Consider the following 72,089-nt stretch of genomic DNA (forward strand, 5'->3'; position numbering starts at 1 on the left):
ATTATAAGTATCAGAGATGCACTGAAGGCAAACAGGAGTGAAAGGGATTGTTTGAAGGCATGTATCCTGCAGATCAGAACTATAAACTTAGATAGATGCTTGCATGATATACTTCTAAGGTATGACACAGGTACAGAGAGTTGACAACAGAGAGGTATATGGGAAAAATCTACCTATTGCATACTAGGAACTCTAATTGATAGGAATACCTTACTAGTACCATACAAATACTAGTGACAAATAATTAAAGGCTAAAAAGAGCTATGGGATGTTTTGGGTCATGAGAATAATTTAAAATGGTGAGTGATGAGGATTGTACAACTGAGGGATGATAATGTGAGATAATGATTAATTATTGTGCTCAGAACATATCCCATGTGAAATGAGGAATCCCCTACTTTATAATAATATAATGTGTTAGGAATTGTAAAAAAATGTAATGTGTGGATCAAACCAATTTTTAGGCTTGCTCTTGTGAAACTTATGGTTGTAAAGGGGAGGTTAAGTCCACCTATAATTATGCCTATGAGTCACCTCCAGAGAACCTCTTTTGCTGTTTTGCTCAAATGCAGACTTTCTCTCTCTAAGCCCCAACTCTGCAAATAAATCCATCACCCTGCCCCTGACATGGGACAGGACCCCCCCCCCCCGCCAGGTGAAAGAGTCTCCCTGGTGATGGGGGACCCAGAATCCAGAAATGAGCCTGACCCTGGCATCAAGGGCTTGAGAATGCCTTTCTGACCAAAAGCAGGAAAAGAAAGACAATAAAATAAGGTTTTGGTGGCTAAGAGATTTCAAACATAGTCAAGAGGCTGTTCTGGAGGTTACTCCTTTGCAAGCTTCAACTCAATATCCTAAATCTCCACAGTATGATAAGCCCAAGTCAACAGTTGTCCCACAAACCCTATAGAATACCTAGGTCCCTACCTGAGACTATAAAAGTTTCATTCACTAAATTTATTCTTCAGAAACTTAAATCACCCAGAGAGCTCCTATTCCAGCTAAGTCCCCCAAACCTAGAGGCAACAGTTTCTTCAAGAACATCAACCAGTTTTGTCCCTTTTTCCCATGTTGACACCTCCTGTCAACATGGACAAGTTAGTCTGGTCACTGCCTAGACATCCCTAAAGATTGGGAAAGTGATTAAACTAGAGGAAGGGGTAGCAACAGACAAGGTGGAATTTAACAAAGGACCATGAATACTGAATCTCTATATAATTTTCTTTTTCTTAGTTGCTAGGATATTGGATTAGCTAGAAGGAAAGAACTGAAATGGTGTAATTGTAACCCATAAGATTTTTGAAATTTGCTATATAGCTACTTGTTAAATTATAATTTGAAAGTTATCACCTTTTTGTATATATGTAATATTTCACAATAAGGAAATAATTGACACTATGTTACTGTAACCCATAACATTTCTGGAAATTTCCTATATAACTACTTGTTAATTTGCATTTTGAAAATTATCACCGTTTTGCATTTATGTTATATTTCACAATAAGTAAATAACTGAAACTGTGGAACTGTAACCCATAATATTCTTTGAAATTTGATTTCTAACTACTTGTTAAATTGCACTTGGAAAGTAATCACTACCATGTAAATATGTTATATTCTACAACAAAAAATACTATTTAAACAGTGAAGTGTTGAGGTTAAGAGTGTAAACTTTACAGTCTGACAGTCATGGGTTCAAAATCTGAGTTGCCACTTAATGGCAGGGAGCTTTTGGATGTGTTTTAGAATTCACTGGACCTGTTCCCTGATAGTAACAATACAACAGCAAGCCCAGCTCAAAGGGACAACTAAGGCACTGTTTGTAAAATGAAACATCTTACCTGGGACTTACTGAGTGCACAGCAACACAAAAAAGTAACTGATTTTAAAACAATGAAAATTTAGAATCAGAATTTGTTGAATTACTTTAAGGTTTAATTTAATAGTACACCATATTTTACTTGATATTTTTGACAGGTTATGTTGCATGTTATAATTTATTAGTGTTTTATGGGTGATCAGGAATATATTCACTGAGCATCCAGTGTGTCCTAAAGGGCCCATGACTGAATTCCCAGAGATGTTTCACTATAAATGAGAAATCTGCTGCAGCAAATAGATGCACAAATGCAGACTTGAATTCTCTAATTTCTATTCATTTCCCCTCCTTGTCCCAATCACTCCAGCCTCTGTAGATTTGGTCACCATTGCACTAACCCCACCCTATTAACACCTCTGTTTTGTCTTTCCACTCTTTAAAAATAGAAAACCTTGAGATTATCAATTAATAAAAATCAGAAAATACAGATAATCACAAAGATGAAAATTAATATGCTTTATTATTATATCTATCACTCCAGGAGCAACAAGGGTTGAGTAATGTGGCAACTATCATTTTACCTCTAGCACCCCAGGATGGCTCCTATCTTGGAAAGTATTGCAACATGCCTTTCTACTGTACAATGTATCAGGGACATCCTTCAGGCCTGTGACTGTGCATCTGACCCACCCCTCCCACAGTCCTGGTTTACTTGGCAAATCTTCCATGGGCCGTGCCCCATGGAGTGCTTCCAGATGTTCCTTGAACTAATGTTGAAATGTTTATTTTCCTACCTAATTCTTTGGAATAAATTAAGCCATGAAGTCAGAAGTCTTTCTTTCACACTTCAGAAGACAATGCAAAATCTCCATCTTTCAACCTGAGAACCTCTTCCCTGCTTCCTATGGTTAACAACCAGCCTTTGATTTGCAACCCAAAACTGCAAGCTCCACAAGAAAGGGTGGAATTCACTACAAGGCTCACCATTCACGAATTCACTAGAGGTCTCAAGCCAGGATTTGAGCAGTTTGGTAATTACCCAACCATTATTTAACCCTGGTAATGGAGAACCGCCAATGCACCCTCAGGATCCTCAAGCCTCACTCCTTTCCTCTCTATTGCGCAGTTTTGCCTGCAGGCCCAGGGTCACGGTGAGGTCGGGCCTGCAGGGGGTCAAGGCAAAGGTCAAAAGCTCTAAGGACTGCCCTTCAGTTCCCCGGATCAGGAAGTCGCTGCCACCTGGTGCCCTCCAACTCCTTGATCAGGGATCACTGAGGTGGAAGAACAAGCATCCCCAGAAGGGCATCTGCTCAGATCCATCCGGCCGCATTCTTGGGGTCTGGGTTTACGAGGTGTCCCCCCGGCCCCCGTCCCATCCAGGTCCTGAAAGCCAGAGGTGGGGGCGGGTGTAGAGAGCAGTGGGTGCCAGGGCCTAAGGTCAGAGGATTACCTACCGCAGGCCCCTCTCCAACTAGCGACTACAGAGCCAGCCTCAGCTCCCAGAGTAACTTGGGGCCAAGGGAGTGGGGGTTGTCCAAGGCTCATCACTTTCTCCAGGCACCGGCTGCTGGGACGGGGGTTCCAGCGCTCCCCGCCCTCCTTACGGCGGGTTAGGATGTCGGCACTTCTGTTCAACTCAGGGCACTAAGGACGCAGCTTCCACCCGCAGAATCCTGACCTCGGAAGACTCAGGGGTTCGCAGGGTGGGGACGCAGAGAGGGCGCCGTGTCCAGGGGCTCCGGCGGGAAGCGGCCGACCCCTTCCAGACGGAAACCCGACTCCAACAGCTCGACAAACTGCCAAGCGCATCGGCGGCGCCCCGGCTCCTCCCAGCACCGGAAGCCCTGGGACCCGAGCCGAGGGGCGGGGCCGGCCATCTCCCGCGGGACAGGAGCGCAGGCGCGGCCCACACGGTATCACTTGCGATCCCGCGACCCCGCTGGTGGCACCACTTTGGCGCCCCGGCCTCCACCGACTGCACAGATAAAGGCCCCTAGGCTGCGGAAATGACGGTGGGGAGTAGCCAAGCCCAGGAGACCCGGGTGAGTATGGACATGGGCAGGGGTGTGTGTGTGTGTGTGTGTGGACATGGGCAGGGGTGTGTGTGTGTGTGTGTGCCGACGTAGCACCCAGAGGTGGGAGCGCCCAGGCCGGTTGCAGCAGGGAGTGCACGGGTCTGGGGTACCGGGCGTGTGGGGTCCTCCCTGTGAACGCTCCCAGCAAGTTTCCTCTACTTTATCCCCTCCCCCCCATAAATACCCAAGTCAAAACCAGGGCAGCCCCGGATTAATCCATTTCTGATCTTAAATTACGGGTTCCTGGTCAGACTGCCCACGTGCAGTGCGGGCCTGGCCTCCAGCTTTGTCTCATCATCCCTCCCTCTAGCGGCTCCCAAGTGTCTGGTGGGGAGGAGTCTGTGCTGAAGGAAACAGGGTCCTGAGAAGCCCTTCCTGCAGTGGGAGGCCTTGGAAACTTTGCTCCTTTGAGGAGGGGACCTGGGGTCTTTGGCCCCTTACCTGAAGTCCAGAGCCTTCTGCCAGACCAAGGCAATGGATTCTTTTACCCTATGTGCTCAAATGACTAATTCCTGAGACACTGGGGTGTCAGAGAGAGAAAGACTTTTATTGCTAGGCAGGAAGCAGAGCAGATGGCCTGTCAGTCCAAAACCTGTCTCCCCAAACTGCAGTAATTCTGATAGTTTTAAAGCATGAAAAGATGGGCAGGTTTTAGGATAATGAGTACAGTGGCCCCCTGATTATATAATTAGAGGTGATCTAGTTACTGAGCGTGTACAGAATTGATTACATGCTTAGTCACAGAACAAATATAAGAAAATGGCACCCTTAATATGATGATGAGTGTGATTTTTAGTATTATAATGAGGTATAGGTGACTTGTAGGTTAAAGTCTAAGCTACTGTGCATGTCAGGTGGGCCCATTTTGGTTAGATCCAACTTCGATTACCAAGATAACTTTGAACTTGTGGTGGGTTGGTTCTTGCTGACCCAACACCCTTCATTAATAAACACTAGGTTCTGTCTTTTGTGGTCATAAGACTTTGGAGTTAAAAATAAATGGGTGCAAGTGAAAGTCACAAGGTTTTTACAATCATAAGGGCACAAGATAAAGGCTATACATTCATTATCAGAGATCAAGACAGCTGGATTACAATTCAGGTTTCAGATATTTCCTTCTGTCTACTCTAGTATACCAGAAAGTGAAAAGTAATATCTATGTAATGATTCAGTAATCATCATCAGTCCTTAAATCTTAACTTCTTGGTTACAATGTGTGGACCTGCATGGCTGCCCAACGGTGGCTTCTAAAAACCCTAGTCAGGGTCTGGGAACTGTTGGGCCAGTAAAGTCTGGGAAGCAGGGGATCTGGGGACTAGCAAGTCTCCCTTGTGGGGGTGACATGGAGAGAGAAGGAGGAGCAGCAGCAGGGTCTGGAAAGAACCAGCCTGGGAATTCCAAGGGTAGTGTGCAAGGACAGCCAGTTTGGAGAGAATGAGAAAGAACAGACCACCCATGGCAGCAGGACAGACAGGGTGAACCACCTGCCCTCTTTGGACATGTAGGTTCTTGCTGCCTTTTGGAATGCAGTTTAGCATTATCAGTGAAAACTGTTGATGTCCATATTAGTTTTCTTAATTTTCCACTTTAATTTCAGTTCTACAGGTCTTCTGTGGAAATAGCTCAGTTGTAAACAGAAGTGTTGTGTTTGAAAAGGCAGGCACCAGGATGCCACCTGCATGTCCATGGGGTGGGGAGACTTGCTTCAACCACCTCTAGTCCTCCATTGAAGGAATACATAGTGGGACTGTGTTTATGGGCAAAGACTCATTTGCCCTTGTTCAGGCAGACTGAGGGTGGCACAGGCAATGGCCTGTCTCTGAGGTTAAAATGGGTGTATGTGCACATAGTTAGATTTGTATAAACTTAGGAAGATTCAGAAATCATGGGAATCCAACCAACCAGGGATTAGCTCTGAAGAAGCCCAGTAGAGGGTCCATGGGGGAGAACACATGACTCCCTAGGTGGCAGTGTAGCCTTCTGTGTTTAGGTGAGGTGTGTGCTCAGGCATGGAGGCCAGCCTACCAGGGTCACCACCTTGCAACCTTTGGATATTTCTATAACTCTCTGAGCTGGATGTCCTCACCTGCCAAGTAGGGAAGCTCTAGGAGTGACCCCACATGCTCCTGTGAAGGAAACTGGGTCAAAGCTCCCACGCAGGACCTGTCTCTCCCAGGATCCACAAGCAGCACCACTAACTGGGGCTTTCCTTGGCATTTTTCATTGGTTGGACCAGGGCAGCCTTTACTTCTTCATGTTTTCCAGTATTTGTCAAGTAAAATTTTTTTGTTTCTTTTTTCAAAATCAAAATGCTTATATGCAGATGGTGACAGTAGCCTTGCAGCTTTAGTTATTTCTTTGCTTAATTGGAAATGGCATCTGCCAACCCTAGCCAGGGTGACTCCTGAGTATATGGGAAGGCATGTGACATCTGTGGCAGATGCCAGGAAAATCCTGGTGAGGCAGACAGCAGCCCCCATCGAACTGAGAGCCCAGAGAAGGAGTCAGAGTGAAACCCAATTGCAAACTGTAGGATAAGAGTGGAGGACGTGAAGTGCAAAAAGTGTCCAAGTGGAGCTGTGTGGTTAGGGCATCAGGGTCAGCATGGCCAACAGGGGCAAAGGAGAGGTTCAGAGACAGAGGTGAGCTATGGAAGGTGGCCCTGGTCACCTGTGCAGTGCTGAGTTTCTAGAAGACTACATTCTTCAGAGGATTGGGAGGAAATTCTCCAAGGCATCTGGTACCCCTCACCCCTATCTTTTCTCAGGTGGACACCTGTGACTCTGAGGCAACATGTGGAAATGGTCTGAGGATGCAGAGGGTGTGGCTGGTGCCATGTGCATGGTGTGGTGATCTTGCTGGTGCTGCTGAGACTGTCACCATATTGGCAGCATGGGACCTTGGCCTGAGACATGATGCAGAGCTTCCTGGCACTGCTATGGGAGAGCAGAGAGGCCTGTCCACCAGCCCTGGAACTGGTGGCACTTGTGGGAAGGTTGTGCTTGGACTTGCAGGATGACCTGGTCAAGGTGGAGCCCTTGGTGGAGGCTCTGCTGGAGAGCCAAACCTGTCTGCACCTGGTGGACAGTGTGGATATTTTGCCAGTGTGCACATGCATACTGGCCTGGCAGAAGCAGCACCAGGCTGCTTGCAGACTCCTAGAGGTAGGCCTAGGCTGGATGGGGGAGGGCAGAGGAGAGCAGGGGTGCCCTGAGTGCAGGCCAAAGGGTCCACAATGTGTCTAAGTAGCTCATCCCAGGTCCCAAGGCCCTGTCTTCACTTGGCAGCAAACTGGACCTGTGCTGGTGTGATGCTATTGATGGTCTCTACCCACTTATCTGATGATTCATGACATAAATAAGTGTGGGGTTGACTAGGGGCTGCTGGCCCAGGTGATGCTGGAATGGTGCAGATTATATGGTGTATGCCTTGTATACCTCCCTCAAATATTTTTTAAAACACTTTTAATTGTGGAATATATATACAAGAAAAGTGATAGATTTCAAAATGTAGTTTAACAGGTAGTTATAGAGAAAATTTCAAAGTATAGTATGGGTTACAGTTCCACAATTTCAGGTATTTTCTTCTGGCTGTTCTAATACACTAGAAACTAAAAAAGAAATAATGTATAATGATTCAGTAGTCATTTAGTAAACCCATCTCCCCTCACATAAACACCAGCAGACTAGAGTAAAAGCTGCTTTGGCTGTGAGAATAGCAGAAGGGAGAACAAGAAAAATAGGCTACTATTGAGAACCAAGGCATATGTGTTCTGTGCAGATTTGCACTGTGGATATGAGGAGCTGGTGAGCTAGTATGGTGGACAGACTTCAGGAGGTTGGAATGATTCCCTCCTGATGTTTTCATGACCTTTCTATTCCCTCCCCTAGAGTGTGGGTGGGACCTGTGACTTACTTATAACCCATAGAATATGGCAAAGGTGAATTAATTTTGCAGATGAAATTAAGGTCCCAGATCACTAATTTTCCTTTATTCAAAAGTGAGATTGCACTGGGTTAACCAGAGTTAATCCATAAAAGCCCTTCAAAGAGGGCCTGGTGCCTTCCTGAAGGCAGAAACAATTGAAATCCTCTTTCCAGGAGGGTACCTTCATTCTAAACTCAAAATAATTTTCTAGAGGTCAGTAATCAGCATACTCTGAATGATAAGCAGGCATACAAAGAAAGATATGCATTTTAAAAGGTTTTGATATCCTTATTTGAAAATTGATTCCCAAAATTTTGAAGTTTTTAAATGTTTTAACTAGGAAGCATCCTCTTACTTATAATTTAGTTGTGAAATATTGAATTTTATTGAGGAAAATAATATTAAGATCACACAAAATATATTCTTATCCATTTAAAAATATTTGTTTGAGGTACATTATGCTCTTTTAAAAGCATCCTTGAAGTGCTTATTAGAAACATTGTTTAGAAACTTTCATAAATTCAATGTACTTGAGAACATAACAAAAATAGCATGCTTCCTATCAAAGAAAAGAAAAGATAAATTAAAAACCTGATGCAAATCAAGCTTCATATGTAAAAGGGATTTTGAAAGGACATCACTTGAGGATCCTGGCAGATGATATCCATAATTTCCTGCTTTACTCTCATTTCTTTGCTGGGAATGGGGCCCTACACCTTGGGTTAGTCCCTGGAATGCTGATGACCACTTTACAGTTCTACTCTCCAACTTGAGAAGGCCTAGCCCCAGAACAACTCTTGAAGTCTTTAACCCTGATATCCCTACTGTACTCTGAAATGACCCTTTGAAGCTTGGATGCAAAAACTGATACTGCTATGATTTAGTGATCTGAGAAAACACATTTCAGCAATTTTCTGGAATGCACCATATTTTAATTAGCACTCAAAATATCAACAAACCATACTGCTGGAAGGAAAACCACTTTAAAAATATTCCTGAGATGGAAAAAGTTAATTAGCCATTCAGTTAAAACTATTTTAAGCAGCTTTCTTGTTTAAGCAGAAAGGACTTGGATTTATAATATCAAGTCATTCCAAAATATTTATAGAGTATTTGAATCTATGTTGGAAAATTAAGAAAAAATTAACTTTGTTCTAAAGTGTTCTAACATCCTTTGTTGGCTACAACATGATATAATTAAACTTTGAGCTCCATATTTTAGGGATGTAATCTTGAACATGCTCCAAACATTCAAATTTGTTATAGCTATCCTATTCCATCTGATTATCTAGCATAGACACTATAATGGAAGTAAGCATCATGCAATGCAGTGATGACTGTGGAGTATAAGCAAGATATTTATCTTTATTTTTATCATTTCATGTATGCATAAGTTTCATCTTCCTGGTTATTTATCAATTCAGAAATACATCTGGATAATTTAGTATATATAAAATGATATAGTTGATATATAGAGAAATGTATATATACAAGTATATACTTTAAGTATTTATAAACATACATATTATACACATATATACACATTCATGCACACATATAGAAAATCTAATTTAGTCTTGAATATGCAAACAATTCAATGGTATAATTTTATTAAATTCAAATAGGCTAGTCCAAAATACATGAATTTTTTTGAATTCATGCAAATATCATAAACTCCCTCCAAGGAGGAGATAACTATCTTCATATATGTTTGGATGAGATTTGCAAAGATGTGTATTTACAAAACTGATAATGTCAAGGTTTTCTACTCAATTAGAATGTTTTGTCTTATCTTTTTGTTGTTCAATCAAAATTTGGTCATTGTAGAATAATCAAATAGAAAAAAAGAAAAGTTAACCAGAAAGAAGCAGCAGCATTAGCCTGTTGTCTCACCAGAGGTTTTGCTTACAAATTGTCTGTTTTCTTGTAGATCTAACATCCATTTAGTTTATTGGTCTCACATTCACTGTACTTTTTAAATCTCTTCTGAATCTGAGGTTATGCATCATTCACAATGTACTACATATGTGTTTCTTCCTTCTCTTTCTCTCGATGCACATTGGAGTAAATTGGTTATTTAAAGAAATTAAATGGATCTACATCTTTGTTCTATTTAAAGAATCTTATTTTATGTAGATTTATCAATTATATACCAAGTTTCTAAACAATATCCTAATATCATGGTCTCATTATTTCCTTGCTATTGTTTTCTCAGTTTTTTTCTTGTTATTTTACTATCTTTTCCTCCACATGTGCTGCAACTCTCACTTAATCCAGTTCTTTTAATATTATATCTTCAAGGCAATCTTTAAATGTGTTTCTTTGTGGGCATAAACTGTGATTTTTCCTCTTGTTTTTATAATTTTTGATTTTTAAGTTAGATTTTGGGAAATAAGGTACTGATTTTGTAGTTTCTAAATGTAAATATTATGAATATTGATTTTTAATTTTCATTTATTTGTTCATTTAACAGATAACACAAACTAGAATATTTATAGCATTTAAGTTTTATGAAGCTCCAAGTACTAAAGCATCACCAGTTTTGTTTTTATAGATGTAAATCCCAGGTTCCTCACAAACTCCAGTCATTTTCCCAGAGTTTATGAAAATTTAGCTTCAGAGTAAAGCAGGCAGGTGTATTTATTAAAAGAAGAGAGAGAAAACTAGAGAGAGAAGAGAGAGAAAGATAGATATTGGGAGGAAGAGAGAGGAGGTGACTTATTGGAACTAGTCTCTATTTGGGTTGATGGAAAGGTTTAGTAATGGATGGTGGTTGTGATAGCACAACATTGTGAATACAATCAACAACAATGAATGTTACAGTTGAATGTGGTTAAAAGGGGGATGTTTAGGTTTATATGTGTTACTAGAACAAAAATGTAAAAATAGAAAGAGGACAATACAACACAGTGAACCTTAATACAAATGATAGACAATAATGAATAGCACAATTATAAAAGGTTCTTTCATGAATTGTGATACAACTCAGTAATGTATAATTTAAATAATAGGGTGGTATGTGGGAACAACTGTACTTTATGCATGAGGATTTCTGTAAATCTACTACTTCTCTAATAAAACAAATGAAAAAAGTAATAGGATTCAGATAAAAAAGGAAAAAAAGATTTAAGGGGATGATTTAGAGAATAAATAGGAGAAAATAAATAATTGTGCATCCACAGCTAAGTGGTCCTATTTTGTGGTTTAGCTTATGTTCCTTGGACTCTTTTTATATTCCAGTCACTGTGCTATGTTTACATAGAAAATATAGTTTAATCTTTTTAATAATCTTATTAGATAGATGAGGAAACTGATGTTAAAGAAGGTTCATAAATTTGCCTAAAGATAAGGAAGAATTCAATGCAATCATATTTGAACCAGGATTGGGTAAAGATGGGAGCATAGGCACAGGTTGTGGATTCAGTGTTTCAATGTTTGGGGAATAACTGGAAATAGAAGAAAAAATATAAGAATGTAATATCTCACACTTTCTTCTGTGTTTTAGGCTCAGCTAGCTTTGACTGTTGTTATTCCCATAAGTATGATACTGATGTGCATTAAACCACATAATAAGTATACTGGACTCTACAAAATATATGTCTACAACTTTGGAATTTCTGACATGTAAAGAAGGGATTTCTAGTGGGAGAAGCTCAGGTAAAAATTTGATACTTGGATATTAATGCATCTAAAATCTCACTGATTCCCTATCACTGTTTTAGAAAGCATCTTATGATTACATTTCAGACACTTCTTCAGAAGTATTTCATTGCCTATTTTATTCACTTCACAGTGCTCTTCTTTATATCTATACTCTGAGGACAATGCCTCACTGAACAACATACAAGGGTCCCTAAACTCATTAATCCATTGAAGGAGTTGAGTTCATATAAAAATGCTACCATACAGAGTAATAAATGTTGTGTTAGTTTGCCAGGCTGCTATAATAAATACCATAGACTGGTTGGCTTCACCAACAATTTATTGTTGGCAGTTTGGGAGGCTAGCAGTCCAAAAGCAAGGTATTGGCAGGCCCTGCCTTCTCTGATGTCTGTAGAGTCCTGGTGGTGACTCACAGACATAACTCAGCCCCTGAACAATGTCACATGGCAGTCTGTCCTGCTCTGTCTCTACCTCTGGCTTCTAATTCTCAGTCATCTGTGTCTCTGTCTAGTGTCAGGGGTTCATTTCTTTACACCTCATGCCTATGAACTCCATTAGAAAAGGCCTGAGCCTAATCAGGTCCTGATTTAATAGGTTTGGGCTTCAAGTTATCTCCCACTCATTTAAGTGTATAGGGACAGGCAATAGTTTAAAAGTAAAGAGCACTTAAGAAAAGAATTCGCCTTTAACACATTTTTACTAAAGGAGCCCTTAAGCTAAAAGAAACAAGTTTACAATGTAAAAATTAATTGATATATTACCAAGAGAGGGAGCCCCCACTCCTCCAGATACAGCTGGTTTGAGACTAGAGAGACCTCCTTTTTGTTTGTTACAGACAATTTATGGCATCTTGATTTAGAGTAACTTTAAGTTATGGTCTATTTTTACATTAAAGGATGCTTCATGAACATGAATATCTCATTTGAAGCATCTTGATCCATGAGTGTCAAGATCAAAGGAGGATATCCACAGTATCAGAGACTTAGCCTTGAATGCCTATAAAACTCTACTGATAATACTTTTACTAATTAAGCTATCATTTCTGTAAGAGCAATATAATATACTTTTACTTTCATAAAGACTAAAAATTGGAAAAGAGATTATTGTTACTTGTTTCTAACTTATCAATATAGTTTTTTCATTTCATTCTATGATTAGCCATTTCTTCATACTGATAAACATATATTTGATTAGGACTGTACTTAAACTTGCTACATTATTTATGACTTATTTATGGTTAAAGTAACAGCTGCAGCTCCACCCTGTTTTCACAGAGAACTAGGTGATTACATGTTATCTATATGTAAGAAGGTTGAGAGGGTCTTTCTGCTTTCTTGAAAATATTCACAGCTTTTTTAACTGTTTAGCTTTTCCTTCAAGTTCTAATATGGGACTTGAAGGATGTGAATCATCTGTCCCAGTTAATGTAGGAAGGCCTTTCCACTTTCATTTGGAAATTGTATTTGAGTGTTTTTAGGTAACAGTTCTGTTAATTATGCTTCTACATCATGAGTAATAACTGGTTCTTTACTATCAGGACAGAAAACATCAGGTGGTATATGACAGCAGCATGAATAGAAGGAATCAGCATTCTTATGATCAGATTTCTTAGATCCTATGATACCGTCTCCTACTGATTTCTCTTTCCAAATTCTATATAACTCATTCCATCATTATTTTCATTAATACCTGGCTCTCCTTGTTCTCCAATGTTCATTGCATAAGGGCCAATCAACATTGCTCTCCAAAATTCTTGCCCTTTCAAAAATTGGCCATACCCGTGGGTAGGATGTATTCAATTAGGGTCAGTAGCCCATTTATTCAAAATATAGGCTTGCATTATGCATACATTCTGACTGTACAATTCTTATACCTGGATTAAATTCTTAAGGATATTTACAGTATTCTGTTACTGGTTTATTTAATTCAGTGATTAAAGTCCAAATGCCATATAATTACTTTGTCCCCCTCTTTGGGGAAGTTCCAAAACTAGTAATTATAGTATACAGCAAAACATTGTTTAGGATTACATTTAAAATTTCCACCACACCAAGTGGTGTTTTTACAGCAAATATAAATCAGAGTTCCATGTGGACTCAAAATCATAACCACATCCCCAAGTCCTGGTGAGTTGAAGGTTATTGAGGCTGTCATCCTGGAAGATCTCCTCCATGGTGATGGGTACAGGATCTTCTTCCTTGCTTCTTGAGTCTTCTGGCAGATCAGAATGCTCAGCACACATGGAACTTTGCTCATCAGTGGAAACAGAATTGTTGCTGTGATATACATGCTCCATATCAGGTTCCAGTCCTGCTCATTTGCAAAGCTCTGTGCCTGGTTGGCTGTTCTTGTATCTCCTATACCTCTTACTAGAAGGAATAGGTGATGGCAAGGCAAAGTGTATGTAAACTCTTGAATTGTAATATGGGTGCTATATTCTGTTTTTATTGGAATGAAGCACTCAGAATTTGGATTGGTATCATAAAACAAATATTTTCTATCCAGGAACTTTTCTGCACATATTTTATACATATGTTTCAGGCTAAATTTGTTAGTCTTAGCTACAAAAAGATAATGTCAAAATTATGCATTACATTCCTAACAGTATGAAAGTGTACAGAGTTAACAGAGCAGATTGAAGTTTCCACTTACATTCTTCACTACAAACACCTTGTAGTAAGATTTTATGAAAATGCTGTAAAACAGCAGTATTGCCTTTTCTTTCTCCATTTTCACTTAGTGTTCCTTCTTTTTCTCAAAATTTGGAAGCCATTTCAGAATCCTGAAAATCAATACTATAAGTATGGTAATAATTATTAGGGTGACTGTGGGCTTAGTATAAGTTAATATATCAATTATTCCACCAAAGATGCCTTTGGTAGCAGAACTCACAAAGCTGGCAGTTGTTTTAGTGGCTGAGGCAGCAGCAGGCCAGACATCCTCCAATGCTTCTCCTCATTGCTTGATCCACTCTAGAGTGTCCCCTTTATGTAATTCCAGTGTGAGAAGGTCAGACTTTGTATCTTCTATCTGCTCTTGAATGCTAGCCCATGTATCAGTGGCCTTGACTTCAATCTTCTTCAGCTTAGCTAAGATTCCAACCAGGTGTGGTAACCTCAGTTGTATTTTTGGTATATGAAAGTTACCAAAAACAACAGTTTGCTCCTTAGAGAAATATTTCTTTAATTTTTTCATAGCATGTTACTGTATCATTGATAGTGAGAATTGAGGATTGATATGGAGGTATATTACAGTCTTTAGCATATGACATAACTACATAACTATCATTCTTTAAAGGAATAAATTCTAAGTAAGGAGATGAAACTGCTTTTCCTGTTACTGGACATTTACTTTCAGTTTTATTGCCACAAGTTTAATGTAGATTAATTTCTTCACAAATAAACAAATCTCTTTGTTCACATCTTTTAGGCTCTAAAGAATATAACTCAGAACATTATTGACTAATATGTGTATAAGGTTGATGTATCTTTGTTAAAGTAAGCTGAGTTCCTGTTTTTACTAAATGTCCAATGTTTAATACTTGCCAGTTAGTATAGACCACTTTGTTAGATAGAATTATTTGATAATAAATCCCTATTTCCCAGATACTGTTAATTGGGGATGTGTAAGTTTTCTTTATATCATATATATTGCTGCATGACATTCACTTAACTATTTGCATGCCATGATGAGGAATATTAAGACCTTCATTAATCCATGTTCCATTTAATATTCTTCAGTCAATTCTCCCTTCTGTGGAGGGTATTCTGAAATTGTGTATATAAGATAGTATCAACATGGCTGTAGTTAATTCAGCTATATGCTGAGAGACCTTCATGTTGGCTTCCAAGAGAGTCACCACATGGTCTTTTAATATATGTAATCCATCAGCAGATACTCATTTAAGTCAGAAAGTTTAATACTGTTGCTGTTGAAATAGCCATCATAAGGCTTACTTTCTCAAGTCTTTGATTGTTGGGCTTTTTCATCCTCATTTTAAGGGACAAGGATTTACTTCCTTTTGTTTACTCTTAATTTATATATTAGACATATTGACTTCATTAACTAACCCCCATCTCTTCAGTTGGAAGTTCTTTAACATTAATAGTATTACTCTCTATTTGAGTTATAAAAGTTCTTTTAATTAGCTATACAATTGCTACATGATGTTTTTTAGCTTTTGCTATGCATTTTTGATATAGTGATTTTACCTTTTATTTAGGCACTAAAATTTTTCTTTCCTGTTTACATATTGGTGCAGGGAACTTTTTAGAGTATGCTAATTGTCTCCAATCCCTTTTAATTTCAGAGACAGTCTATTTGGCATAATAAAGGCAGAATTCACCTGGAGAAGACTGTGATTCATATTGACATTTAACTTGTTCTTGTATATTGTTTGGGTCAGGGAATTGTTTCCAAAATTGACATGTATAAGGATGAATATTCTTATTTTTAATAAAATTAACACATTCAGGTAATATATGCTTCTTAGATTCTTTTGAAAATATCCACAATCTCCTTCCCATAAGGAATAAGTAGTATACATGGTATTTAGGAAGTGTTGGAAATAAAGTGATACCTGTAAGGGAATAAATGCTCACTCAGTTCTGGAGGAGAAAAGAATTTATTTATGATCTTGCAAGGTAGGATGCACAGCCAGAAATGTGGTGGGCTAGTGCATGGGAAAAAGAACTTGGTGGTCTTTTAATCTCCTATTCCTAATGTGCAAGTCCCTCCCCTGTTTCCCCATTGGCTGGGTACTACAGAGGTAACAGCCTATCTGAGAGAGCTAACTAGCCCATCTTTGAGATTTTGAATTGTACAGTCTATCTGAGTGAGTTCATTCAGTTTAAATTTTCTCCTGGGTGTTCCTGCCTCTGATTGTACCCCATATCCCTTTACATTCCAGTAAACCTGATTATTTTTCCATATAAGGAGCTGGCACGGATTCTAGGCTTACATCATGGCTCACTCTCTCTTCCCTTTACCACAATGCCTGTTTAAGCCAGTTCTGCTGCCATTTCCCCTATTCCATGCTGCCTTAATGTGAAAAACTAAACTTAACCCTTTCTTATGGATTCCCTCCTCTTTCTTTTTTTTAAACATTTTAGTTTTCACATTTTAATTTCTCAAATTTGTTAAGAGCTTTTTCACATTCCTCATCATAAGAATCTTTCTTCTTAAGGGAGGTACAGATTGTTCTGCTGATATTCTTGATTAAAGTGTTTTTGATGGGTCTCTGAACCACAGGATGATGTAGCATCCAGCTGCTGCAAATATTCCAGCTGAAATGATAAGGGAAGTTAAAATAGATGTTGCAATTCCTTTCCATTTCCTGAACCAATTTTTCAACCATTCTGTGAGTGGGTTGTTAATGCCAGAATTTGTTTGCTAGTCCCTGAAATAAGGCTTTTAAGCCTTGTAGAGCTTTGGTGATAGTTCCATTGGGTGCCATGTTATTGGGGATGAACATGCAACAACTTCCCCCAACTATAGCACAGACACCTCGTTTTTCAGCTAACATCATGTCTAGGGCCATTCTATTCTCCCATGCCATTTGGCTAGTGGCATCTAACTGTTCTGCTATTCTCTTAATGATATCCCTGGTATACTTGATAAATCTTAGCTGATGATCCACATTTTCATTGTTGGTGACCCACCAGAATAAGAATGATTCAAATCCTGCAGCTACTTGATTTCTAGTTTTAAACTCACTAGGATCTTCCTGGGGAACCCTTATACTATCTACATAAATTCTTCCATTGAAGGAACCAGGTACAGTTTGTACATTTCTCTTTTCTCCTTTGCCTTGGGTTGGTAACTTTTCTTTACTTTCATATGCCAGGGTGAATGAGATAGCCAATTGAACCAGAGCACTTTTCAGGTAGTGTTGGGTGGAGGACACCCTTCCTGCAGTTCCACCAGAGGTTTGCTCAGTGTATAGTTAGCCTGGAGAAGTTGTCAGTACTATCCTTGCTCACATTCCACACTTGTGTACACAAAGCCATAGTACAAATATCCTGGAGCCCTTCTTCCCATCTGGAGAGACAGGCAGAGTGGTTTCTGGGACCAAGGTGGGAAGCCAGTGTGGCCTTGACACTTCCCTTCTGGACTGGAGGGAGAAGGCAGGACAATGTACTACAACTTTCACCAGGAGTAGCATTTTGAAAGAGGAGTGTTATACATTTAATCTCCTTTTCATGCTTTTGCATCCCCAAGGGGAAGGGCACAATCTGAGCAGTGGGTTGGCTGGTTGCACAAGCATAACTGTTGCTTCTGTTTAGAATCTGGTTGGTATATTTGACTCATTCTAGCCAGACATTTGTATTTCCATAACCTGTCTCTATTTTTATGGTCTGCTTTCAGTCTCTGGCCTTAAGTGTTCTAATGGCCTTGGGGCCAATTTGAACTGGAGAGTTAGACTCCAGTCAAGTTTTCCTTAATGGTTTTCCCTCCAACCTGGATGAGACCCATCCCTTATACTGTTTTGTCCACCAAACATTGTTCCAAGAGTAACAGGGGCCAGGTGACTCATAAGTTATACTCTCAAATGTTTGACCCCCCCAACAATCTTGCTCTCTATTTGAACAGTCTGCTTACATAAATACTTACATTCCTCCCTCAGTTGACACTGGTGTTTTAGATTTCTACAGCTAATTACTTGACAAATGTGAAATTGTAGTTTGGGACTCTATGCCCTTGGCTATACTTATAACCAGTTTAGCAGAACCTGTTACTCCTTGAATATGGAACATTATGATCAGTACAAGCAATTTCCTGATTAAGCTATACACAGAACACAATGCAAACACAGGGTCTAATCCAGCCCTTCCTCTCTCCTAGTATGTTTTTTCAACCATTGTCTTTTTAGAGTGATCCTTAGGGGATCTGGGGTGGGAGTCACTCTCCAGGATTTGGGTTAAGTTGCTGGAAACTTATTGTCTGGTTCAGGCACTGGTACCTTTACTCATGTGTAATGAGTCCAGCCTCTTTCTGCTGTTTGGACTGCCATCTCAGTCATCAGCAAGACTTGATAGGATCCCTCTCAGATTGGTTGAAGTTTGGATTCTCTCCATGACTGGATCAGAACCCAGCTGCCAGGCTGATGTTGATGGGCAGCAAATTCAAGAGGCAGTGTCTGAGCCAGCAATCTACAGTGACTGAGACATGATAGAGTAGAAGACAAGACCAGTATATAATTCTTAAGGAAAAGATCCTTTGTGTCTAGGGAGGGGAGCTCTCCAGTCCTCCTGGGGAAAGTCAAACCAAAAAGCATTTCATATGGGGAAATTCCCAGTTCTTTTCTAGGGGCAGTCCTGATTCTTAGTAGAGCTATAGGTAAGCACTTGATCCAGGGTAACTTTGTTTCTAAAACCAATTTAGAATGATGTTTCTTTATACTTTGATTCATTCTTTCCACTCTCCCAGAGGATGGCAGATGCCAGGGAGTGTGGAAGTCCGAAGTGACACCCAGGCTTCTCATGACATTCTACAACACACAGGAGGTAAAGTGACTGCCATTTTCAGTCTATATTTTCCACTAACCCATAACAGGGAATGATTTGTTCAAGGATAACTTTAGAAGTTCCCAGTGCCATAGCTGAGGATAGAGGGTAGGCTTCTACCTATCTGGTGAGGTGGTCTACAATTACAAAAATATACTTTAAATGACCTATTGGGGGCACTTCAGTGTAATCAACTTGAATGCTCTGGAATGGTCTGAGGCCCGGCTGTCTTTCCCCTTTTACCTGTTTTCTCAAGACCTTTTTATTAATCTTCTGACAAATTGTGCACTGTTCACACTTTTGTTTAGCAACTGTACAAAGGCCTACACATCCAAATTGTCTAAGTACTAAATCACACATGGCTTGTACCCCCCAATGACTCCCCTTGTGTAAGACTGCTAATACTTCCCTCATTATTTGTTTATTCAACAATTGTCTGCCGTCTGGGAGAAACCATTTCCCTTGATCATTAAAGATTGCTCCTAACTGTTCCAGCTCTTTTACTTCTTTGGCAGAGAATGTAGGGTCCCCAAACTCTTCAGGGATAGAGGGTATCAGGACCATTAGTTTTAAAGGGGGACAGAGAGAGGCCTCCTTAGCCTTCTCATCAGCTAACCTATTGCCTTTTGCCTCAAAAGTAGGGCCTTCTGATGTCCATTTATATGCACCACTGATATTTCTCTAGCTAAGGGTAGATTGATTAATACTTGTTTCACCAATTCCCCATGAACCAGTTCTTTTTCTTTGCTGTTGATTAATCTCCTTTCTCCCAGGTCTTTCCAAAGGTGTGGACTACCCCAAAGGCATAAGAGTCAGTGTAGATTGTACCATTCTTTCCCTCTAATAATTTGAGGGGTTGATTTAGTGCATACAATTCACAAGTTTGAGCTGACCACTTATTGGGCAATTGGCTAGCTTCTTTCACTTCACAAGTTACCCCATCTAAAAGTGCATAGCCATTGTGCCTTTCTTCTTCTAGGACTTTAGAGGATCCATCTGTGAACAATCTTTCCCCTGAGTGCAGGGGAAGATCCCTTCTTTCAGGTCAGTCTCAGTGTGCCAGTTTGAATGTATTATGTTCTGCAGAAAAAGCCATATTCTTTGATGTAATCTTGTGGAGCAGATATATTAGTGCTGATTAGATTGGAATGCTTTGAGTGTTTCCATGGAGCTGTGCCCCACCCAACTGTAGGTGATAACTCTGATGAGATAATGTCCATGGAGGTGTGGCCCTGCCCATTCAGTATGGGCCTTGATTGCTGGAGCAGTATATAAACTGAGACAGAAGGAACTCAGTGCAGCTGTAAGTGACATTTTGAAGAGAGGCTACAGCCAAAAGGGACACTTTGAAGAAAGCATAGGACCTGCAGATGAGAGACAGTTTGAAGACAGCTGTTGAATGCAGACTTTTGCTCTGGAGAAGCTAAGAGAGGACAAATACCCCAAGTACAACTAAAAGTTATGTTTTTGAGGAACTGAAGCCTAGAGAGGAACATCCTGGGAGAAAGCCATTTCTAAACCAGAACTTTGGAGCAGATGTCAGCCACATGCCTTCCCAGCTAACAGAGATTTTCTGGACACCATTGCCCATCTTCCAGTGAAGGTACCTGATTGCTGATGTCTTACATTGGACACTTTATGGCCTTAAGACTGTAACTGTGCAACCAAATAAACCACTTTTTATAAAAGTCAATCCATCTCTGGTGTTTTGCATTCCAGCAGCATTAGCAAACTAGAACACTCAGGTTTGGTATTCAATTAGGTCTAAACAGTCATTCTCAGGGGTCTCTACTTGTTCAGGCCCCTTCCAGAAGAAGGAGGCTAGGTTTAGGCTATGATCTGTTGTCAAGACCAAATCATCTTTTTCCATTAGGATTGCCTCATATTTCAGGATTCAGGAATCAGTCAACCATCTCCCTGCCCTTTGAGACAGAATAGTCCTCACTTGACGAGGGATACTAACTACTAATGCCCCTCCAAAGGTCAACTTCCTGCTTTCTTCTACAAAAAGGGTGGTTGCTGCAATGGCTTGAACACACCCTTGCCACCTCCTAAAGACTGTATCTAAAACCTTTGAGAGGAAATCTATGGGCCTTCTGTGGCCTCCCAGATTTGGGTTAGGACCACTAAGGCCATTCCCTTATCTACTGTAACAAACAGTTGAAAGCATTTCTTGGAAGGAAGAGCTTGAACAGGAGCTTGTACCAGTGCCTGCTTGAGCTCATTTAAAGTCTCCATTTCCACTTCCTCCCATTGTATATTGTCAGGCTCTTCCTCTAGTGATTTTTGGTATAGCCCCTTAGTTTGAGATGCAAAAGAATCCATCCACAATCTACAGTACCCTACTGATACCAGGAATTTCCTTAGTTCCCTTTTTGAGGAAGAGGCAACTCAACTATGGTCTGGATCCTTTTTGGATGGATTTTTCTTTTTCCTTCACTTATGAGGTGGCCTAGGTACTTAACTTCGCTTGCTACAAATTGCAGTTTACTTTTAGATACACTTAATCCTTTATCCCCTAAAAAGTTCAGTAGATTCTTCATAGCTTGAGCCACCACTTGCCTTTCTTTATCTGATATTAATAGATCATCTACATGTTGCAGAAGGATGATCTCAGGTGAGATTGGAAATTTTTCCAGTATCCTTTCTAACTCTTCCGCAAAGAGATTGGGGGACTCTGTAAAACCCTGAGGTAAGACTGTCCATCTGTACTGCTGCTTTCACCCATTGAAGGGATCTTCCCACTCAAAGGCAAATGGGTCTCTACTTTCTGGATCAAGGGGATAGGCCCAGAAGGCAACCTTGAAATCTACTACATTAAACCACTTATTATGGTAGGGGATTTTACTCAGGAGACTGTAAGGATTAGGAACTACAGGATGTCAAACCTGGACAATTTGATTAATGGCCCTTAGGTCCTGTACCATTCTCCAGCTACCATCTGGTTTCTGGATGGGTAGAATGGGAGTATTAAAAGAGGACATACAGATCTCTAAGAGTCAATCTTGAAGGAGACCCTCAGTGATGGGTTGGAGTCCCTGTCTTCCTTTAAGGGTAGTAGGATATTATTTCTGGTACACAACCTCCTCTTCCTTCTTTAACTTGATTTTAATTGGGGGAATTCACAACCATCCCCTGTTTCCTTCTTTTACCCATACCTCCTCCTTAATGTCCTTTTCATCTTCTTCAGTGAGCAGGGCCAAAACCTCAATTTGTCCATTCCTCACCTTTAAATCCAGCCCCGTAAGTATTATTACATCTCTTCCTAATAAATTACTCCCAGCTTCTGGGATGTGCAACAAGAGAGCTATAATTTGATTGTTTTTCCAACAAATGTTAGTAGGCTCAAGAATGGGAACTTTAAATCCTTCCCCTTTTACCCCTGAAGTGGTGAGGGAACTGCCAGAGAGCCTGGCCCCCTTTTGCAGATGATTTACAGAGGATTGAGCTGCTCCAGTGTCTACCAAGAATGTAATTTCCTCTTGATATGGGCCCACCTTTAAGTTTACTAAAAGCTCCCAGTGGGCATCTGAGATGAGGAGCCTCTGACTCTCCCAGTCCTCAAAATTCATTAGGTGTATAACTTGGCCCTCCTGTAAGTCTGGGCACTTCCTTTTGAAATGGCCAGGTTTTCCACAGTGATAACACACTATGGAGTTCTGCATTCTCCTTGCTCCTTTATTTGAATCAGACTGGCCCACTCCCTTATCTCACCTCTGTCTGCTTCCTCCATTCCCTGCTTCTAATCTTTTCTTGACCAAGTGGTTGACAGTGGTCATCATGACTTTAGCCTGTTGCTTTTGATTTTCATCCTCCCTTCTTAAAAATACTTTCTGTGCTTCCCTTAATGACTCCTCCAATGGCTTATTCATCCATCCATCTATTTTCTGGATCTTTTTCTGAATATCAGGCCAAGACCTCTTCACATAGCTGAACTTTAACATTCCCTGGGCTACAGGGTCATCAAGGTCCATACCTGAATATTTCCTCACTTGATCTCTCAATCTTTGCAGATAAGCAGAGGGAGATTCATCTTTCTCTTGATTCACCTCAAAAGCCTTATCCAAATTTTGAGATTTGGGTATGGCCAATTTTATCCCCTCTATAATGAGGTCTCTGAGATCCTTCATTTGTTCCCTATCCTCTTTGTTATTACCCCAATTGGGGTCAGTACTTGGAAATTTTTGCTCTGCTGCCATCACCCTTTGCCCTGGTGGGTGTTGCCTTTCCCATTCTTTCATAGTCACCCCTCTCACCATTCCTCTCTCTTTTATAAAGAGATGTTTAATATGGACATAAGTTCAGACCACGTGTATAGTCTAGAGCCTAGGAATTGATCTATTTGCTCAGCCAGCCCCATTGGGTCCTCTATTAGTGATTTCATCTCCTTACAACTCCTTACTTCTGCACTTGTTAATGGCGCATCTACATACCCGACTTCTTTCAGCCCCATAGGCACCTCTGTGAAGGGGTAAATTGATTCAACGGGGTGATGTTCCCTTACTCTCTTTCCATCAAGAGTTTTCAGAAATGGAAAATTCTAAATATCCTTTTTGCACTGTGCTAATTCTTTCTTCAACAATTGATGGGTCATATCTGGTGGGGCAGTTGGCACTGATGGGCCTCCTGGTTCCCCTGGAAGCTGTGTGGATTTTATTAGGTTCTCAGACTCTAACAATCTCTGTCCCAGGAGAGGAGGGGAATAGTAGGGAGGAGGAAGGCTTAATAAGTGGTCCCAGGGTTTAGATTCAACCAACTCAGCTTCTGAGTTTGGATTTTTATCTTTCACAGTGTAGAGGGAAGTTTTTTGTTCTTTAGCCAGTACATGGTGTAATCAGACTCCTCCTTAGAAAAGGGTTTCTTCTCATTAACATAAATTACAAGGTTGACCACAGAGCCAATCCTCCTCTGTCTCATACTTTGGCCGAATACATCTGGTTGTGAAATGCTCTCTTTGGTCCAAGCATAACAATATTCAACCATTTTCTTTTTGTCTTTTCCCTTGGTCTGATTGCTATTGGTCCAAAATTTTAACATTCTTTCTAGTGGACTATCTGGAGGGATGTCCCTAAGAGACTCTAGTTGCCTCCTTTTCTTCCTCCCTGGCCAGCCAGTGGCCTCTATTCCCCAATCTGAGTCTTGTCTGGGCTTCTTTCAGTTCCTTTCACTTCATCTGTTTCTGGCCCTTTCCCTTTCAGGAGAAGGAAACAGCAAATCTGGACTCTGCACTTGCTTTGTGAAGTATGTTGCACATCTCAGTCACACACAATCAGCTTCAGACTTATGAAGAATTCCCAACCACCAAGGTAATATAATATTTAGTAGTCCTCTTTCCTTACCTTGGTCCATGCATAGAGTTGCCTGCTCAACCAGAGGCAGGCTTTCCTTTTTCCCCTTTTTCTCATCCACAATTCACAGATCCAAGCATCTGGTCTTGGGCCATTCAGCTGCTGGAGATGGACCTCCAATGGTGGAGTCTAAGACTGCTCAATCAGTGGGGCATGTCTTACTTTTGTGCACCTCAATGGACACCCTCTGAAGCTCTGGATCCCAGATAAGCTCCCAAGTTGTCAGAAATAAAGTGGTATCTGTAAGGGAATAAATGTTCACTCAGTTCTGGAGGAAAAAAGAATTTATTTACAATCTTGCAAGATAGGGCAGAGAGGCAGAAACATGGTGGGCTTGCGCACAGGAGAAAGAACATGGTGATCTTTTAAACTCCTATTCCTAATGTGCAAGTCCCTCCCATTTCTCCATTGGCTGGGTTCTACAGAGGTTACAGCCTATCTGAGAGAGCTAACTAGCCCATCTTTGAGATTTTGAATTGTACAGCCTATCTGAGACAGTTCATTCATTTTAAATTTCCTGCTGGGAGTTCCTGCCTCTGATTATACCCCATATCCCTTTACATTCCATTAACCCTGGTTACTTCTCCATATAAGGAGCTGATGTACATTATAGGCTTACATCATGGCTCTCTCTCTCTCTCTTCCCTTTACCACAGGACTTGTTTACGCTGGTTCTGCTGCCATTTCCCTATTCCATGCTACCTCTATGTGAAAGCTAAACTTAAACCTTTCTTACAATCCTGATATATGTTTTGTTGGATCTGTTTCCCTGGAGAACCCTGATTAATACACCATTAACTAATATCCCATTAATAGGAAATTAGATAAACAATTTATGCTAATTCATATATTACAGGATTACTAAGAAATAAATACACTTTACTACTTATAGAAATAACATCCTTATTCTGAATGAAAGAAGCCTTTCTTAACAGAACACATGTTGTTTGCTTCCATTAATATGAAATTGTAGAACAGGCAAAACCTATCCAGGGTGGACAAAAACATTTGGACATTGGTGTCTTTGTGGGAATAGAGGTGGGGATTGACTGGTGTGGTAAATCAAATTTACCGCAGTTTTAGATGTGTCAGTCTTAATCTACATTGCTCTGGGTGTAGAACCGATTGTAAATAGGAACTTTGATTTTGCTAAGGGGTGGCCCAATGCACAGAGGTTTGGACTTTATCCAGATTACTAGAGGCCTCTTTATAAAGAAAACACCCCCCTGTGTGGCAGAGAGGGACCAGCAGAAAGAACAAGAGCCAGGGAGACTGATCCCTGCCCCAGTCCCCTCTGTCCACAGCAGGAACCTGTCCATTAGCCAGGCTCCAGGTGCCTCTCACTGGGATGTCTGTGACATCCTGCTGACTACCCCCAAACACAAGTTGACTTACTCCCTCTGCAGAGGCTACCTACTGAGGGTCCTCCCCTCCTCCATGCCACACACACTCTTCCCCTGTCCAGCATGAGATGCCCAGTTTATTAGTGAATTTATTGAGGATCAGGGACCATGACTCATACAGGATCAACCTTCCATCTCAAATCAGGGCAGACCCCACCCAGTTTCCCAGATCATGGCTTAGTGAGAAGCAGGGGGTCTCATAAGTCTGGCAGGGAAGCTGCCTATAATGTGAGGGTGATGGTTTTTCTTCTCCCACTGCCTTAAATCCTGCCCCTTGAATTCCCAGCCCCAAAACACACTTGCATTATTCCCAGTGCAAGAGTAACTTTTTAAATATAACTTCAAAACTGTAAGCAAATAGAAAATTGTAAAATGAAAACTTCTAGGCTGCAAACAGGAAACAATGGGAGCACCTGTTCTCACAAAGGAGCAATTTGTAAATGTAAAGTGTGCAAGCATATGTAAATGTGAAATTTTCACATTTCCCAGGTGTCACCTAGGAAACAGGAGGTAAATTACTGAAGTTCTCCAAACCTGTTACATGTTAACTAAAATAGTTGGCTCCCTTTGTCCCTAATGGTTTTAGCCAATTAAAGAATCACTGGGAGACTGCCCCAAAACTCCCAGATAGATGGGCCTTTTTTCTTTCTTGTTGCCAGTTAGCTGAATTATCTTTTTGTCCCTGCACCTGGGTATAAAACCAAATTGGAGAAACACTTCAGAGAAGCAGATTTGGGAAAATTTCCCCTGCTTTCTTCCAGCATAATAAACCATCTTTCCTCTTCAGCTGGGTTCAGTGTGACTTCTATTAGCTGCATCGAGCAACAGAACCATATTTGGGAACTGTTCCTTCTTCAGTTTGGTGACCATGAAGGGATGAAAACATCTGAATGACATGCTGCTCAGTGGGCTCCTGGAACTCTGAGGTAAGGCATTAATGAGCCTCAGTTCTGTTGTCAACAGAGACACTTTTCTCTGAGAGCTGGATGACAGAGCTTCATTCTTCAGCATCCGGCACCCCAATTGTTGCTGGCCATGGAAGAAAACATGTTTGGTGAGTGAGTGTGGTTGGTGAATGAGTGTGGATGTGTTGTGAGCATGCACAGCCCTTGTTTTCTTTTGTTTGTGGGCCTGTTCATTTTCTTCTTCAGTGAAACAAATCCTCCTGCTGGAGCTGTAAGTGGGAACCCAATTCATTGGGCACTAGTTGGCCTAAGTTCATGCCCAAGCTGTTTCTGGAGTGTGCAAGCCCCCCCACACATAGAGTAATAGCCATTGAGAATTGTTTTGGAATGAAGGAGCCCCTGGCAATAAGGAGTAGGTCACTGAATTTGGTTGCCTAAGTTTATTTGAGTGCTTTTTGGAGGGTACAGCCCCTGGTTACAGAGGGCACTAGCCTTTGAGTCTTGGTCACCTAGGACTTGGCTTTATTTTCTTGATCTTGTCTTTTTATATATTGGTTCCATTTTGTTTCTTTTTCAGTGACTCACAAACTCCTGCTGAAGCTGTAAGTGGGAAACTACACTTGGTTGGGCACTCAATGGCACATAGAAAGAGACATTAAGACTTGGTTTGAAAGGGAGAGAGCAGTCCCTAGCATTAAGGGAAGTCACTGATTTTGGGTGCCTAGGTTTCAGTTGTTTGGGTGCTCAGTGGCAGATAAATTTATGCCAAAGCTATTTTTGGAGGATGCAGCCCCAGGCATTGAGGGATAGCCATTGAGACTTGGTTGCTAGTACTTAGCTTTAAATCTTAGCCTTGTTTTGTTTGTGGTTTGGTTAAGTTTTTCTTTTTATTCATTTTATTGAGATATATTCACATACCACACAGTCATACAAAACAAATCATACATTTGATTGTTCACAGTACCATTACACAGTTGTACATTGATTACTAAAATCAATCCCTGACACCCTCATTACCACACACACACAAATAACCAGAATAATAATTAAAGTGAAAAAGAGCAACTAAAGTAAAAAAGAACACTGGGCACCCTTGTCTGTTTGTTTGTTTCCTTCCCCCACCTTTCCACTCATCCATCCACAAACTAGACAAATGGGAGTGTGATCCCTATGGCCCCCCCAATCCCACCGTACCCCTCATAAGCCACATTTTTATACAATTGTCTTCAACATTCATGGGTTCTGGGTTATAGCTTGATAGTTTCAGGTATCCACCACCAGCTACCTCAATTCATTAGAACCTAAAATGGGTTGCCTATATTGTGCATAAGAGTGCCCACCAGAGTGACCTCTTGGCTCCTTTTGGAATCTCTCTGCCACTGAAGCTTATTTCATTTCCTTTCACATCCCCCTTTTGGTCAAGAAGATGTTCTCCATCCCATGATGCTGGGTCTACATTCCTCCCCAGGAGTCATATTCCACATTGCCAGGGAGATTCACTACCCTGGGTGTCTGATCCCACGTAGGGGGGAGGGCAGTGATTTCACCTTTCAAGTTGTCTTAGCTAGAGAGAGAGGGCCACATCTGAGCAACAAAGAGGCATTCAGATGGAGGCTCTTGCGTACAATTATAGGGAGGCCTAGCATCTCCTTTGCAGCAACAGTCTTCCCAAGGTCAAATCCTGTGGTAGAAGGCTCAATCCATCAAACCACCAGTCCCCTATGTCTGTGGTCATGTTAGCAACAATCGAGGTAGGGCAGGCTAATACCCCTGCATTCTCCACCAGCTCCTCAAGGGGGCTCTGCATATTTTTTTTCCTTGCTTTTTTTTTTTTTTTTTTTTTTTTTAACTTTTTTTTCCTAAATCAACTGTAGGAAAAATTTAAAAAAACAATAAAAAAATACCATAAAAGAACATTTCAAAGAGACCATAACAAGGGAGTAAGAAAAAGACAACTAACCTCAGATAACTACTTTACTTCCAATGTGTTCTTACTCTACCCCAAGAAAGTAACCTAATATAGCAACATTTTTGTGCACTTGGTCCTACTCTACACATTAGAAATTAACAGATCATAGTCATTCCTGGGCATTCCCAGAATGTTAAATTTACCCATGATAGCTTATCTGTTCTTCTTGGATTATTGTTCCCCCTTCCTTAATTGCTCTCTATCGCTAGTTCCCCTACATTCTACATTATAAACCATTTGTTTTACATTTTGCAAATTTCACATTAGTGGTAGCATATAATATTTCTCTTTTTTGTGCCTGGCTTATTTCACTCAGCATTATGTCTTCAAGGTTCATCCATGTCGTCAAATGTTTCACAACATCGTTCCTTCTTACTGCCATGTAGTATTCCATCATCTTTATATACCACATTTTATTTATCCACTCATCTGTTGAAGGACATTTGGGTTGTTTCCATCTCTTGGCAATTGTGAATAATGCTGCTATGAACATTGGCATGCAGATATCTGTTCGTGTCACTGCTATCCAATCTTCCGGGTATATACTGAGAAGTGCAATCGCTGGATCAAAGGGTAACTCTATATCTAGTTTTCTAAGGAACTGCCAGACTGACTTCCAGAGTGGCTGAACCATTATACAGTCCCACCAACAATGAATAAGCTTTCCAATTTCTCCACATCCCCTCCAGCATTTGTAGTTTCCTGTTTGTTTAATGGCAGCCATTCTAATTGGTGTGAGATGGTATCTCATTGTGGTCTTAATTTGCATCTCTCTAATAGCTTGTGAAGCTGAACAGTTTTTCATGTTTCTTGGCCATTTGTATTTCCTCTTCAGAGAACTGTCTTTTCATATCTTTTGCCCATTTTATAATTGGCCTGTCTATACTATTGTCATTGAGTTGTAGGATTTCTTTATATATGCAAGATATCAGTCTTTTCTCAGATACATGGTTCCCAAAAATTTTTTCCCATTGAGTTAGCTGCCTCTTTACTTTTTGAGAAATTCCTTTGAGGTACAGAAACTTCTAAGCTTGAGGAGTTCCCATTTATCTGTTTTTTTCTTTTGTTGCTTGTGCTTTGGGTGTAAAGTCTAGGAAGTGGCCACCTAATACAAGGTCTTGAAGATGTTTTCCTACATTATCTTCTAGGAGTTTTATGGTGCTTTCTTTTATATTGAGATCTTTGGTCCATTTTGAGTTAATTTTTGTGTAGGGTGTGAGGTAGCAGTCCTCTTTTATTCTTTTGGATATGGATATCCAACTCTCCCAGCACCATTTGTTGAGAAGACCATTATGACCCAGTTCAGTGACTTTGGGGACCTTATCAAAGATCAGTCAGCCATAGATCTGGGGGTCTATCTCTGAATTCTCAATTTGATTCCATTGATCTATATGTCTATCTTTGTGCCAGTACCATGCTGTTTTGACAACTGTGGCTTTATAATAAGCTTCAAAGTCAAGGAATGTAAGTCCTCCCACTTCAATTTTCTTTTTTAGAGTGTCTTTAGCAATTTGAGGCATCTTCCCTTTCCAAATAAATGTGATAACTAGCTTTTCCAAGTCTGCAAAGTAGGTTGATGGAATTTTGATTGGGATTGCATTGAATCTGTAAATGAGCTTGGGTAGAATTGACATCTTAATGACATTTGGCCTTCCTATCCATGAACATGAAATATTTTTCCATCTTTTAAGGTCCCCTTCTATTTCTTTTAGTAGAGTTATGTAGTTTTCTTTGTATAGGTCCTTTACATCTTTGGTTGTTTATTCCTAAGTACTTGATTTTTTTAGTTGCTTTTGAAAATGGTATCTTTCTTGAGTGTCCCTTCAGTTTGTTCATTTCTAGCATATAGAAACATTACTGACTTATGTGCATTAATCTTGTATCCTGCCACTTTGCTAAATTTGTTTATTAGCTCTACTAGCTATATCGTCGATTTTTCCAGATAAAAGATCATATCATCTGCAAACAATGACAGTTTTACTTCTTCCTTTCCAATTTGGATGCCTTTTATTGCTTTGTCTTATCAGATTGCCCTGGCTAGCACTTCTAGCACAATGTTGAATATCAGTGGTGATAGTGGGCATCCTTGTCTTGTTCGTGATCTAAGGGGGAAGGCTTTCAGTCTCTCACCATTGAGTACTAAGCTGGCTGTGGGTTTTTCATATATGCTCTTTATCATATTGAGGAAGTTTCCTTCAATTCCTACCTTTTGAAGTGTTTTTATTAAAAAGGGAAGTGGATTTTGTCGAATGCTTTTTCAGCATCTATTGAGATGATCATTTGATTTTTCCCTTTTGATTTGTTAATGTGTTGTAATACATTGATTGATTTTCTTATGTTGAACCATCCTTGCATGCCTGGAATGAACCCCACTTGGTCATGGTGTATGATTTTTTTAATGTGTCTTTGGATTCAATTTGCAAGTATTTTGTTGAGGATTTTTGCATCTATATTCATTAAGGAGATTGGCCTATAGTTTTCCTTTTTTGTAGCACCTTTGCCTGGTTTTGGTATTAGATTGATGTTAGCTTCAGAAAATCAGTTAGGTCATGTTCCATTTTCTTCAATGTTTTGAAAGAGTTTATTTGGTGTCAGTTCTTTTTGGAAAGTTTGGTAGAATTCTCCTGTGAAGCCATCTGGCCATGGGCATTTATTTCTGGGAAGCTTTTTGATGACTGATTGGATCTCTTTGATTGTGATTGGTTGGTTGAGGTCTTCTATTTCTTCTCTGGTCAGTCTAGGTTGTTCATATGTTTCCAGGAAATTTTCCATTTCCTCTACATTATCTAGTTTGTTGCCATACAGTTGTTCATAGTACCCTCTTATAATTTTTTTTAATTTCCTTGGGATCTGCAGTAATGTCACCTTTCTCATTCATTATTTTGTTTATATGGGTCTTCTCTCTTTTTTATTTTGTCAGTCTAGCTCGGGGCTTGTGAATCTTGTTGATCTTCTCAAAAAACAAACTTTTGGTGTTATTTATCCTCTCTATTGTTTTTTTGTTCTCTATGTCATTTGTTTCAGCTTTAATCCTTGTTAATTCTTTTCTTCTACTTGATTTAGGATTGGTTTGCTGTTCATTTTCTAGCTTTCTCAGTTGATCCATTAGTTCTTTGATCTTGGCTCTTTCTTCCTTTTTAATATATGCATTTAGTGCTATAAATTGCCCCCTCAGTACTGCTTTTGCTGCATCTCATAGGTTTTGGTATGTTGTGTTCTCATTTTCATTTGTCTCTATATATTTAGCAATTTCTCTTGCTATTTCTTCTTTAACCCACTGATTGTTTAGGAGTGTGTTATTTAACCTCCAGGTATTTGTGAATTTTCTAAGTCTCTTAGGGTTATTGACTTCTAATTGTATTGCATTGTGGTCAGAGAATGTGCTTTGAATAATTTCAATCTTTATACATTTATTGAGGCTTGTTTTATGTCCCAGCATATGATCTATTCTGGAGAAAGTCCCATGAGCACCAGAGAAATATGTGTATCCTGGTGATTTGGGATGTAATGTTCTATATATGTCTGTTAAATCCAATTCATTTATCAGATTGTTTAGGTTTTCAATTTCCTTATTAGTCTTCTGTCTGGTTGATCTATCTATAGGAGAGAGTGATGTGTTGAAGTCTCCCACAATTATTGTGGAAACATCAATTGCTTCCTTTAGTTTTGCCAGTGTTTCTCTCATATTTTGTGGCACCTTGATTTGGTGCATAAACATTTATGATTGTTATTTCTTCTTGTTGAATTGCCCCTTTTATTAGTATATAATGACCTTCTTTGTCTCTCAAAACATCCCTGCATTTAAAGTCTATTTTATCAGAGATTAATATTGCTACACCTGCTTTCTTTTGGCTGTAGCTGGCATGAAATATTTTTTCCACCCTTTCACTTTCAATTTGTTTGTGTCCCTGTGTCTAAGGTGAGTCACTTGTATGCAGCATATTGATGGTCATTTTTTTAATCCATTCTGCAAATCTGTACCTTTTAATTGGTTAGTTTAATCCATTTACATTCAACGTTATAACCGTGAAGACATTTCTTGAATCAGTCATCTTATCCTTTGGTTTATGTTTCTCGTATATATTTTTCCCTCTCCCTATTAATATCCTTTAATGTACCCATACCGAATCTCTTTAGTACTGAACCTTTCTCCATGTCTCTCTCTCCTTTCTTTGTTTCTCTGTCTGTAGGTGTGCCTGTTTGAATGTATTGTGTCCCCCAATCACCATTATCTTTGGTGTAGTCTTGTGGGGCAGAAGTTTTGGTGCTGATTAGATTTGCTTGGAATGTGCCCCATCCAGCTGTGGGTGATAACTCTGATGGGATATTCCCATGGGGGCATGGCCCCACACATTCAGGGTGGGACTTGATCAGTGGAACCATATAGATGAGCTGACTCAAAGAGAAGGAACTCAGTGCAGCTGTGAGTGACATTTTGAAGAGGAGCAAGCTTGCTAGAGAGGAATGTCCTGGGAGAAAGCCATTTTGAAACCACAACTTTGGAGCAGACACCAGCCATGTGCCTTCCCAGATAACAGAGGTTTTCCGGATGCTATTGGCCATCTTCCAGTGAAGGTACCTGATTACTGATGTGTTACCTTGGACACTTTATGGCCTTAAGACTGTAACTCTGTAACCAAATAAACCCCCTTTATAAAAGCCAATCCATTTCTGGTGTTTTGCATTCCAGCAGCACTAGCAAACTAGAACAGTAGGGCTCCCTTTAGTATCTCCAGTAGGGCACGTCTCTTGTTAGCAAATTCTCTCAGCATTTATTTGTCTGTGAAAAATTTAAGCTCTCCCTCAAATTTGAAGGAGAGCTTTGCTGGATAAAGTATTCTTGGTTGGAAATTTTTCTCACTCAGAATTTTAAATATGTCATGCCACTGCCTTTTCACCTCCATGGTGACTGCTGAGTAGTCACTACTTAGTCTTATGCTGTTTCCTTTGTATGTGGTGAATTGCTTTTCTCTTGCTGCTTTCAGAACTTGCCCCTTCTCTTCTGTATTTGACAGTGTGATCAGAATATTTCTCGGAGTGGGTTTATTTGGATTTATTCTATTTGGTGTTTGCTGGGCATGTATGATTTGTGTATTTATGGTGTTTAGAAGATTTGGGAAGTTTTCCCCAACAATTTCTTTGAATACTCTTCCTAGACCTTTATCCTTTTCTTCTCCTTCTGGAAGACCAATGAGTCTTATATTTGGACATTTTATATTATCTATCATATCCCTGAGGTCCAGTTCAATTTTTTCAATTTTTTTCCCCATTCTTTCTTTTGTGCTTTCATTTTCCATTCTGTCATCTTCCAGGTCACTGATTCATTGTTCAACTTCCTCTAGTCTTGTACTGTGAGTATCCAGAATCTTTTTAATTTGGTCAACAGTTTTTAATTTCCATAAGATCATCTATTTTTTTATTTAGTCTTGCAATGTCTTCTTTATGCTCTTATAGGGTCTTCTTGATTTCCTTTATATCCTGTTCCATTCTCTTCTTTATGTCCTTTATCTCCTGTGCCATGGTCTCATCATTCATCTTTAGTTCTTTAATTAGTTGCTCTAGGTATTTCTTCTGATCTTTTGATTTGGGTGCTTGGGCTTGGGCTATCCATATCATCTGGTTTTTTCATATGCTTTAAAATTTTCCATTGTTTTTGGACTCTTGGCATTTGCTTAACTTGTTAGGGTTCTTTTAGGATTTGTAGAGCAATTGAAATCCTTATCTCTAATTTGTCAGATCTACATCTTCATGGAGTACACTTTCTGTGACCAACCAGCAGGTGGCATCCGTGAGCCACCTGTTCCCCTCAAGCCAGTTCTCCCCCACTTTGCATCTGTGGTGAGTGGGGGAGTAAGTCTTGTGGGGTCCAGTTGGTATACCAAGCTTGTGTGTGTAGTTGGTGTTGCCCGCCCTGTATAAGGGGCATGTGTCTGGGCAGTCAAGGAGGGGGGTGGCTCTAACAACCAAATCTCCCTGGTGTTCCTGGAGTTTTAAAGCTGCTGCAATAGTCTAATCCTTCAGTTCAGTCATGCCACAGTTTGTCTCTGACACTGACCCCAAGTCCTCGGTATTGGCATGTGACCCCTGAGACTTGTGAGTGGGTCCCTCTTCCAGGCCATGCAACCCCTGGTCTGCTGTTGAGGGATGACTGTGCTATGTCACAGGTGAGTGCCATCCCCCCAGGGTGGTTCTGGGCTACTGGTCCATGTAGGGAGGCTCCCAGTCTGCTGAAGTGATGTCTGAATGGGGCTTGTTAATTCCCACTGCTCCACCTTCCCAAGTCTGGGACAACCAGCTGAGGGTGCAGGGAAGGCTAATGTCCATGCCCAATTTTGTGGTGTATGCATGTTATTGTAAGCACTTCCATCACATTCGGTTGTCTGGGGCAGCTCTGGGCTATGGGGCTGGTGACGGGCAGGAGTGTTTGCTGTCCACCAGGATGATAGCTGTGAGAGGATGCCCCCCTTTTCTTGGGAAGTAGTGGTGTTTATTGACTTTTCTCGGCCACTGGATTATTGCCTTTTGTCTCAGAGCTCTCAGTTCTGCTCTTATCTTGACCTGCCCTAATTGCAAGTCTTTGAGGTTTTCTGTATTGGACTTCTTAGAGTAATTGTTTTAGAAAATGAAGAAAAGATAAAAAGAAAAAAGAAAAAAAAAGGGCCCTCCCAGTAGGTCTAATGTGTTATTGAAATGCTAAGAGACAAAGCAATTAAGGCTCTTAAGGAAAGATCCAGGGGGCAGAGAGATCAGTTTTTCGTTGGGTTTTGCAAATGAGCCTGAGGGCCTGAGCTCTGCCCTTCCCCTTTCCATGTTCACCAGAACTCCAAAAGCCTCTGCTTTTATTTTTGAGTTTGTCTTGCTGTTTTTTGCTATGCCTATCTCCTCTCTCCTGGGCTGGCTGCTCTCAGATTCTCTGGTATCTGGTCTCAGTCTATCTGTGGTTGGAGTTTGGATCAGTAGAATGAGTTTCTGATAAGAGCTTCCACTGCAGTTCTCCCTTCTCCTTCCCGGCATTGACAACCCCTCCTTCCACAGGACTGAGCCTGGCAGGGAGGGTCACAGGTATCCTGGCCACAAAAACTTACAGATTTCACTGATCTCAGCAGTTCCACGTTTTGATGAGTGTTGTATGAAGTATGCCCAAAGTCAGATTGCTCTGCGATGTCCAGTCCATGCAGTTCCTGGCTTTCTACCTACTTCCCTGGAGGAGTAACTAAAACATACACCTCACCAATCCATCTTGCCCAACCTCCTGGTTAAGTTTTATTTTGTGTTTTCTTTTGTCCTGCTTTGCCTCAAGTTATCTAAATGATGTTTAAAAAATTGGAAACAACATAAGTGAAAAATCTGAGGAAATTAAAGAGAATGAACTTTTAAATTTCATTCTTAAACATTACAAGCATTTCAAATTTGAACATGTGTTTATGTGTATGTACATACATGCATACATATTTATTCATGTATCAAATAGTACCATTTAGTGTGGCCAGTCAAATTGGTAGACCACACATATTTGGATTTATTTGATTGCTGGATTGTATTACTGGAGTATATTGGTAAGTTGGATGGTGTTCTAGTTTGCTAATTCTGAGGAATGCAAAACACCAGAGATGGATAGGCTTTTATAAAAGGGGGGTTTATTTCACTACACAGTTACAGTCTTAAGGCCACAAAGCATCCAAGGTAACACCTCAGCAATCGGGTACCTTCACTGGAGGATGGCAAATGGTGTCCGGAAAACCTCTGTTAGCTGGGAAGGCACATGGCTGGCATCTGCTCCAAAGTTCTGGTTTCAAAATGGCTTTCTCCCAGGACATTCCTCTCTAACAAGCTTGCTCCTCTTCAAAACATCACTCACAGCTGCACTCTGTTCCCTCTGTTTGAGTCAGCTCATTTATATGGCTCCACTGATCAAGGCCCACCCTGAATGGGTCACATCAGAATCATCACATCAGAATCATCACCCACAGCTGGGTGGGGCACATTCCAAGCAAATCTAACCAGCACCAAAACGTCTGCCCCTCAAGACTACAAAGATAATGGTATTTGGGGGACATAATACATTCAAACCAGCACGGATGGTTTTGAGGCATTTTGATTTTTCTTTTAGGTGTTTTGAAGTTTTTAAATTACATATTTTTCAGTGTAAAGAGATCACAACCATTCATATGTATAAATATGTAGATCTGTAAAATGTTTCTTTTTTAATGCACTTTTATTGAGACATGATCACATAACATACAGTCATTCAAAGTGTACAATCAGTTCATTTCTCCAGAAACAAGAAGACAAACATTATAATGTATCACTAATATGGACTAACTATAATGTGTAAAATACTTCTTAATGTAATTGTTGATTTGTCTCTCCCTGAATTCAGTAGGTTGTTGGAGGGTAGGACTGAGCAGAAAGCATTTGACTGTTGTACTTATAATAGGCAAGTTTCTTGTACACCATCTGAACTTTCTAAGTGCATAGAAATAACTGCTCTCTCCCCACACACACACATTGTAAATATCTTAATTGTAAACTGTGGTGAAAAAATCCCTATGTGTGTTTATTTGGTGTCTGTGTGGGGAGATTTATTAGATAATTTTGTGTGTAGTAGTCAGATTTTTTGTTTTTTATACCTTGAGTCATTGTAGATTTGTAGAAATTGCTGTCTTATATTGTAATATCTTTTACTTAAAATTATAGGTCGAAGTTTTTTTCTTTCTTTTTTTCTTGTGGAAATGTAGACCACTTTAGACTGCTGAGTGAGATTTTTAGGTGACTGTGTATATAAACATTATTTCCCTAAAACATCAGTTCTTTTTAGATGTATAGACATGATATTACTGATATATCTTCATTGGTTTCCTTCTGTTTTTACTGGGTTCTCAGGAGGGAAATGGATGTATTGGGTATTTTGTGATTTTATGTCTATTAATATCGAGTGCTTTTGCTTTATATTCTTTCTTGGTTTATAGAGATTGCAGATATGCATATGTTCTGTAAACATTATGTTACACAAAATGTTTGAAATATTTAATTTATGCAAATATTTAAGCTGAATGGATAATTGTTAATGAAACTGCAGACTGATTGGATGACAGCATTTAGTGAAACTGGTGCCAGACAAACAGGGAGGGACAAGAGGGCTCTCCTTGCAGCAAAAATTTTCAATATACTGAATAGTAATTTAAATGGTTTAAATAATTTAATTATGATCAATTCTGTTTATCTTAAGAATTAGATATTTTATTATCTATTGATATTTATTAATAATTAGAACAAATATCTACCTATTAACTTGTCTTTGCTAACTTCTGTGCTATATATTCAAGTGATATAAAGTGAGTAAACAAATTCTTGTCATTAAAATAAAATATGTACATGACCCCCTTAAACTTTGGGTGTAATTCCAGTGATTTCTCAAAGCATTAATGAAAGAGTATATAAACATTGTTCATGATTCATCCACATACCATATACTTCACATCTGAATATTTTGAAACATTGATTAACTTTATTTTAAATATTATATGGAAGTATGGTTAAAAAATGAAAAAATTACCATAATGATTCTTCAGTTTGAAAATTACCATCTTCAGTTTTTTGCACTACAGTGAATAAAATTTGATTTTATATTGTGTGGGATGATGAGAGTACCTATGCAATATTCTAGTTACCCCAGGAAAACTTTACTGTGCAGGGATCCTCCTGCTACCTGCCAATCTGCAAATGAAGAATTGTCTAAGTTTTACAATATCCATTTAAAACAATTCAGAACATTTCATAATGTCATATTCTTTTATTTTGGCTTCTATAAAGGAGGTTTATTTGGTTACAAAGTTACAGCCTTAAGTCCATAAATTATCCAGAGTAAGGCATCAACAACAGGGTAACTTCACTGAAGATTGACCATGGTGTCTGAAAACCTGTTAGCTGGGGAGGCATGTGACTGGCATCTGCTTGCTCCCAGGTTGCAATTCAATATGGCATTCCCCAGAATGTCAGTGTAAGATCCCAGTGGCCATCTTCAAAATGAATCTCTCAGATGCAGCTAGCATCATGGCCTATGTGCCTCTTCTTTTTCATTTTTAATTTAATTTTATTGAGATTGTTCACATACCATACAATTATCCAAAGAGCCAAAGTGCACAATCAATTGCCCATAGTATCATCATATAGCTGTGCATCCATCACAATTTTTCAATTTTTAGTACATTTTCATTACTCCAGAAAAGAAATAAAGACACAAAAAAGGAAAATTCAAATCCTCACATACCCCTAAATATCCCTCTCCATTACTGACTCACATTATTGATACAATACATTTGTTACTGTTGATGAAAGAATGTTAAAATACCAGTGTGCAAATCTCCAACCATCCCTGCTGTCAGTTTCTAAAAGTACACACCCCATAATGAGGCTTCAGGACCTCATGGCCCCCCACACCCAGCTTCCTGTGGAACCACACACTGACCTCCAGAAAGGCTACACCATTCCATATCCCCATCAAGAGTAAATGGACACATCCCTCCCTCCATGTTTTCTCCAGCACTTTTACCCATATTTATAATTTTTCCTATAATTTTATAGAGATATATTCACATACCATACAATTATACACAGTATAGAGTCAGTTGTTCATGATATCATCATATATTTATACATTTATCGCCACAATCAGCACTTGAACATATTGATTACTAAGAAAAATCTCTTTTTTTGATGAATATTAAAAAGTAGAAAGAAAAATATAACATCATACAATAAAATATAATAGTAAGGACAGAAAACAACACCATGACCAAGAATCCCATGTACCTCCCCCACATCACCCTCTCATATCCACTCAACTTTGGTACATTGCCTTTGCCACAGCCAATGGAAGCACATTACAATGTCACTGCCAACCACAGATTCCAGTGTGCTTTGGCTATGTTTTTTTTTCCCAAATACCATACCTTTTACAACACTCTGCAAGGTTGACCTTCATTTGTTCTACCACAGGTAAATACATTTTTATATTTCTACATTTAGCAACAGTCATTGGCCACTCCAGTTTTTGCCACGTGACACAGTCCATGTCAATCATCCAACATTACCTCTGGTGTCATACACTCCTCTATCCCATCTCCTTCAGCTTCACTTACAGATATTATTGTTCAGTGTACTTAAAAAATTGTGCTACCTTCACACAGTATTATGATATCTATTTTTGGATCTATACAATCAATCCTGCTGAATATTCTGTAGTCCTTCATCATCAAATGCCCCATCTATACCCTCTTTCTAGTTCCTGGTAGCCTGTGTTATCGGCTTTTAACTCTCAAAATTTGCTCCTTAATGTTAGTTCATACTAGTGACACCATACAGTATTTGTCTTTTCATTTCTGGCTAACATCACTCAACATAATGTCCTAAAGGTTCATCCACCTTATTATATGTTTCATGTCTTTGTTCTATCTTACAGCTGCATAATAGTCCATCATGGGTATATACCACAGTGTGTTTATCCACTCATCTGCTGACGGACATTTGGGCTCTTTCTGTCTTTTGGCAATCATGAATAATGCCACAATGAACACCAGTTTACAAATGTCCATTTGTGCTTAACTTTCTGTTCCTTTGAGTATATACCTAGCAATGGAATAGCTGGGTCACATGGCAGATCTATACTTAGTTTCCTAAGGAAACCCCAAACTGTCTTCCAGGGTGGTTGCACCATTCTACATTCCCACCAGCAATGAATAAGTGTGCCTCTTTCTACACATCCTTTCCAGCACTTGTAATTTTCTGTTGTTTGGGTAATGGCCACTCTGGTCAGTATGAGATGATATCTCATTGTGGTTTTGATTTGCGTTTCCCTAAAAGCCAGTGAAGTTGAGCATTTTTTCATACGTTTTTGAGCCATTTGTATTTCCTCTTTGGAAAAGTGTCCATATCTTTTGCCCATTTTTTAATTGGGTTGTTTGCCTTTCTGTTGTTGAGTTCTAGGACTGCTTTATATATTCTGGATATTAAACCCTTATCTGGTGTGTGGTTTCCAAATACTGTCTACCATTGTGTAGGCTGCCTTTTTACTTTTCTAACAAAGTCCTTTGATGTACAAAAGTGTTTGATTTTGAGGAGATCCCATTTGTCTAATTGGTCTTTGGTTGCTTGCGCTTTAGGTGTAAGGTCTAGTAAACCACCTCCTTTCACATGATCTTTAAGTTATTGTCCTACATTTTCTTCCAAGGGTCTTATGGTCTTAGCACTTATGTTTAGGTCTTTGATCCAATTGGAGTTAATTTCCATATAATTTCCATTCTTTTGGAAATGGATATCCAGTTCTCCAAACACTATTTATTGAAAAGACTGCTCTGTCCCATTTGCTTTGGCTTGACTGCCTCATCAAAGATGAATTGCCTATAGATGTGAGGGTCTATTTCTGAACACTGAGTTTGATTCCATTTATTGGTATCTCTGTCCTTATGCCAGTACCATGCTGTTTTGAGCACTGTAGCTTTGTAATATGCTTCAGAGTCAGGTAGTGTGACACCTCCCACTTCATTCCTCTTTCTCAAGATATTTTTGGCTATTCAGGGCACCTTGCCTTTCCAAATAAATTTGGTTATTTTTTCTGTTTCTGCAAAGTAAGTTGTTGAGATTTTAATTGGTATTGCATTGAATCTTTAAATCAGTTTAGTTGGAGTTGACATCTTAATTAATTTAGTCTTCCAATCCATGAACGTGGTATGTTCTTCCATTTTTAAGGTCCTGTTCAATTTCTTTTAACAGTTTCTTGTAGTTTTCTTTAAAAAGGTCTTTTGTGTCCTTGGGTAAGTTTATTCTTAAATACTTGATTCTCCACCAGGCTGATTGCTCCAGGGTCTGGTCTCTGTCTTTCTATGATTGGAGATATTTTTTCAGGACCCTGAGCTTTTCAATCAGAGCTGTCACTACAGTTCTCCCTCCTGGTTCCCAGCATCAAAGGCCCCTCCTCCCTTGAGGCTGTGCCTGCCCAGGAGGGGTGCAGGCATCCTGGCCACAAGAACTCACAGATTTTGCTGATCACAGCTGCTCTGCACATCTGTGAATGTTGTATGAAGCATGCCCAAGCTCAAGTTCCTCTGTGGTGTCTGTTCCAGGTAGTTCCTGGCTTTCTACCCAGTATCCTGGAGAAGTAACTAAAACACACTTTACCACTCTGCCATCTTGCGCCTTCTGTACTTGCATATTTTTACTGAAAGATGTAAGTTTCTGTGATGTGATGGGATGAATGCATTTGTTATCTGGAAAGATCGTGTATTTCTGGGTTCCACAGTGTGGAATGTCACAGTTTGGATACATTATGTCACCTAAGAAGCCATGTTTAATGCAGTATTGTGGGGGTTGATCTATTAATGTTGACTAAGTGGGAAAATATGGATTTGATTGTTTCCATGGAGGTGTGACACACCAAACTCTAGGTGATAACTCTGACTAGATTGTTTCCATGAATGTGTGGTCCCACCCATATAGCACCAGTCTTGATTAGTTTCCTGGAGCCATATAAGAGTTCAGAGAGAAGGAGCTCTGTGCTGCAGCTGAGAGAGACATTTTAGAGACAGCTGCTGACAGCAGATTTTGCTGATGCTTAGAAGATAGCAGCCCAAAGTTTGTGCCAAGAACCTAAGACCAGGGACATTTTGGAAAACCCCATTTTGAGTGGAAAATTGGATCAAGCACATGCCAACCACATGTCTTCTGAACAAAGAGGTTTTATGGATGCCAGCAGCCTTTCTTCAGGGAAGGTATACCCTTGTGGATACATTTGCAAGGACACTGTCATGGCCTTAGAACTGGTAATTTGCAGCCAAATAAACCCCTTTTAAAAAAAGTCAATCCATTCCTGATATTTTGCATAACAGCAGTATTAGCAAACTGGAACAGACTTTGTTACCAGAGAAGAGGGGTTATGCTGACTTTGCAAATACCAAACTTTTTGGAATGGCTTTTTACATGGATATGGGGAAGATTCTGGAAAAATTGTGAGGCACTTGATAGAAAAGGCCTAGATGGCTTCAAAGAAGCTGATGGTAGGAATATAGACTCTGAAGATAGCTCTGATGAGAATTTGAACAGAAATGTTGACTATGATGTTGCATTCTGGCAGAAAGGTGATCCTTGTTTCAAAGTAGCAGAGAATTTGACAAGATTGAGGCCTTGTGTCAGAAGGAAAGCAGAATTTGAAAGTGGCAACCTGGGATGCATAGCACAAGAGATCTCAAACTACTTTTTCAAGATGTAGCCTGGTTTCTTGCAGCTTATAGTAAAATGCAGGAGGAGAGCAATACACTGAAAAAAATGAACTCTTTGGTACATAGAAAGCAGAAACTGATAGCTAAGAATATTCTGGTTTCAAAAAGTTAGATCATAGAATTGGCAGCCCTACATAAGGATTTAACCAAACATGGAACCCAACCACCATTTCAGTAAAATCCAGGATTGGAGATATTGTTATCCAGATAAGATTTGTGGAAAATCCTATTGTCGAATTGTTTTTACCCTTGTATGCTTCATGCCCAGCCTACACTTTTTTTTGAGAACTGTGTTACTAGAATCACTGCCATTCTGCCCTGGAGAGGATACAGTTGGGAAAAATTGAGGGAAAATATTCCTTAATGAAAATCATGGAAGCTGAGGTATGGAGTCAAGAAATAGCATGCAAGGTGGTGAGTAGGGTAACCAATTCATATGGAAAGGGTAAGTGTGCCCAAGAATTAGTGTGTAGGTTTTCCACCTCAGTGCTCAGGAAACTCACTGCCACCTAAGGTCTCAGAAAGGGGGGACAATATTCTGCAGGGATTTTGGAGAAACTGGCCACCAACACACTATTGGGAGAGGGCAGAATATTTGCCCTGGAGAGGCAGATTCCATGCTGCACCCTGATGTTTTTGGAAGGTGGGTCCATGTAGAAGGTGGTCTTTCCAGTGCATGGGTATGTTTGAACACTCTTCCTTGTGTTTGGAGAAATAAGACTTCTGCATAAGTCTTTGGAATGGGTTGGACTCCTGTTCTCTCAAGCCCCAAGGATACAACATCATTACTTAAATGACCCTCAGACTGGAATCTAATGAAGATTTCCCTGAGGGTTTTAGAGACTATTTTGTTCCTGTGAACCCTGTTTTCCCTTCCGTTTCTCCCTATGGCAATATGAACCTTTTTCCTATGGCTGTTCCTCCTTTGTATATTGGCAGCAGATAACTTGTTTGAAGTTTCACAGATTCACAGCTAGAGGGGAATTTTGCTTTAAGACAAGACAACACCTGTGACTGAATTTGATGGGATCTTGTACTTACCTATTATTACTGAGAGGATTTAAGTTTCTGTGATGTGATGGGATGAATGTATTTTGTGTAGGGATAGATGATGAATTTCTGGGGTCCAGGTTGTGGAATGTGCCAGTTTGGATACATTATGTCCCCCAGAGAAGCCATGTTCAATTCAATCTTGCAGGGGCTGAACTATTAATGTTGATTCAGTGGGAAAATTTGGCTTTGGTTGTTTCCATGGAAATGTGACCAACCCAGCTATAGCTGATAACTCTCTTTAGATATTTCCTTGAGGATGTGGGCTCATCCATATAGCACTGCTCTTGATTAGTTTCCTGGAGTCCTCCCTATAAGAGCTCAGGCAAAAGGAGCTCAGTGTTGCTGATGAGAGAATTTTAGGCACAGCTGCTAAAAGTAGACTTTTGCTGATGCTTTGGAGATACTAACCCAGAGTTTTCTATGAGAACTTAAGTGAAGAGACATTTTGGAGAATTCCATTTAAAAATGCAACCTGGGAGTGAGCAGTTGCCATCCATGTGTCTTTGGAGTTAACAGATTTTTGGATTTTAACAGCCTTTCTTCAGTGAAGGTACAACCTTGTTGATACCAATGCATAGGTACATTTTTGGCTTTTGAATTGGAACTTTGTAGCCAGATAAACCCCCTTTATAAAAGCCAATCCATTTCTGGCATTTTGCCAAACAGCAGGTTTAGCATATTGGAATAGATTTTTTTTTTTTTTTTAACCAGATGAGAGGGATTTTGCTGCCTTTGCAAATACCAAACATTTTGGAATGGCTTTCTACATGGATAAGGGGAAGATACTGGAAGAATTGTGAGGAGCTTGATAGAAAAGGCCTAGTAGGATTTGAAGAAACTGATGGTGGGAGTATGGACTCTAGAGATAGCTCTGATGAGACTTTGAATAGAAATGTTGACTATAATGTTGCATTCTGGCAGAAAGGTGAACCTTGTTCCAAAGTGGCAGAGAATTTGGCAAGATTGGGTCCTGGTGTCCAAAGGAAAACAGCATTTGAAAGTGACAACCTGGAATACTTAGCTCCAGAGGTCTCCAAACTACATGTGGAAGATGTAGCCCACTTTCTCTTTGTAGCATATAGCAAAATGCAAGAGGAGAGGGTTAAACTGAGAAAGAACTCCTAGGTAGAAAGAAAACAGAACTCATAGTTTGGAAAATCCTGGCTTCCAAACAGTTAGCTCTCAGAAGCTACAGCCTACATGAGGATTTAACCAAATGTGGAACCCAACCACTATTTCAGTACAAGCCAGGATTGGAGTTGTGGTTATCAGATAGGATTTGTGGAAAGTCATGTTGTCTAATGCTTTTGACCCTTGCATGCTTCATGCCAAGCTAACAATTTTTGTGGATCTGTATAACTGTAATCACTGGCAGTCTGGACTGGAGGGAATGAAATTGGGACAAATTGAAGGAAAATATTCTTGAAGGAAAAATCATGGAAATTGTGATCTGGAGTCAAGAAATCTCAGGCAAGGAGAGTAGAGCAAACAATGCATATGGAAAGGGTCAGTGTGCCCAAGAATTAGGAAGTAGGCTCTCTGCCTTGGTGCTCAGGAACTGGGCTGCCATCTAAGTTTCAGAGTTAGGGGAGCACATTCCACATGGATTGGGGGAGAACCTGGTCACCACCCCCACTATTTGGAGATGGCAGAGCATTGGCCCTGGAGAGGCAGATTTCATGCTGCACATTGATGTTGGAGGAAGATGGGCCAAGTAGAAGGTGGTCTTCCCAATGTGTGGATATGTTTAAACACTCATCCTAGCATTTGGAGAAAAAGGGGCTTCTGCATAAATCTTTGGAAAAGTTTGTGCTCCTGGTCTCTGAAACCCCAAGGATACAACATTATTATATAAGTGACTCACAGACTTTGAATTCTAATGATGTTTTCCTGAGGGTTTTAGAAACTGTTTTGGTCCTGTGGACCCTATTCTTCTTTCAGTTTCTTCCTATTGCAATAGGAACCTTTATGCTATGGGTGTTCCTCCTTCTTATATTGGAAGCAGATAACTTGTTTTAAGTTTCACAGGTCCACAGCTAGAGGCAAATTTAGCTTTAGGACATGACAACACCTGTGACTGATTTTAATGGGATCTTGTACTTACCTATTATTACTCAAAGGATTCAAGTTTCTGTGATATGGTGGGATGAATGTACTTTGTGTATGGAAATGTCATGCTTTTCTTGGTTCCAGGGTGTGGAGTCTGCCAATGTGGATATATTATGTCCCCAGAGAAGCTATGTTTAATGCAATTTTGTGGGGGTTGATGTATTAGTGTTGATTCATTGGGAAATTTTGGATTTGGTTGTTTCCATGGAAATGTGACCCACCAAAATCTATGTGATAACCCTATTTAGATTATTTCCATGGAGGTATGTCTCCAACCATATAGCACAGGTCTTGAATAGCTTACTGGAGCCCTTTAAGAGCTACAAAAGAAGGATCTCAGTGCTGTAGCTGAGAGAGGCATTTTAGAGACAGCCACTGAAAACAGATTTTGCTGATGCTTCAGAGATGTTAGCCCAGAGTTTGCCATGAGAATCTAAGCCAAGAGACATTTTGGAGAATGCCATTTTGAAAAGCAACCTGGGAGTGAGCAGGTGCCATCCACACGCCTTCAGAGGTAACAGAGTTTTCCCAATGATAACAGCCTTTTTTCAGTGAAGGTACCCACTTTTTGATGTCTTTGCATGGATACATTTTTAACTTTTGAACTGGAAATTTGTCACCAAATTAACCTCATTTGTAAAAGCCAATCCATTTCTGGTATTTGGCATAATGGCAGCATTAGCAAACAGGAACAAAGAATTTGATTGTTTTTCTTTCCCAATTTAATTTGAAATCTGGTGACTGTTAGGGAGAATTTTTGCCCAGATGATCAGACCTCCCTTTTTTCATAAATTAAAATTTAGTCAGAAGATCATCATTTAATCTGACTTAAGTGTTTTTGGCAGACATTCTGAGGGTAAGTTAGGAGTTGTAACTTGATCTTTCTCTGTATTTAAAATGTATCCCTAGTGGTCTAAATGAATCTTGCCAGATCTTAACATTGAGCATTTTAATTTTTCTGCATTTAGACCAGTAGGGGAGAGAAACCATAGATAGGTAGTTGGATGGAGGTATACATTGATAGATTGTTTTCATACTGGCAATTTGGTGACTTGCCTAAAGGAGTATTAGGATAGTAATTAAGTGGGAGAGGGAGGGCAAAGCTAACTTTGGTTGTTCATTGAAGGAATTTCTGAGGAATTTTCATTGAAACTAAAATTGAAAAGAAATGAGTGTAGTATGAGAAGGTATGCTTGTGGATTGAAGTGGAAATGTAGGGTGAAAATAGTCCTAAGTAGAGATAATAGCAATGTTTAATTAGGCTTGGTGATTTCAAGATGACCTGTAAAAGATGAACCACTGAATGCCTGTTGGAGAATTTAACAAAGATTAGAGACAGGGGAAGGACTAATATTTACATTTTGGCTATTAAGAAGATAATATCTTGTGATACATTTCATTTTAGGTGCACACAATTAAGCAAGTAGCCATGATAGCTCTGAAATGGAATCCAGAAAAGTGTTTTCTGCCTTTGGGTTTAGAAATATCAAGGGAATAAATTAACAAAATTGAATAAATGTGAGAACAGACCAGTACAGTATATCAGATGAGGAGAGAAGGGGGTTAGGATTTAGTTTCAAGATGTTCTAATAGTGTTCTTTGAGGAGTTATTTGCAGCAGACATGAGGAAGTGTCTAGAGTAGTATGAATACAATCAGGAGATGTGATCTCAGAAAAAGAAAGGAAAAAGGAAGTTCTAAAAAGGATATGTGGTCCAATAATTTTGTTCCAAGTGAGTATTTATGGGTAGATCACTAGTGATTAGTGAGGATATCAGCCTTGATTTTTGTGTCAAAAAGTGAGGTGACTTAGAGGCCATGATAGGTGCACTTTCAGTTTGTCAAGGGAAGTTCTGTTGGGTTATAACTTGATAGATAATGTATACACAGTAGATTTGCCTTATTTTTATTTTTTTCAAAATGGAAGAGTCAAAAATGAGCTTAAATGAGGAGTTTGTGAAGACAGCAAGAATTTTCTGATAAAGGCAATTTAATTTATAATCAATAATATAGTGTACAACAAAACATGAGATTGAGATCAATTAGAGACATTGGACTTGGCCAGAGGTACAATGAATTTTTTATTTAATAGGAGAGATGGAGTAACTAATAATGTATATGCATTCAGGGATATTTAAAAATATTATGGTACTATAGTGTAATTTGGCAAATTACATTTTCCATCTGCTTAGGGGGAGGTAATTTCATCTGTTAAAAATGAGGGTAAATGATACAGTGCATGAGATTCCAAAGGTATGGAGAAAGTTTGGAGCAGTTATGGAGTATGCAGGAATGATCTAATTAGCAAGACATAGTACAGTTCCCAGGTATATTTGAAAACCTCTAGAACTTGTGAATCTGTGCTTATTCCTGGATAAATATCTTACTAATGTATTGTGTAAGATGTGGTCATGAATAATTACAGGTATTTGAAGTCATTAAATATTGAGGTTTGGGTTGGTAAATGTAAACAGTCAGAGGAACATAATGTTTGCCTTGGTAGTATCCTTGAAATTACAAACTCTGGAGTAAACTGGACAGTAAAAATGAAAGCTGGCAAATGATGTTTGTTGAGAGGGACTAATGCAGTATACATTTCCATGTAGTATGAGAATCTTGGTATAGAGAGTAATTTTGTGGAGAAACTAGGAGAGAAGGTTGTAGCCCCAGAGTGGGAACTCTGATGTTTGATGTGAGAGGGACATTCCATGTAAAAACCTGTGCATAATGTGTAAAACTCCAGGAATTTATGCTTGGGGAAAAGCTGAGAAAAATTCTAATTCTAGCTGTGTAATTTTCTACCATGTAATTTTGTCATAATATTAAAATTTTCTAAAATTTCTGAATCTGTGATCATGTCATTTGTTAACTTTGTAAATAAACTGTAAATGGAATTATTATGAAGATAAAATAAAAAATACAGTTAAACATCAATAGCATCACACATAATACACATTTTTTTCTTTTTTATGGGTCTTGGATACAAATTGTTGAATTAAGCCTACCATTGTTTATGACAAATTATTACCATTTGTCCATGAAATACATTCTTAACAGTGTTTTAGGGAAAAATGTACTGGCTATAAAGATTAATGTTTTCACACACACAAACACACACATGCAAACACACATACCATGTATAACAAGAGAAAGAGAAATGCAGGGATGTTCCCACAAATGAAGACTAATATGGAGCAGTATTACAGCAACCATTTTATGAAATGATCACATGGAGCAACTGCGTATCCTGACAAACCCATTCATTCTTTAGTTTCTAAGCCTCCTCACTTCTGAGACTGTGGGAGTTGACATAAATATTATGACCATGTGTTCCTCTTACTTCCTTATAAAAGGGATTTGAAGAATTGATTTGGTGTATGGACATCACTGACACCTCCAAATGAAGGTAGTATTAGAATTTATTAACCCCATCATGAAATAATTTTGAAGTTGAATGACAGATATTAGATTTTTAAAAAAATTACTAAGATTTATTCACATACCATACAATCATACAAAGTATATAAACAATTGATCACACTACCATAATATAGTTGTTATTCATCACCCTGATCAATTTTTAACATTTTCCTTGTACCAGAAAAAGTGAAAGCAAGAATAAATAAAACAAGAGTAAAAACAGAACCCCCAAATTGTCTCTCCCATTTTTCCTTCAGTTTTTTTTTGCCCCCATTTTCCTACTCATCCATCCATACACTGGACAGAGGGGAGTGTGATCTACTTTGCTTTCCCAATCACATTGCCACCCCTCATAAGCTACGTTGTTATACAATCATCTTCAAGATTCAAGATTGTAATTTGATAGTTTCAGGTAATTATTGCTAGCTATTTGAATTCATTAAAACCTAAAAAGGGTTATCTACATTGTGCATAAGAGTCCCCACCAGAGAGACCTTAGCTCTTTGGGGCATTGCTATTTTTTTTATTTTGAAATAAATTCAAAGTTACATGAATAGTTGCAAAAACAATACTAGCCCCATACACAGAATTCCATCATACACTGACCCCCCTCCCCTGATAGCTCAATCCACCAACTTTAACATGCTGTCACATCACTATTTCTTTCCCTCCCTCCCTCCCTCCCTATCATCATCATATATTTCTCTGTCTTCTGAACATACGAGATTTAGCTGCACACATCCTTGAACATACACTATAATTCACGTATGTACTTCCCATGAACAAGAACATTCTTTTATGTAATTCCACTAAGCAAAGCTAAGAAGTATGAGATTCAACAATGATACAATGCTTACATTCTATATTTCCTCTTCCTTATGTCTCAACTGTGTCCCTTCAAGCCACCTGTCCTCCACCCTCCAATCTCATCCAAGTTCATCCTTAGCATTCAATTGTCATCTAGTTAGACTTTTTTTTTCTTTTTTCAATTGTGGAAACATATATACAGCCTAAATCTTCCCATTCCACCCCCTCCCTAGCCTTCCATTAGTGGGATTAATCACATTTAGAATGATGTTATGGTCTTTTCCACCATCCATTACTAGAAATTTCCCTTCACCTCAAACAGCAACCCTACACTCCTTTCTTAACTCCCCATTGCCCCTTTCCCCATTTCTCTTAACCCAAACTCTACTTTTTGTCTCTATGGTTATATTCTCTGATAATTTCTTTGTGTTTACTGTGGAGCTTAAAATTAACCTCTTAAATCCCTATCAATCTTGTTTTTCTTTGATACCACTTTCACTTCAATAGGACACATAAACTATGTTCCTATAAGTCTTCATTCCCCCACCTTTATATAGTTGTCTAAAATTACATATTTTACCTTGAGTTCAAAACCACTGATTTGTCCTTAGAGTTTGTATATTTTTTATCATGTAGGAAGTAAACAGTGGAGTTATAGTTCAAAAATTATTGACTTCTATTTGTATTCCATTGTGTTTGGAGAATGTTCTTTGAGTATATTCAATTTTGTTTTTTTTAATTTCTTGAGGCTTGTTTTATGTCCCAGCTTATGGTCCTTTCTGGAGAACGATCTGTGATCACTAGAGAAAAATGAGTATCCTGGTGATTTGGGATGTAAGGTACTATGTATGTCTGTTAAAATTCTCTATATCCCTTTCTCCTTTCTTTGCCTCTCTGTTCATAGGGCTTCCTTTTGAATCTGAATTAGGGCAGGTCTTTTATTGGCAAAGTCTCTCAGCATTTGTTTGTCTGTGAAAAATTTAAGCTCTCCCTCAAATTTGAAGGAGAGTTTTGCTGGATAAAGTATTCTTGGCTGGAAATTTTTCTCTCTTAGAATTTAAAATATGTCATGCCACTGCCTTCTTGCCTCCATAGTGGCCACTGAGTAGTCACTACTTAGTCTTATATTGTTTCCTTTGTATGTGGTGAATTGCTTTTCTCTTGCTGCTTTCAGAACTTGCTCCTTCTCTTCAGTATTTGAGAGTCTGATCAGAATACGTCTTGGGGTGAGTTTATTTGGATTTATTCTATTTCGAGTTTGCTGGGCATTTATGCTTTGTGTGTTTATATTGTGTAGAAGGTTGGGAAAGTTTTCCCCAACAATTTCTTTGAATACTCTTTCTAGACCTTTACCCTTCTCTTCCCCTTCTGGGACACCAATAAGTCTTAAGTTTGGACATTTTATTTTATCTATCATATCCCTGATATCCATTGCGATTTTTTCAATTTTTTTCTCCATTATTTCTTTTGTTCTTTCATTTTCTGTTCTGTGGATTTCTAGGACACTGAGATGTTGTTCAGCTTCCTCTAGTCTTGTATTGTGAATATCCAGAGTCTTTTTAACTTGGCCAACTGTTTCTTTTATTTCCATAAGATCTTCTATTTTTTTATTTACTCTTGCAATGTCTTCTTTATGCTCTTCTAGGGTCTTCTATATGGCACTTATATCCTGAGCCATAGTCCTCTTGATGTCCTTTAAATCCTTTGCCATGTTTTTGTTCTTTGATTGTAGTTCTTTAATTAATTTTGTGAGGTATAATGTTTCCTCCAAAATCTTGATTTGTGTGTTTGGAGCTGGATTCTCCGTATCATCTGGTTTTATCATATGCCTTAAGATTTTCTGTTGTTTTTGGCCTCTTGGCATTTGTTTTGCTTGATAGGGTTCTTTCAAGTTGTATCAAAAAAAAGGATATCGATCTAATTTTTCAGAGACACAGTTTGGTGATGTACACTTTCTCTGACCAGCAGATGGCATCTGTGACTCACCTATATCCCTCAAGTCAGTTCTGAACCTTTTTTTCAAGGAGTATGGGGAAACGATTTTCATGTGTTCAGTTGGAGAACTCAGCCTGGGTGTGCCGCTTGAGCCATCTGCCCTGGATGTGGAGTGTGTGCACGGGTGGCCATGGAGGAAGGGCAGTTCTCTCTCGGTGTCTCACAAACCACCGGACTCGGCACAGCACCCCTACACCCTCTGAGTGGATCCCCCCTCCCAGCTGCGATCCTCTCTCAGCCAAGAGAAAATGCCGTGCTATGTCACCAGTGTGTGCAGTCCCCCAAGGGAAGCCCTGGGCCACCGGGCCATGCTGCGGGGCTCTCAGCTCATTTCAGAATGCAGAATGTGTGAGGCCGTCTTTATTGCAATACCTTGTGGGCTGAGAACAGCTTAGGTTTTCTCCACAGAGAGAGAGCGAGAGACAGACAAAACTCCCAGGTTCACCCATCAGCCAGATATAGCACCCGCTTCTCTGGGCTCCCTGTCCTGCAATTCTCCCAAGATCAGTTGTCAACAAAAGCCTCTGTCTGCTTGTTGAGGATTCGCTGTCTGTATTGAGCAGTTAATATTAAAACCTCACTTGGAGTGGGGCTGAGAAAGTGCATGGCATGGCTTCTGTGAGGGAGGGGCTCTCAGCTCTAGGTTCTTGGCTCTCAGCATGGGTCCGCAGTTTTACTTACAGATTTTATGGTGTGATCTCAGGCATTCCTCCCAATTCATGTCAGTGGATGTTGAGTGTACAGTCATGTTTGTCTCCCCACTGTTATTTCAGGTTATTTACTGTTTTTTTTGTTCATTTATGAATTGTTCTGGGGGAGACTAAGTCTTCCACTTCTTTCTATGTTGCCATCTTCAGGGGCATTCTCAGCTCCTTTTGGAATCTCTCAGTCACTGAAACTTATTTCATTTCATTTCACATCCCCCTTTTGGTCAAGAAGATCTTCTCCTTCTGACAATTCTGGGTCTAGATTCCTCCCCAGGAGTCAAATTCCATGTTGCCAGGGAGATGTATACTCCTATGTGTCAGATCCCACATAGAGGGGAGGGCAATGATTTCACCTGCCAAGATGGCTTAGCTAGAGAGAGAGGTCCATATCTGAGCAACAAAGAGGAACTCAGGAGACCCTTAGGCACAGTTATAAGCAGGCTTAACCTCTCCTTTGCAGTGACAGTTTTTCCAAAGGCAAGTCCTGTGATAGAGGTCTTGGCACATCAAACTGCCAGTCCCCAGTGTCTGTGAGCATATCAGCAATTTTCAAGGTGGGGAAACCCAAAACTCTTGCATTCTCCCCCAGCTCCTCAGGGGGCTCTGCATGCTTTTTCATTTTTTTTAGATTAACTATTAACTATATCAAATATTTTTAAAACATACAATGTAAAAACATTTAAAACAAACCAAAACAAGGGAATAAGAAAAAGACAACTAACCTAAAATAACTATGTTACTTCCAACATGTTACTATTCTACCCCAAGAAAACATACAGACTATAACCCAACAAAGGAATAAGAAAGATAACCTGAGATAGCAACATTTCCATGAACTTGTTCCTACCATACCCACCAGAAATTAACAAACCTTAGTCATTCCCGGGCATTCCCATAATGTTAAATTTACCCAAAATAGCATATCTGTTCTTATTAAGTTATAATTACTCCTTTACTAATTGCTCTCTATTGTTAGGTCCCCTACATTCTACATTATAAACCATTTGTTTTATATTTCTCAATATTCACATTAGTGGTAGCATATATTTCTCTTTTTCTGCCTGGCTTATTTCACTCAGCATTATGTCTTCAAAGTTCATCCATGTTGTCATATGATTCATGATATTTTTCTTTCTTACTGCCTTGGGGTATTCCATCATGTGTATATACCACATTTTATTTATCCACTCATCTGTTGAAGGGATTTGGGTTGTTTCCATCTCTTGGCAATTGTGAATAATGCTGCTGTGAACATTGGCATGCAGATATCTGTTCACATCACTGCCTTCAGTTCTTGCAGGTCTGCACCAAGAAGTGCAATTGCTGGATTGAAGGGTAACTCTATATCTAGTTTTCTGAGGAACTGCCAGACTGTTTTCCAGAGTAGCTGAACCATTATACAGTCCCACAAATGAATAAGAATTCCAAATTCTCCACATCCTCTCCAGCATTTGTAGTTACTTGGTTGTTTAATGGCAGCCCTTCTAATTGTGTGTGAGATGGTATCTCATTGTGGTCTTAATTTGCATCTCTCTGATAGCTAGTGAACCTGAACATTTTTTCATGTGTTTCTTTTTTTTCCACGCTTTCACCTTCAAATTCTTTGTGTCCCCATGTCTAACATGAGTCTCTTGTATGCAACATATTGATGGTTCATTTTTTTTTATCAATTCTGACAATCTATGTCTTTTAATTGGGGAGTTTAACAAATTTGCATTCAACATTATTACTGTGAAGGTATTTCTTGAATCAGCCATCCTCTCCTTTGGCTTTTGTTGTCAGATATATTTTTCCCTCTCACACTTAATGTACCCATAATGAATCTCTTTATACTGAACCTTTCTCCATATCTCTCTTTCCTTTCTTTGTTTCTCTGTCAGTAATATATCAAGGAGGGCAGGTCTCTTCTTAGCAAATTTCCTCAGCATTTGTTTGTCTGTCAAAAGTTTCAGCTCTCCCTCAAATTTGAAGGAGAGCTTTTCTGGGTAAAGAATTTTTGGTTGGCAATTTCTCTTTCTCAGAATATTAAATATGTCATGCCACTGCCTTCTCATGCTCACTGAGTGGTCACTAAATAGTCTTATGCTGTTTCCTTTGTAAGTGGTGAATTGCTTCTCTCTTACTGCTTTCAGAACTTGCTCCTTTTCTTCAGTAATTAACAATTTGATCAGAAGAAGTCTGGGAGTGGGTTTATTTGTATTTATTCTGTTTGGAGTTTTCTGGGCATTTATGATTTGTGTATTTATGTTGTTTAGAAGGTTTGGGAAGTTTACTCCCAAAATTTCTTTGAATACTCTTCCAGACCTTTACCCTTCTCTTCCTCTTCTGGAAAACCAATGACTCTTATATTTGGATGTTTTATATTATCTATTATACCCCTGAGGTCCATGTCAATTGTTTCAATTTTTTCCCCATTCTTTCTTTTGTTCTTTCACTTTCCATTCTGTCTTCTTTGAGGTCACTGATTTGCTGTTCAGCTCCATCTACTCTTGTGTTGTGAGTATCCAGAATCTTTTTAATTTGGGCAACAGTTTCTTTTATTTCCATAAGATTGTCTACTTTTTTATTTACTCTTGCAATTTCTTTTTATGCTCTTCTAGGGTCTTCTTCAGGTCTTTATATCCTGTGCCATGCTCTCATTGTTTGTCTTTAGTTCTTTGTTTATTGCTCCAAGTACTGTTTCACCTCTGATCTTTTGATTTGGGTGTTTGGGTTTGGGTTATCCATATCATCTGCTTCATATGCTTAAAAACTTTCTGTTGTGTTTGGCCTCTTGGTGTTTGCGCAAATTGATAGGGTTATTTTAGGATATGTAGGCTTATTCAAACAGTTATCCCTAATTTTTCAGATCTACAGCTTGGTGGCATACCCTATAACTAACCAGCATGTGACATCCATGAGCCACCTGTTCCCCTCAAACCAGTTTTCCTCAACTTTGTCTTTGTGGTGAGTGGGGGTCTGAATCTTATGGGAGTCTAAGTGGTGCACCAAGTTTGCATGTGTAGTTGGTTCTGCCCACCCTGAATGTGGGGCACATGTCTGAGTGGTTAGGGAGGGAGGGCAGCTCAAATAATCAAACCTCCTAAGTGTTCCTTGAGATTTAAAGCTGTTGTAAGAGTCTAAACCTTCAGTTGTGTCTTACCTCAGTTTGTCTTTGCCACTGCCCAGAAGTCCTTGGTATTGGTGTATGGTCCCTAAGACTTCTGAGTGAGTCCCTCTTCCAAGCCATTCCCTCCCAAGGCCTCTGCTGAGAGAGGATTATGGTATATCACAAGTGAGCACATTCCCCAAGGGAAGTCCTGGGCCACAGGGTCATGTAGGTGTTTTCCCAGCCTGCTGAAAGGATGGCTGTTTGCAGCATGTTAATTTTCTCCTTTTTGCACAACTCTGTCTTCCTAGCTCTGGAACAATTATCTGTGGGAGTGCAAAAGCTTATCATCCATGCCAGATATTGTGGCATGAGCACATGTTGCTTGAAACACTTTCCATTGTGCCAGGTTGTTTGGCACAGCTCTGAGCTGTGTTGCTGGGGCTGGTCAGGAGTTTTCCCAGCCTGCTGGCCAGATGGCTGTATGGGGTGTGATTATTTTTCCCTTTTTGCTAACTTCTGCCTTCCTAGCTCTGAGACAATTAGCAGTGGGTGCTTGAAAAGCTATTGTCCATGCCAGATATTGATGCATGCACACAGGTTGTGAGGATGTAGTTCCCTCTGTGCTTCACTGTGCAGTTCTTGCTGCCATATCTGCTGCTACTTTTGGGTTTTTAAAACTAGTCCAACTCCAAATGCCAACTCCAGTTTCTTGATACTACAGCATGGCTGCTGGTTATCCAGCAGGCTCACTCATTTCAGAATGCAGATTCCTGGTTTTACCAACTGCATGGTCCCCGTGGATTTAGAAGACTTTGTCCAGCTGGTGCATCACTGAAACTGGTGTTCTGGGTCACATTCTGTCTTTTATCTAGTATTTTTCATGGAGATGTTTTTGCCCTGTCTCTCCTAACTGCCATCTTCTAGAAGCCTCCCTGGATTGGATTTTATAAATGGGATTCATTAGGTTACAACTTTACAGTTCTAAGGCCAACAAAGTGCCCAAACTAAAGCATCAAAAAGGATACCTTCAGGAAAGAAAGGTGGATGGTATCCAGAACACCCCTGTCAGGTGGAAAGGCACAAGGCTGGAGTCTGCTCTTCCTTTGCTCCTTGGTTCTGGTTTCAAAATAGCTTTCTCCAAAATGTCTCTGGGCTTCTGTCTCTTGTAGTTTCTGTCTCTCACTTCCTGTGCATCCTTGCTTCCTCTTCCAGGACATTTCTCTCTAAGCATCTGGGGGTTCTCTCTTAGCATCTTTGGTACAAACTCTATGCTTCATCTCTCATTTTAGCATCTTCAAATATACATTTATTTGCATCTCCAACAACTCAAGTTTCTGGGTCTGTGTGGGATCTCAGCTCTCTAAAGGACTCTGGTGATCTAATTAAGAACAAGCCTGAATGGATGTGGTCACACCTCCAGAGAAAAAACACAATAAAAGATCTCACCCAACAAGACTGGCTCTTCTGGGGTCCAAAAGAGTTTCAATCTTGCACAGTATCCAAATCCACTAGGGAAAGTTCTGAAAATTAGTGTCAAGGGGGTTGAGAGAGTGGTCTTTCCAGAACCTCAAGGTGCTCAACCAAGATGATTTATAACAAGTGCATACAAAAAGCCAAGGGAGGATAGAGCAGGAATGGAGTGAGGGTCCAGATAGGTCTTGCAGGACCTATGCTAGATCATAAATGAAAAATTCATAAATCTGAGAATTTACACAATGTTTATGTGCATGAGAAGACCAAAATCCACATGCAGTATGATTTACAGATACCTATATTTTTACTATTCTAATTTGCATTTATTTCATTAATAAGGCTAATTTTTTCCATTTCCCATTTGTATTTTTCCTTCTATTAATCCTTTATATCATTACCCCATTTTTCTATTACAGATTGTCACTTTTTCCCTCATTGATTTAGAAGAACACTTTAGGCCTCTGCTGCCTCTGCTGTCACCTCCTCCACCAGAGCCATTCACTGCTGTGTGGGGAGAGTGAGGCAGGGCTGCTGGGGCCACCATGTAGCCTGACTCAGTGAATGAGTACAAGACTATTGAGCTCATGTTGCCAGAGTGTATTTCTGGCATTTTTTTGAAGAAAGCTGGATACCATAAACAGAAAGAATCTTGGAGGATGCTTGACTGCTATCTTCTCTCAGACTAGTCTGAAAGAGAATACACCCATTCATTCTGGATTGGTGGATCTGAAGTACAAAATATTTTCCAGATAATGGAACATCATCTGTGATCATCTCCAGAAAGATTAAAGACTTGTTTATTAAATATTTTGATCAATACCCTGAATCAGATCAAGTGGAATTTGTGGAACATTTTCACTATCAGCATGGCTGTATTAACTCTTACCTGAAACCCAAGTTGCAGCAGGAGTTTATTACTGCTTTACCAGAGCAAGGCTTAGATCACATAGCAAAAAACGTTCTTTCCTACCTGGGTTCCATGTCTCTGTGTGCAGCAGAGCTAGTTTGTAAAGAATGTCAATGAGTGATCTCAGAAGGAATTCTTTGGAAGAAGATGATTGAATGAATTGTATGCACAGATCCTCTATGAAAGAGACATTTGGAAAAAAGAGGGTCAGTACCTTTTTAAAAACAGACCCACAGATGGCTCTCCCAATTCATTTTGTATGTCATTATACCCAAAGTTCATCCATGATATAGAGACTATAGAATCTAACTGGTGGTGTGGATGACACAACTTGCAGAGGATTCAGTGTCACTCTGAAAATAGTAAAGGTGTCTACTGTTTACAGTACGGTGATAAAAAAATATCAGTGGCCTATGAGATAATTCTATTAAGATTTGGAATAAAACCAGCTTGGTATATTTGAAAGTGTTAATGGGACACAGAGGCTCTGTCCTTTGTCCCCAGTATGATGAACATGTCATTGTAACTGGCTCTTCAGTCTCTACTGTAAGAGTCTGGGGTGTGAACAAAGGTGAAGTTCTGCATATGCTGATCCACCACAATAAGAGTGTATTATTCTTACAGTTCAGAAATGGACTCATGGTGACCTGTTCCAAGGACCACTTCATCACCATGTGGGACATGGCTTCTGCCACTGATATCACTTTATGCCATGTTCTGGTTAGCCACTGCACTTCTGTCAATGTGGTAGATTTTGTTGATAAGTACATCATGTGTTCCTCTGGTGACAGAACCATCAAAGTGTGAGGCATGAGTACCTGTGAATTTGTTTGTACTCTGAATGGACACAAGTAAGGCAGGGTTCAGCTAGTTGTTAGTGGATCATCAGATAATACCATTAGGCTATGGGATATTGAATGTGGCACCTGTTTAAGAGTCCTAGAGGGACATGAAGAATTGGTCCACTGCATTCACTTTGATAACAAGAGGATTGTCAGCAGGGTCTATGATGGGAAAATTAAAGTTTGGAAATTGCAAGCCACTCTTGACCCCTGCACACCAGCAAATAGTTTGTGTTTGTGCATGTTGGTGGAACATTCTGGTCATGTGATTCAGCTTCAGTTTGATGACTTTCAGATCATCAGCAGCTCTCATGATGACAATATTTTGATTAGGGATTTCTTAACTTTGCCTCCCAGTGCCCAGAATGAGATGCACTCTCCTTCCAAAACATACATTACACCTCCAGATAACAGTCTGCACTTTTACCCACTTCAGGGATTCCTAGTCTTGAACTACTGGCTACATGGCTACCAAATGCCTATGGGAGTTCATTCACAACTGAGTTAAGAAACTGCTATTGGTTCTAGATGCTGGGTAGATGCAAAGCAGCTTAACTCTTCAAGTAAGTTACCTATTTTTGAATCATGGAGAGACTGAAAGACTTTGAGCACCATGGGAAAATCAACACATGAAACACAATGATTTTTATGTTATTATTTATAAGATATCTGTTGTCACATTTTCATTAGTAGCAACATAATCCATAGCCTTCTTATACATGAGTTTAGGAGATGAGGGCCTTCCCCTGTTTCTCTTAGAGTAGACTACATGTTTCTCTTGGTTGAACTGGGGGAGGTGTTTCCAGGTGAAGGATTGGGTATATATGATAGGGCAAATTTTGATTCTCATGGCTTCTTGGTTCATCCTCAGCTTGGATGTTTAGTGCTTGGACTGTCTGAGAGTGAAAACCCAGAGGAGATTTTTGGTGGCAGAACTACTGACAATGAAACCAGTGGTGAGTAGTGGGAATTGCTATTTCTACTGAAATTTAACCATTTCCAAGACATGCAGATTTACCATACTGGTCTGGCACATTCTAAGTACACTCATGGTATACTCACATATTTGAGATCCACTGTGTATACCCAGGACTCTGCTCTAATTATGGTGGGCAAGGAAGTGGGTAAGAAATAATCTTCTATCCACCATTTACACTAATTTGTTCAGTCTCTATTAAAGCTGTGTATTCACAGAAGAGATATGAGAGGATTTATTTCCTTCATGCATCCTATGGCCTCAGTGTGGAAATAATTCACTCATTCACTATTTTAGTTGTATTGCTGTGCTTAGGATTGTGGTGAACATAAGGGATAGAGATGAGAAATTGCACAACTTAGTCCAATAGGGAGGCAGTTCATCAGATGAGCTCAATGAGTCCAGTGTTATGAATGCTGGGGTCAGGACTATGCTCTGTTCAGGAAAGCACAAGAAAGAGGACAGTAAAGGCAGTGAAAAGGAATGTATTTATTTTGTCCAATATTTCTTACAGTTTTGAGAGAATATTTTCACATTTTGAAAACATGTTTGAAATTCTCATTACCATCTTGTCCCCAGTTAACCATTTTCTCTCTTTTAAAAAACATTTGTACAACTTTGTAAGTGGAAGCAATGAACAGGTAATATTGTTTCCTTATTTTAAGCTGTGCACATAGGAGGAGTATTGTATGTATAGTAAAATTTTAGGACCATTGAAAATATTTGAAGAACTATCAAGAGAGCAACAAATAACAAGTTTATTTTTCACTGAACAGAATCAAGATGAGTATACAAGAGACACAATGCAAGCTTCAGTTTGGAGGTTGAGTAATTATTGAGTATAGGAAGTCACCCTAGGACTGTCATTTAGTATAGTAGTCTCAGGGGCCCTGGTTTTCCCTACTAAACAGCTTACCCTCATATCTCATAATAAAAACCTGAGTTTTTAGTGTTAAAAGAGGAAAAATACTATTTTGAAGTTCTGTATAAAGACTATACACTTCAGCAGAATTATGTACTTTGCTTCAGGTATATCTTCCATTATAATGAATAATAGATTTATCACTTTTACTTAACAAATGTTGATTACATAAGAATCATCAGCTCATTGGAGTTTTGTTGCATTTTGTTAAACCATTTCCTAGATAGGGAAACAGAGGTCATTGCAGATGCCTCAAATTGGTGAAGTTGGATTTTATATTTATATCTGACTGCACATCAGATATTACATAATTGGGGAGTGTAAGAATAATACATGAAAAAGTAGTTCATTATTCCAAGACCCTAGGGAGAGAGGGTTGCCATGTGGAGCCAGTGAGAAACATGTACAGCCCTGGTTCTGTGTGAGCAGCACACAACTGAGCAAAAGGGAACCTTGATATTGTGCTTTTAATATGGGCCAAAAGTGTAAGTTAGCATATTTTCCACAGGAGTCAGTGATTGGTTAGTTTAATGCAAAAGCCTGTGAAAAGTGAAGGGTACTCATGGACCCAGGTTTGTGGGGATGATTACCTTACAATTTGGGACCACCTGTGTATTCTGGGTGAAGCATGTCAGTGATGAGGCAGGTGACCAAAGATTTAGGTTTGAAACTTGGGGAGTTATGTCTGCAGGGATGGAAAATTGTTAGCTAGCCCAAATGTCAGTGTTAAGGCAAGTGTCTCAGCCAAAATAAGATGGATTCTGAGGCATAACACAAAATATCCCTTATGATGAGTCTGTGGATTTACTTGAATTTGATGAAAGAGATTTAGTTATGCATTCTCAAGAGAAAATTTTATGACCACCATCTGGAAGTTATTATCAGAGTTTTTTGGCAAATTTTCAGGTTATATCATTGCACATGTTTTGCAATATTGCCTTATGGTGATGTTTTCTGTATTCAGAGTGTATATGTCTCTGTGAGTGTATCTGATAAATGCTGGATAAGCAGTAAGAATGATCTAACTGGAATCCCAAACACAGTTTGAGCATTTTGTACACAACCACCACCCTTCCTCAGGGCTCTCATTTCATCCAATGTCCTCTGGCATTGACTGAACCAAAATGCCTTATGTCATTTTAGGAATCAGTGACCTTCAATGATGTAGCTATCAACTTTACCAAGGAAGAGTGGGTCATGCTGGACATGAACCAGAGAAAGATGTTCAGAGATGTTATGCTAGAGAATATCAATAATCTTGTGTTCGTGGGTGAGTTTCTCAAAATATTCTGTCTATATACAGCTATCTATTCATCCATTCATCCATCTACTTAATCCAGCATCAAGCTGTTCAAGTATCAAGGCAATGGCCCCATGTGCCACACTGATCTCTACTCTGATTCTTTCATAACTCTTATGGGTACTTAAAAGAGACTTTGTGTTTTTGTTTATTCCTTATGTCTTATGTGTCCCACCAGTGGCATGTGATTTTGTGCTCTAAAATTTCAGGTCTTTCTTGCTGCTCAATCTCTAACAGTAATAACAATGTGAGAATGCAATAAATTTTATTTCTATTGACAAAATAGATACTCTGTAGATAATTATTATCCCCTAGGGACTGTAGTGAAGTTTTGGCACATAGAAGACATACTGTTTTCCACATGGAACGTAGATTGTTTTGGTTGAGCTTATGTTTATTGGATGCTTTTATTAAATATACTTCAACCATTGTGGAATCATAATTTCTCCTGATATGAAAATATTGAGGATACTGTAGTCCATGAATTTAGGCATGGGCATCAATATATCCTTAGTGTTTTTCACTGAAGGTCAAGATCATCATTTGCAGGAAAAGGACTTTCAATATACTATATTTAAATTATACTTCCTTGTGATGTTCATAAGAGCTTACTTTCTGTTCCTCATAGTCTGCCCTGGACTTGATTATCATGAACCTATATCACTATAGATCTCAAAATCTATGCTTCTGTTTCTCATAAATAGGGTATCAGTTCTGCATATCAGAAGTGCTTTCACAGTCAGAACAAGGAGAACTGTGGAGAGAAGGATTAAGGTTTCTCCAAGTACAGAATCCAGGTGAGTTCCTACATGTATCAATTTCTATTCAAGAATCCATCTGTGATTTCCTTTCAATTAGGGAAAGGATATTTGTCTACTTACAGGAGTTAAACTTTCCCATAATGGCCTGTGTTTGGTCCTCCTGTTTGAGGATTTTCCCTTTCTTTACCACTGAATATCCCATCTTCTTATTTTCCATTACTTTAATGCTGAAAATATTTTATTTGTCGATTCCCAGAAAAATGTTTCTACCTCCTAAAGTACATGTTAATTTTACATTGTTATCCAATCTAAATGACAGTATTTGAAAAATAATCACATGATAATTGAGGGTTTTCAAATATTTCATTCTGTTTATGCCTCTCTATAATGCTTTTAAAATTGTTCCAGGCAGGGAGAATGACCATAGAAAAGAAGAAATGATAACCATGCAGCATATCTCTAAGACTGACACATATACTAACAAGACAAAGGTAAGTTTCATGATTGTGAGCATTTGTCTCCCAATTAGAGAGATAGGATTGAATAATTTAAGAGATCATCAAAATCACCTGAGTAATTATAGATGGTATTGTTCACTCTCCTATCAAAAAGTTGCAGATACCTTCAATTAAGCCAAAAATTAACCTGAGCTCAAAACCATAACCTGAAGTCTTATAAAAGGACCATTGCATAAACATGGTTCATATACCTATTCTTTGAAACACAATGAAGTTTTCAAAATTAATTATGTAGCTCTGCAGTTGAGATGATACAAAAGATAAATTCTGTACATACAAGAATGTGGTACCCCATGTACATGGAACTATTACAATGAAGGATAACTGGAGACTCTCTGGATGATTAGACTGGAGAACTATGTTAATAAATATATATGCACACATTGTTAACAGTCTCTCATCATTTATATCAGCAGATTTCTCACAATGAAGAGGATCCCTTTGAAAGTAATGATTTTGGAGAATACTTGACTCACTCCAAAATGACTGACATGGGAAAGAAACCCAATGTAAACAAACAATTTCAAAGAGTTCTCAATTATCATTCATTCATTGGTCAAAATAAGAAAATTCAAACTGGATGTAAGTCATATAACTGTCATCTATGTGGAAAAGTCTTCAGAAGTAGTTCTGGCCTTAGACAACTTGAGAAAATACACACTGGAGAAAAGCCACATGGCTACCATCTATGTGGGAAAGACTTCAGCGGTAGTTCTATCCTCAGAGAACATGAAGGAATTCACATTGTGGAGGATCCATATGTCTGCCATGTATGTGGAAATTCCTTCAGTCAAAGTTTTAAACTTAGGCAGCATGAAAGAATTCACAATGTGGAGAAACTATATGCCTGCCACAGATGTGGGAAAGATTTCATGGATAGTACCACCCTCAGACAATGTGAGAGAACTCATACTAAAGCAAAAGCATCTGTCTGCCATGTATGTGGGAAAGACTTCACTGATAGTTCTACACTCAGACAACATGAGAAAACTCACACTGGGGAGAAACCATATGTCTGCAATACATGTGGGAAATCCTTCAATTGTTGTGGTACCCTTAGGCGACATGAAAGAATTCATACTGGGGAGAAACCATATGTCTGCAGTATGTGTGGGAAATCCTTCAGTCATTGTAGTACACTTAGGCAACATGAAAGAATTCACACTGGGGAGAAGCCAAATATCTGCAGTATATGTGGGAAATCGTTCAGTTATTGGAGTAACCTTAGGCGTCATGAAAGAATTCACACTGGGGAGAAACCTAATGTCTGCAATATATGTGGGAAATCCTTCAGAGGTTGTGGTGCCCTTAGACAACATGAAAGAATTCACAATGGGGAGAAACCATATCTCTGCAGCATGTGTGGAAAATCCTTCAGTCAATGTGGTACACTTAGGCAACATGAAAGAATTCACACTGGAGAGAAGCCCAATATCTGCAATATATGTGGGAAATCCTTCAGTTATTGGAGTAACCTTAGACGACATGAAAGAATTCATGCTGGGGAGAAACCTAATGTCTGCAATACATGTGGGAAATCCTTCAGTTGTTGTGGTGCCCTTAGGCAACATGAAAGAATTCACACTGGGAAGAAACCATATGTCTGTAGTATGTGTGGGAAATCCTTCAGTCATTCTGGTACCCTTAGGCAACATGAAAGAATTCACACTGGGGAGAAACCATATGTCTGCAGTATGTGTGGGAAATCCTTCAGTTATTGTGGTAACCTTAGGCAACATGAAAGAATTCACACTGGGGAGAAACCCAATGTCTGCAGTATATGTGGGAAATCCTACAGTTTTCATGGTAGCCTTAGGCGACATGAAAGAATTCACACTGCAGAGCAACTACATCTACCATCTATGCAGGAAATCCTTCTGTGTACATGATAAACTTAGGCAAAATGAGAAAACTCACACGGGAGAAACCATAAATTTGCCATCCATGTGGGAAATCCTTCCATCTACATGGAAAACTTAGGCAGCATGAGAGAACTCACAGTGAGAAGAAACTATACACCTGCCATGTATGTGGGAAATGCTTCACTGATAGTCTTAGATGACATAAGGTAATTAACACTAGGGAGAAAACATTTCCCACATCTAAGTAGGAAAACCTTTAGGCATTATTCTGCTATTGGACATCAGAGAACGCATTAAATATGTTTTGCTTATGGAAGAGTCTTCAGCCAAAGCTTTAATATTTAAAATAAAAGAATTCACACAGGAGTGTAATAAATTTCTCTCAATGTAATAAATGGGTAAATGCTTTTATTTACAATCTATCTTTAAATAACATGATTTACTATTTTAGGATGAACTCAAAGTCATAATTACATATAATAAATTTCAGCTTAGCTCCATTCTTCAGTATACAAGTATAGCTCACAGTAGGAATAACTCCTAGACCATAAAAATGGACAGAAATATCCTTACTAGGAGAAGGATATTCTAGGAGAACAAGATATAATATTTGATGGAGTGGCTACTCAATGAAAAAATGTGAGACATTCTTTACTTGCAAAGCAGTGTGTAGAATACTTGTGATGTTTCACATTGTATAATACATTCTATGTATATGTAGAATGAAGAAAAGTCTTTGGTATTTTTAATTTACCCATTGACGTTAAATTTCTCATACTGAGGAAACTTCAACACTAAAATCAAGGTGAAAAAGTATTCAGCTGCAGTTCACACCAGGAATATCAGACTGGGAAAAATAACTATCAAGAATGCTTTACAAAAAATTCAGACATGAATTCTGAGTTTTTCCTTTTGACATGTTAATGAAAAATAAATTAAAATATAGGATTGTGAGGTGATCTGGAACTGCTGAATGCAGACTTTTGTAATGAGTTGTAAGCAGGGAAATCAGAATTCTTTTCAACAGATTAGCACACGCACATATTTATGAGGTAAAAACTGGCTGAAAATTTTAATTTTCAACTTCTATTTTTTCATACAACTATAAACACAATAATGATAACTAGGTTAAATCAGAATATCTTTAAATGTTAACTGACAAATTTACAAGAAATGATGATCTGTCATAATTCTTATACACTGTTAACAAGTATGTACAGAGCAATAATGAACATAACATAGGTAAATAGATTACTTGGAAGTCATTTCTGGTGATGCAGACATTTTCCCTTTTAAATGTTTTTATTGGTCTTTCAACTTAAAATATAAGTAAAATTAAATCTTAGAATAATAAGATTGTAAGTCCTGGGGTATTTGGGGACATGGGAAAGGAAAATCCCCACAATCCTGATAAGGCATTTGCTGATGCCATGCATTAAAAATGTGTTGCCATTATCTATCTTCAGGAGAGTGGCTCAGGCAGTGGCAATGATGTGACACTTCCTAAAGGGGCTGAGGTGGTGGGTGTTTGGGCAGTTCTGGGCATGACTTGCCCCATGGCATTTCACAACCATGGACTCTGTTCTGGTTTGCCAATGCTGCCAGAATGCAAAATACCAGAAATGGTTTGGCTCTTATAAAGTGGGTTTATTTGGTTACAAAATTACTGTCTTAAGGCCATAATCATGTCCAAGCTAAGTTATCAATAGGTTACCTTCACTGAAGGATGGCCAATGGCATCCCCAAAATCTCTGTTAGCTGGGAATGCATGTGTCTGGCATCTGTTGCTCCCAGGTTGTGTTTCAAAGTGCTGTTCTCCAAATATCAGCATCAGCTTTCAACAGCTGTCTTTAAAATGTCTGTAAGCTGCAGGAAAAGGCTTCTGTATGAGCTCTTATAAAGGACTTTAGCAAAATAATCAAGGCATATACTGCATGGGCATGGCCACATCTCCATGGAAGTTGTCTAATCAGTTATCATCCACAGTTGGGTGGGTCACATATCATTGGAAAGAATCTAATCCAAAACTTCCAACCTCATCAACACTAATATATCCACCCCCAGAAGGCTGCATCAAAGACATGGCATTTTTGATGACATAATACATTGAAACCAGCACAGGGTCCAAGAATAACTCCATATTTCTGAACTCCAGAGATACACAGGGCTACACCAGACACCAAAATCTGCCCCCATGATGGTGGCCAATTGGAGTTTGAGGAACACCAGACTGAGCATGTTGTAGATATGCAGTGGCTATTGTGGCTGCCACTTGGGCAGTCCCTGCAATCCCTTCAATTGCCTGCAATGCTCCTGCAGGAATTGCTTCTTTCTCTCCCTGTGCCTGGAAAAGAGAAGGATCTTGTGCACATCAGCCACCCAGAGTGTAGCCAGCATTTCCACCTGCCTACTGCTTGAAGTCTGGTCACCAGGTCACCATTACTCAATTTCAGACTTTTGACTCCCAAAAATGTGTTAAACCACAAATTTCTGTTGTTTAAACCTTCTGTTTTGTGGTACTCAGTTATGGCAGCCCCAGGCATATTCATGGGAGTTTTAGCCCCACAAGAGGCAATCTGGGGACCTGAGGTGATGCAGTGGGCCCCCACACTGTCTGCACCAACTCATGTCAATCCTGTACAATCTCTAATATGAGTGTGTCATAACCCATCTTACAGATGAAGAAAAGTAACTGCACCTGAGGGTAGTGTAGATTCTCTGCCCTCTCCTGGGAAGCACTGGTGGGTGAACCACAGCCATTCTTGGTCTCCCACAGGCAGAGGTGAGGGTCAGGAGAGGTGGAGGGAGGCACAGAGTGCCAAGGAACTGAATGCCCTGCAAAGAGAGCCCCTCCAGACCCTGGTGGCTGCATCAGATGGCCAGCACTCAGGACATTGCACATCCTGCCACCCATTCAGGATGGGTCCTGGCAGCTATCCTCCTCCAGTGGACCCAAAGCACCAGGAATCCCAGGCAGGAGTGAGCAGGAGAAAGAAAAAGATGGATGACCATGTGATGGAAGCAGAGGTTGAGTCACAACCAGAACACCACAGAATTTAGAGAAAATTGAGACCTTGATTTTGGACTTAAACAATAAATCTCTGTTGTTTAAGCCAATGTTGTGTGCTGTTTGTCATAGCAGCCTTAACAAAGACACAAATGTCTGTATTAGCCACTGGTGGGAGGAGGGGAGTCATATTTGGGGCAGTGGCTGCATTGGTTTGAATCAATTATGCCCCCCACAAAAATCATGTTCTTTAATGAAATATTGTGTGGGCAGAATTAGTCTTTTGATTAGGGTGGGTCTTTTTGATTAGGTTGTTTCCATGGACATGTGACTACCCAACTGTAGGTGAGAACTTTTGCTAAGATCATTTTCATGGAGGTGTGACCCCACCCATTCTGGGGGCGTCTTGATTAGTTCACTGGAGTTCTTTAAAAGGGACATTTTGGAGAGAAGCAAAGGGCAAACACAGACATAGACAATTGGAGACACTGGTAGTTGCAGATAGAAGGATGTTTAGAGACTCCAGGCTAAGAGATGAAGCACTGAGTTTGCTTTAGTTAAGCTAATAGAGGACCCCCAGACAGTTAGAAACACACTGGGAGAACAAGCAAAGATGCACAGGAGCTGAGAGAGAGTAATTAAGAGATACAGAGGCTCAAAGACATTTTGGAGAAAGCCATTTTAAAACCAGAACCCAGGAACAATAGACCAGCTGATGACAGCCATGTGTCTTCCAAGCTAACAGAGGCACTCCTGGTGCCATCAGCCTTTCATCAGTAAAGGTATCCTCTTGTTGATGCCTTAAGTTTGGAGAATTTTATGACCTTAGAACTGTAAATTTGTAACTTAAAAATCCCCTTTATAAAAGCCAATCCATTTCTGATATTTTGCATAATGGCAGCTATATCAAACCAAAACAAGGGCTTTACCTTTCTGCATTATCTGAAGATTTAACCAAAACTGTGAATTTGAGGACAGCCTATCCTGGGTGGCAAGCACCTGAAGAACACTTCTCACTCTCAGTCCTGGACACAAACAGCACTTCCCTCATCATTCTACTGGAAGAAAGTTTGAGAGAAATTAGAGGGGAAGGAAATTTTTTGTCAAATTTTTCAATATCTTATTACCTGTCTGCCCATCAGTTTCCATGGGGATAGTGCTTAAATCCAGCTGCCAAATATGGAGAATCTGTATCCTGTTACCTATGCCACTCACTGCTAGCCTCCCTGTTGAGGTCTGTGCTCAAGTCTGCCCTTTTCTGAGTAACCAGTTCAGCTGTGTCCAGGCCATCTGAGCTGTTTTCTCCAACTTGGTCTTAAGACAAGAAAAGCCAGGCAGAACCTTGGAGTAATCCAGAATGGCTACTCTGTTCTTTGTTGATAAGGAAAATAGAGAACTTGGCATCCATGTGATTCCTAAGAATGGGCCAAAGCAATGGTCAAAGGCTTTGATGGGAGATTTCAGGTTTTAGCACTGTGTGTTGGCAAAATATTTAATGCTCCACCAGCCTTACCTAGAGATTTCAGAAAGCCATTGGGAACTGTCAACAGAGCTACAGAAGAGTCAGTAAAGACAAGTGGACCCCTCAAACAGAAACAGCCAATCTTCTTTGCCAAAAAGCTGACAATACTGTTAAAGAAAAGCTCAGTTTGGACCTCAGATCTATACAGAAAAATAAAAATTATTTCCCTCCAATCTTCTAGATTTTGAGAGTTTACCTGCCTGAAGAGCACAAATTGCATACCTCAAATTGAGTGGAGGGATCTCATGATCCTAAATAAGAAAAGAGAACTTGAAAATCTGCTACAGCAGGGGCAATTCTCCCCTGTGAAGATAACCTCTCTGATGTGGGAGTCTACTCTGTTGTAGTCTCCTTCAAGCATTCTATCAGCCCTGGATGTTGAATTGCCACCTGTTTGCTTTGATTTAGATATTTAATTTTCTTAGGGCCTTATAGTTTGTGTATATTTTTTGTTTCAATAAAGCAATTCTTTATGAAACTTCTCCTGATATTAAAAAAAGACAAGCAAAGCCATTTGGTCAACTGCATTTCCTAATGGACATCAACCTATAGGGGCCTCCCCCAGGCCATCTGCCACCCTAAGCCTACAGGGATCTTTACTAAGACACAAAGCACAGTGTGCCGCTGCTTTGGAAACTTCCCTGAGAGGCTTCAACTGAGGATGAGCTCCACATCCCCTTCACTCAATCTCCACGTTATTTCTCTGCCCTGCTGACTCACCTTCCAGCTTTCTTGCTTCAGGGACATAGCCCTTCCTGTCTCTCTTGGGCACTGTTCATGGTTGATGGTCACTTCCTTAGAAAGGCTGAGGCCAGAGTTGAATCTGTCTTGATCTCAAGAAAATATTTTGAATAGTAGCTGGGTGAACAGTTGGGTGGCATGATAGAAGTATGGAGGGATGGATGGTGAGATGGGTGGATGAAGTCATCAAGGAATTGGTGTTGAGGTTGCTGGATGGATAGGTGGATAGATGGTTGGAAATAAAGCAGGAAGGAAGGAAGGAGAAATGGATGGATGGATTGCAGGAAGTGAAGGAGAAAAGGGAGCTATATGGGTAGATAGAAGGATCAATAGATGCTTAGAAGGAGGGATGTGTGGTGGGAAAAGCAAGGAAGAGAGGGAAGATGGATGAAGGGATAGATGGGTGGAAGAATGGATGGATGGAAGGAGAGATGCATGCATGCATATATGAGGAAAAGCCTGTCCTTAGGAAGAAATAATAGTGACAGATTATGGCTATCTTTTAAAAAGTGGAAAGTGGGAGACTGGACTATTGTAGGACAGTGAGATCTGGGGTTTAGAGCCAGGAGGCCCTGGACAGCTTTGCTCTCCCTGTCTCTTGCTTTGCTGTCCCTGCCCTTCTCTGCTAGTGACCTCTTAACTTCTGTTACACTCTTGGCAGTGCCCTTTACGTCAGGTCTGGGGATTGGCCCTGGACAGCCAATGAATGTGCCTCCCCTGGGCAAGTGCCCAACCCTGGATTGGTCAGGTTCCCAGAGTACAAAATAAGGTGCTGGGGAGTGTTGGTGGTGGCCTGAGTAGGTCCATCTTTGAGGGGCTGTTGAGAGAGTGTTCCTTGTTCCTCCAGTACAAATACAGTAAATCTCCACAGCAGCCAAATCAAACTCGAGGTCCCCAATGATGGATCTTGAGAGCTGGTTCTCCAATGCTCTGCACCTCACATATCTGCTGAACCTCTGGCCCTCTGGCCAGGCACTAGCATGCCAGATCTTTGAAATGCCTGAATCTCAGAATTGCTCCCTGTTGGTGACACTCAGTGGAGCAAGACAAAAGACAGCAAAAGTTGCTATCAGGACTTGCCTTTGCATTGCCTTCCTGGCACATGCCCTGGCCTGGTCCTGTATACCCTGAGGTCAGAATGCAGACTCACCACCCTGCTGTAAAGAAGCACTTTCATTGGCCTCAGCTGT

General features: G+C 39.6%; 2 pseudogenes; both read left to right on the forward strand.

The window, feature by feature from the left end:
* The first annotated feature begins 3,825 nt into the window (after window positions 1–3,825).
* LOC119511401 lies at window positions 3,826–60,144 on the forward strand (annotated as a pseudogene).
* Window positions 60,145–65,480: 5,336 nt separating this feature from the next.
* Window positions 65,481–70,574, forward strand: LOC119511496 (annotated as a pseudogene).
* Window positions 70,575–72,089: the final 1,515 nt, after the last annotated feature.

The sequence above is a fragment of the Choloepus didactylus genome, chromosome 16 (genome assembly GCF_015220235.1).
Source record: "Choloepus didactylus isolate mChoDid1 chromosome 16, mChoDid1.pri, whole genome shotgun sequence".
In the NCBI taxonomy this organism is placed as follows: domain Eukaryota; kingdom Metazoa; phylum Chordata; class Mammalia; order Pilosa; family Megalonychidae; genus Choloepus; species Choloepus didactylus.